Consider the following 65376-nt stretch of genomic DNA (forward strand, 5'->3'; position numbering starts at 1 on the left):
TTGGAAAAGATTGGGAATATGTATTTGTTTAAAATTTCACATAATTTACTATAGAAATGTATATTTTTTATTACATATTATTATTATTATTATTATTATTATTATTATTATATTAACCCTTAAACGCCGAGCCTCTATTTACAAAAACGTCTCCCGTATGCCAGCGGCATTCGGGAGTTAGCGCCGAAGCAGAAAAAAAGTTTTTTTTTTTTAAATCACAGCACGCTTAGTTTTTAAGATTAAGAGTTCATTTTTTGCTCCTTTTTTTGTCATTGCCTGAAGTTTAGTATGCAACCATCAGAAATGAAAAAAATATCATTATCATATATAAATATTGAAATATATGACAGCGCAAAAAAATTTTTCATATATAATTTTATACAAATCGCGCTGTGAGCAAAATGGTTAAAGCTAACGGGTTACTTTGTTTTTCTTTGTATTGTACACTAAATTGCGATGATTTTGGTATATAACAAATTGTAAAACGATCAAAGCAACACAGAGAAAATATTATCACAAAATGATGCATGAATTCGTAACGCGTGGACGTAAAAAAAATTTTTTTTAAAAAATTCACCATAAATCGAAATATTGTGCTAGAGACTTCCCGTTTGTTGAAAAATGAAGCTAATTGATTGAATATTAGTAGACTGTAAGTGTTTTAGCTTACAATTGCAGTTTTTGACCATTTTGGTCGAGTTAAATTTGACCGAAAGTCAAATTTTTTCTATTTATCGTGATTTATATGAAAATATTTCAAAACAGATAAAAGTTACAACCATGAGTTATTTTCTGTTGTATTGTACATGAAATTTCGCACATTTTCATATATAAAACTTTATGTAACGACTAATATAAAACGGTGCAAATATTATGACAACGTGACGAAAGAATTTCTGAGATGTTCGGCCGAGTTACCGCGTGGACGTAAGGAAAATGTTTTTTTTTTTAAATTCACCATAAATCGAAATATTGTGCTAGAGACTTCCAATTTATTGCAAAATGAAGGTAAATGATTGAATATTACTAGAATGTAAGAGTTTTAGCTTACAATTGCGTTTTTGACCATTTCGGTTAGAGTTAAAGTTGACCGAAGGTTGAAATTTTGGCAGTTATCGTGATTTATGTGAAAATATTTCAAAACTGATAAAAGCTACAACCATGAGCTATTTGCTGTTGTATTCTACATGAAATTGCGCACATTTTCATATATAAAAGTTTATGTAACGACTAATGTAAAACGCTGCAAACATTACGACAACGTGTGAAAGAATTTCTGAGATGTTGGCCGAGTTACAGCGCGCGAGAGGCGCACGGAAGTTTTTTTTTTTTTTTCAGAAATTCACCATAAATGGAAATATTGTGCTAGAGACTTCCAATTTGTTGCAAAATGAAGGTAAATGATTGAATATTACTAGAATGTAAGAGTTTTAGCTTAAAATTGTGTTTTTTGACCATTTCGGTCGAGTCAAAGTTGACCGAAGGTTGGAATTTTGGCAGTTATCGTGGTTTATATGAAAATATTTCCAAACTGTTAAAAGCTACAACCATGGGTTGTATTTTGCTGTATTTTACATGAAATTGCGCACATTTTCATATAAAACTTTATGTAACGGCTAATATAAAACAGTGCAAAAATTACGACAAAACGACGAAAGAATTTCTGAAATTTTCGGCCGAGTTACTGCGCGGGCGTAAGGAAAAAGTTTTTTTCAAAAATTCACCATAAATGGAAATATTGTGCTAGAGACTTCCAATTTGTTGCAAAATGAAGGTACATGATTGAATATTACTAGAATGTAAGAGTTTTAGCTTACAATTGCGTTTTTCAACCATTTCGGTCGAGTCATAGTTGACCGAAGGTTGAAATTTTTTGTAGTCGACGTACGGTACATCCACTTGGCACCCAACAGACAATTTTAGTCGACGTATGATACGTCCAGTAGGCGTTTAAGGGTTAATAGTTAAAAATTATTACTTATTATTAGGTAAATAATTTATTTTTCAAACAAACGTGGTTAGTCCTCACCATCTCCCATAAATTTATTAAAAAATTCTTGTACCACCATTCTCTCTCTGTCAGTATACATAGTGTATATTTTAATTAAAAAATACAGTAATTAGTGAATGCACAGTGTTGCTCTACAGAAAAAAAGCGAATTGGTGATCATTTTAGAGATACGGCCCAAAGAAAAATCTGCAAATTAGTGAAATTTCCCCCGTGGACAAGTGAGTGATGTGTTCCACAAAAATCTGCAACAAAATGAAATGCGGAAATGTGACACGCGTGAAAGCGGGGGGCACTGTACAGTGATTTTTATTTCAAAGTGACTGCATCCAGCCACTAAGCAAGTATGTTATATGCCCGAATGCATATGTATTAAGTACATTATTAATATACATACAGGACTGTTCCTTGCACTAACATATCTGTATACCATACAGTGAATAAGTGACACATGGACAAACTCCTACTGTTACAGGAATCTGTGAACATGTAGCACAGTAAAATTATAGCGTATATAGTAGATTGTATGTTATGGGATCATGGATGTTTGTGAATTGCCTAAGTAGTATATTGATACATATCTGTACTGCTGACTGAAATGTCCCCAAACAAGCACATTACAGTGGAATTGCAAATACTATACTGTAATATTATCCTTATTACTAAATAATACAAAATCACAAAAACACCATAACAGCAATATTCCACCCAAAGGGGAATAATTTACATGTAACCCACAAGTCAAGTTACCCAATGGTTGGTTAAATAAAACAGAGTCAAGCTTATTTGCTTAATATTTAGTGTAGTAAACATGCTGTCAATCTTATTCACCCTGTCATTCTTATTAAAGTATTTTCTTCCTTAGGTACATAACCAGTAATTCTAGTAAACAAGAATTTAATGTAGTTGTGTAATTTCATGCACCATGAAAACGCTGGATTCAAAATTTGTTGGGAAGTTGTAATTTCCTTATTGAGCACATTGCATAACCCAAGACTTTAATAATTTTTTTTCAGTGCATAATGTATTACTTAATTTTAAGATTTCCATAAATGGGTATCATATGATTTCTCTGAATTACCTAATTTATAGGTTTCTACAAATTGGTATCAGCTGATTTCTAGACAATTTAACCTGTTGTTTAATTCCATATCTCTGATCATTTCAGTTGTGATCGCAGGTAAAGTTTTGTTGGAATAGTCAGCTAATTTTTACCTCATAATTTTTTGCTGTGTTGGTGTTGCTAGATTTGTGTAAAGATTGTACAGTATGTTAAGACATGGACACAGTTGTAAAATGCACAGGAATGCAACTAAAGTGATGTAGCATTACATCATTTGTATCACTTACGTTTTTGTCCTCAAATACCACGTCTTGTCTTTTTAAAAAACTCTTAACCTTAGGTCCAAAGCTTTCTTGTTTTTGGATAATACATTTACTTGATATGCAAATGCAAACCTTTGTATCTTCATCAAGAGCTATAAAAAATCTTGATTTTGAGTCATCTTCATCGCTACCAGTGCCATACAAGGCAGATGTTCTCTGTGAAAGTCTGACACTTGTGCCTTTTATATGCTTTTACTTCTATTTACCTCCTGCTTTCCAACTCTTGGTTCTCGTTGAATTAGGATCTTGTTTTCCACCTCCTCTGGTGTCTTCAGGAGTTCTGTTGTGTGCTGAGGACATATCAAGGCCATCAACTCTTTAATATTCTCCTGAAGGCTTTATGTTCAAATAAACAAAACTTGAAATATAGTTTTATATAAGTAACTTACCCAGTAATTACTTAGCTAAGAGTTTGTACTTGAATGGCATCTCAAATTTTGAAATTCGCGGCAGTGATTCTTTTGTTTTTTTTAGGTGACAAGACCCTGCCCACTGTCAGGGTAAGAGAGAGGAACAACTAAGCCAATAGATCAGTTTGTTTCTGCCGCTGGTATCATCCACACGTGTTGACTAAGCAGCTTGGTTTTGACAATTGTTTTTTCTTCCCATCCAGTGAAGTATTCTTTGTATAGTAGCCTTTCGTCATTGTTTTTTCTTGATTAGATTTTTGTTACTGATTATGACTTTTTAGATAATTAGTATGTCAGACACTAGCTCTTCCAGTTTCCGGTATTGCTGCCTTTGCTGCAATACCCTTTTCATGGAAATTACCTATGACTCTCAGACCCTGTGCACAAATTGCAAAGGGCAAGTTTGTACTATTGATTTGACATACAACGAATGCAGGGATTGGGACGAACGTAAATGGAAGACTTTGACTTCTCATTTGAATAAATTAGAGAGAGATTGCAAGAGGAAGGCAGTCACTAAAGCTGGTGAGAAATTAGCTAGTGAGACGACTCCTAAATCTAACGATATAGTTAATCTTGCTGTATCTCCTCCTATCGTTCCTGTTTCCCTTGTGTTAGTAAATACTCTTAGACCACCTGCTCTTGCTTCTGATTTTCACACTTCCGAGTCTGATCACTTCGCCAGCATGGAAAATAAATTTGAACAGAGAATTAATATGGTGGTAGGTATAGTGGCCCAGTTAGGGGCATCAATGCATGTCCTTATGGATAAGTTTGATGAGAAAAGTGAAAGTGAAGTGTTAGTGGAGGAGGTGGCTGTTCGTCCCGCTGATTCTCCTAGGCATCGGTCACTGCCATACTCCCCTGAACCAGGGAGGAGGCCCAAGGGAGGTCAGTGGGGTCTGCCCACAGGCAGTCACCCCCCTCAGGCTAGCCTGCTGCATCCCAGGTTGCCTCAAGAGACAGCCACTTGAAAGGCAGACGTGCATCAGCTCTCATCTAGTTCGGGAGATTCTTCTCCATACCGTAGGCGCCAATGGTGCTTTCCCGACGAGTCATGTCCCTTGAAGAGACATTCTTCTTCCAAGGATCTAGTGCCTTGACTTCCAGCAAAAAGTTGTGGGAGCCTCCTCTTAACCCTCAACCCACTTGCAGTAAGTGGTACACCCCTGAACGTTTCTCCTCTCCTGTATGCCAGGAACGAGCTTATAGTCACTCTTCTTCGTCTAAGAAGCGTCTTCTTTCTGATTCCAAGCACCCCGCTTCTAGCCTATAACAAAGTTCTTTGTCTAAGCTCCTGGATTCGAACGAGCACCCAGTAGTGGCCAAGAACCGGATATTACCTGAACGCCTGCCTTCAATTAATCTCCCTGAATCAGCTAAGCTCCCTGTAGCGCTCAAGCTTCCTGAAGCACCCGAGCGCCCTGTAGCACCCGATATCCCTGACACTTCCACTCGCTTTAGAGCTCCGACTCTTAGTGCATCGTCTCCTCTGCCTGCCGCCAGTGCCTCGGGGGAACCAACCAGTGTTTTGACGCCAGCTTCATCCAGTTCGGCGACTAATTGTCAGTCTGCTTCAAATTTGGATCCAGCTTTAGCTCCACTTCTGCGCAAGTTGGATAACATTCTGCACCTTCTTCACGGACCATCCACTGCTAAGGCACCTCCATCGGATGCTCCCTTGTCTCCGGTTTCATCTGAAGAGGATTTCGATCAAGATTCTCCAGCGACTCCATACGCGTCACTTCTGAAGTTTTTACTCGAGAATTTCTCAGGATTCTTCTCACCTGCAACTCCTTCACCCCCGGCTTCGTCTTTGATGATGAGTAGTCAGCCTTCGGACACTGCTGGACTACCCAAGTTGGTTCTCTCGTCCCCATCCAAGAAGGGCCTTAATGAAGTGGAGAATGGCTTTCCGAGAAGAGGGAACAGGGGAAGGCTTACTTTAGTGTACCCCCTCCTCATCTTTCTAGGTCTTGCTACTTGTCTTATGCTACTGGGGAAGCTCCTTCCCTGGTAGTGGCAGCCTTCTCCCAGGGGGACTTCTCTGGTCTCATTGACGCATACCGTAGATCCGCACTACAACAATCAGCAAAGGTCTTCTTTTCAGCACAAGAGATGAACCATTTCCAGAAAAGTCTTTTTAAGACTTGAAGTTTTAAGTTTCATGGACTGGTGTTTAGGCGCTCTCGCCAAGAAAGTTCGAGAGCCATTGCTTCCACATGATTACTCCTCAGAACTTCTGGGTTTTCTCTCCTGCGCTGACAAAGCAGTCAGGGACAGTTCACAGGAGATTGCTTTGCTATACACAATGGGTGTGCTCAAGAAGAGGGAACTTTGCGTTTCCCCTACGTCTAAAGGTGTTACAGTGAACCTCCCGTATTCGCGTTGTCAACGTTCGCGGACTCACGCATTCGCGGGTTTCTCTGTGGAACACATCTAGCCATTACTCGCGGAAAATTCGCCGATTCGCGGTATTTTTCACTGAGAAATATTCACCAATTACTGTATTTTCATATAATTTTCATGAATAAATGCACTTTTTGTGATAAAACTATTAAAATATTCAGGTATAAGCATTTTTACAGGGTTTTTCTGTGTTTAAGCTATCAAAATGGGCAGTTCTAAGTGTTTTTAGAGGGGTTTTAAGCATTCGCGGGTTTGACCCATTCGCGGGGGGCTGTGGGACGCATCCCCCACGAATACGGGGTGTTCACTGTACTTCGTCCCAGAAGTCAGCTCTTTTATTTTCCCTGCTGGACAAACATCATCTTTTCCCACAGACAACCGTTAGTGAGATTGTTTCTAGCCTTCATAAGAAGCCTACCCAGGATCTTCTAACACAGTTGATGAAGCGAGAGAGAGATTGGTCCGCAGTACCCACCATGACTTCCTCTCCTCTGTTGTCTAGGCCTATCGGGGGTCAGACAGAGATCTCAATCTAGGCCCAGAGGATCAGTTAGGTTCACACCCTGAGCCATCAAGAAGTCATCAACTAAACCTTCAACCCTCAAGTGAGACTCCAGTGGGTGTGAGGCTCTTTCTCTTCTGGGAGAGATGGAGTTCGAGAGGGGCGGACCAGTGGGTAGTCAAAGTACTCAAGGAGGGTTATTCTATCCCCTTCAGGGAGAGGCCTCCCGTGACCAACACTCCCGTCGCTTTGATGGCTTACTCAGAAGGATCAGAGAGGTATTCAGCCATCTCAGAGGAGGTTTCCTCTCATCAGCAAGAAGGCCATAGAATTAGTCAAGAACTCCAAGTTGATGGGATTTTACAATCAACTCATCGTAGTGCCCAAGTCTTCAGGGGGATGGAGACCAGTGCTAGATGTGAGTACTTTGAATGCCTTCATAGAGAAGGCAAAATTCAAAATGGCAACAACACAATCAGTTCTTGCTTCCATCTGTCAGGGGAACTGGATGATCTCCCTAGACATGCAAGACCCATATTTTCATATCCCTATTCACGAGGATTCAAGGAAATACCTCAGGTTTGTCTTCAGGACCCAAGTTTATCAATTCAGAGCCCTTTGTTTCGGACTCTTGACTGCCCTACAAAGTTTTACGAGAGTACTCGCTCCCCTAGCAGGTTGGCTACGTCTAGCAGGGGTAAAGATCGCACTTTATTTAGACGACTGGCTACTTCACTCTCCCACAAAGGATCAATGCATGGAGGACTTACAGAAGACGATTTGCATGACTCAAGATTTAGGACTTTTATTGAATCTCTAGAAATCTCAACTAATCCTCACTCAGAGAATTCTCTATTTGGGGATTCTGATAAACTTTCGGAGTTTTCAGGCTTCGCCGTCCCCCAAGAGGGTGGAGGACTGTTCAAGGAAGGTGGACTTGTTTCTCGCCCTTCATTCGTGCGCAGCAACTCAGTGGATGAGTCTTTTAAGTGCACTAGCCTCATTGGAGCAGTTTGTAAGACTGGGGAGACTGCACATGAGGCCACTACAGCTTTACCCGAGAGCCTGTTGGGATCGGAAGGTACTTCAAGATCTTCACTCCTTTCCTATCACGGCAGAAATAAAGGAGGACTTGTGTTGGTGGAAGTCAGAAGAAAGATTGACGAAAGTTCTTAAGAAGTTCCACTCTCACAGCAATGTAAGGATGACTCCGGTGGCCCCCTTTTGGCAACAGAAGGAATGGTTCCCAGACCTTCTGGATCATCTTATAGACTTTCCAAGGCTCCTCCCTGCTATTCCAAGTCTTCTCAGAAAACCACACTGCAGGATTTTCCATCAAGGCCTGTCCACTCTGACCCTGACAGGCTTTCGACTGTCAGTAGACTTGTCTGAGCGAAAGGTTTTTTGCTATCGGCAGCGGAGGCCATTGTCAAATGTAGATGTGCCTCTTCCAACAAGCTCTACCAGGTAAAGTGGAAGTATTTTAGGACCTGGTGCAGAAAGACAGAGTTTCATCCTATCAGACATCTATCCCTCAAATAGCGGATTTCCTTCTTTTCTTGAGGACTTCTTTAGGAAGGTCTTCTTCCACCATAAAAGGCTACAGAGCAATGCTCAGCTCTGTTTTCCGTCACAGAGGCCTCAGCATTTCTGCTGTTCAGGATATTTCAGACCTAATTAAGTCATTCAACACCACCAGATCTAGAAAGGAGGAGAATTTTACTTGGAATCTAGATGTGGTGTTTAAGTGGTTATCAAGTGAGCGCTTTGAACCCATGCACTCTTCCTCTTTGGGGGATTTAACTGAGAAGGCTATTTTTCTCGTAGGGCTGGCCACTGCAAAGAGAGTAAGTGAAATTGAAGTGATTGGCAGAAGGATTGGCTTTTCAAACAGAGACGCAGTCTGTTCCTATCAAGTTTTTTGGCAAAGAACGAGAACCCTTCACACCCTTGGCCTCGCTCCTTCACCATGAAGAGCCTCTCTGAAATTTTAGGCAAGGAAGAGGAAGAAAGAGTGCTTTGCCCAGTGAGAGTCCTCAGGTACTACCTGCACTGAACTGAGAAAATTAGAGGGCAGTTTTCTAATTTGTGGTGCTCAGTCAAAAATCCCTCTAGACCCTTATCTAAGAATGCCGTTTCCTTCTTTTTGAGGAATCATATTGTCAAATTCACTCCCAAGTGGAGGAAAATGACTTGCAAGTCATGAAAGTTAAAGCTCATGAGGTTAGGGCAGTTGCTACATCAGTAGCTTTCAAGCACAATCTTTCCTTATCCTCCACTCTTCAAGCAACGTATTGGAGAAGCAAGTAGGTGCTTGCAATGCACTATCTGTGGGATGTGAAACTATTTATGAAAACTGCAGTACCCTAGGAATGATGTCTGTGGCTGGCGTAGTGATGGGTGAGGAAGTGTAAGAAGTAACCTTTCATATGTGTTTAGCTCTTCTCCTTGTTCATAGTGTCGAGTTCTGGGGAAGCCTAGAGGGTACAACAGTGGAGTGCCCACCAATGTTTTAGTGTTGGGTAGTGGTCATGTCAATTTTTATGGTGTATTTTTTGGTGTAGGTGATTCTATTACCAGTTTTTTGTTGTTTTTTGGTACTGTGCCTGGGCAGGGGCAATGATATGAACTTTGTTGATTTTCGGTATTCTCCTTCATCACAAAGTTCCTGCTGTATGTTCTGTCGGCCTTCAGAGCACTCCTTCGCTGCAGAATGTCCCATTTCCATAGAGACAACTCTGACTATACCATCACATCTCTACAGGTCGAGATAAGAGGCAGTAATTATCTGCGCAGCTCTCTCACCAGGTAAGGAAACAACAGACGTTGTCTCAATGTTAGCCTTGTTTAAGTCATTAACTTTTCATATGTAATTTGTTATTTTACTGTCCACGATTCCCCACCTCCTTTCAATGTGGAATTAGCTAAGTAATTACTGGGTAAGTTACTTTCTATACAATGGTATTTTTATGGTAAAATAAAGTTTTATATATATATTTACCCAGTAATTATTGATGGAGCCCACCCTTCTCCCCGGGCATGGACTTTTTTGCATAAACAAATTGATCTATATCTTACCCCGAAAGTGGGCGGGGTCTTGTCACCTACACAAAACAAAAGAATCGCTACCATGAATTTCGAAATTTGAGCTGCCGTTCGAGTAGAAACTCTTAGTTACAGTAAGTAATTACTGGGTAAGTATACTGTATATAAAACTTTATTTTATCATAAAAATATCATGTTGCCAGAAAATGTAGTAACCATCATTGTCATTGATGTATTGGAGGACTAGGCCCAGAGTTGCAAAAATCTCCCCAACTTTTCTATGAAAGTTTGAAGTTATTAATCCATTTTCAGTGATAAGCAGACAAGGACTTGCTAGCTTCTTATAAGTGTTCTGCCAGGTTTTCTGCACTTTTTATCGAAATTTGGCCATCTCTGATTTGTGTGTGTTTGATTTAATATTTCTGTTTATATCTTCTGTGATTTTTAATTAAATTGACTTATCTGTGCATTTTTGTGTTTTGTTGTTTGTTGAGATGCCTCATGTTTGATGTGTGTGGATTACTGGTACTTTTTTTTTTGTTTTCTTAAATTTGGATATTTTGTATTAATTGTTGTTTTACAGTCACATCATGATCTGATGCCCATAATTGGTGTTTGTAGTATTTTGCTTTTCAGTAGTATAAGTGCATTTTCTGTAACTCTGCTTATCAGATTTTTTAAGGTTTTCCTGGTGGGGCCTAGTGTTTCTTCAGTGCTTTGCTGAAAATGGACCCTTGCTTGCTGTATTACACTTGTGTGGAGGCCAACGCTGCTTTCCTGGTCTTATATGTGAGACTTTCTGTGACTGGACTGCTGACCAACAGGCTCACTACAAGAACATTAAGATATATACTGTCATCGAAGCTTTTGTTTTGTCTGCTTCAGACTTTTCGGTTCCATAGTCAGCCTTTGGATCTTCTACTTTCATGATTGAGGCTGATGTGCACCAGTCTACGAGCATTGTGCTACTTCCCAGGACTCAGCCTATCTACTCACATGGCCACTTGTTCCATACCTGGTTTTCCTGGTGGGGCCTAGTGTTTCTTCACTGTTTTGTTGAAAATGGAACCTTGCTTGCTGTATTACACTTATGTGGAGTCCAACGCTGCTTCCCTCGTCTTATATGTGACACTTATTGTGACTGGACTGCTGACCAGCAGGCTCACTACAAGAACATTAAGATATATACTGTCATTGAAGCTTTTGTTTTGTCTGCTTCAGACTTTTCGGTTCCATAGTCAGCCTCTGGGTCTTCTGTTTTCATGATTGAGATTGATGTGCACCAGTCTACAAGCAATGTGCTGTTTCCCAGGACTCAGCCTATCTACTCACATGTCCACTTGTTCCATACCTGGTCTTCATGCGCTGCTCAGTGGCTGGACCACTTGGTACTGTGTTCTGTCAACCAGGTTTCTGATTCTTTGATGCTTAGGTGGCAGTGATGGATTATGCCCATGCTCAACTGTAGGAGGACATATGGTAGTCGTTTTGATGTCTGGTTATCTTTGCCAAGTTATTGCTTCATCATTGTGTACACTGCAACCTGCTGGTTTTCCTGCTACTGCTTTATCTTTGATGTTTGTTCCTGGTGTGTTTACTACACCAGTTGTGGTTCAAGCTGTTACTGTTGTTTCAATTTGGCCTCCTGCTTTTGTTATGCCAACCGTTTCATCCATATTAGCTTCTCCTGTGTCACTGGATGTTCCCTCTGGGATTTCAACACCCCGTGGCTAGTTGTGTCAATTATACTTGCAGCAACACCCCTGCTATGTCTGTGGTGCTTTCATGCTGTCTGCTCCTGCTTTTCCTATTCTGATATGCATCACCTGCTTACTGCTGCTATTCCTGCTATGCTGCACATGTCTGCATCTGCTGCACCAGTCATGCCTACATCTCACCTTTGTGCAGTACCACTGCATCAAGTGTACCTGTTTTACCTACCTCTCCTCCTCTGATTGATGTCATCGTTCTTGCTACAGTTCCACATTCTGCTGTTGACCTATCTTGCTTCTTCCTACAGATCATTTTAAGGGGGTATGCCAGGAAGACAAAACAACCTCGAGAGCCTCAGCATTTGAAAGCAGGTTTTGCCTTCAGAGTGGTTTCCTGGATCTGGGAGTTTGTAAGTCTCTTGTTGGCTGGCTGTGGACCATGTTGCAGTGAGCTTTAACCATAAGCTTTGTAGGTATTCTTCAATAAGGTTGTACAACCTCAATGCTTATGCTTTCCTTCATTCAGTCTGACCAGGAAAGTGCTAACCACACCAAGGTGAAAAGATAGCTCCAGTGTGACACAAGATTAGTATCTGGACCTACTTCAGTTGTTAGTGTACTGTTTGAGGATCCTGCCAACTTCGAAGAGACTCATGAAGCAACTGTACTTCCTCAGGATCCCTGAAAACCCAGGGTTATTGCACCTTCATTCTATAGACATTGCATGGTCTTGCTGACCCTTGACCATGAAACTTTTCTTTGCAAATTGGGGAAATTTATGCATCCCTAAAAGAAGCTGTTGCTCTCTGTTGTCACAGGCTACAGAACAGTCTTTTCAGAAGTGCTGGAGCTTTTGGGCATTAAGCAACTGCATCTGATGACCCCAGAAGACTTTCCACCACTTCACTACGTCAAGAAAGGCGGGACTTCTAGTACTCGGAAGCCTCACCAGGGCTTTGTAAAAGTTGATATGAGATTCATCCTTACACAGTCTAACTATGAAAACCATCTTGCTGCTAGCCTTTGTATGCTTTAAATCATGTAGGCAAACTGCATACTCAGTCCGGCAGATTCTTGCCTTTATTTCATAATATCGATGATCCTTTGAATCAGATCTTCCCAGTCTAAGTCATCCACCATGTAGTTCTAGATATGCCATTAATTCTAGTACATAGTCTTGCTTTTTATTCTGTAAGTTTCAGTACTGCACTGATTTTAAGTTGTATTCCTGCTGTAACCAAGTTTTGGAACAATCTCTGTAATCCTGTAGTTGAATTGTTAGATCTCCAGAATTTCAAACTTGGTGCAAGTATTTGTTGTTTAACTGGCTGCGATGAGTCTCACTTCATGTTTGTTATTTTTTCCACTTCTTTACTTTATTATTTACCTAATTTGTTTTCTTTGTTTTTTCTTTTTCATAGTTTATTTCTTTCAATTTATTTTTCTGTACTGTGCTGCTTTCTTTGTTGAGTCATGTGGCCTTAAAGCATTTTGATTTTCTAGTTACAGTTGTAGCTTCGCACGTAATAATAATATCAGAAGACAGTCATTGGTTTGTTTGTCTTTGCTTTTGATTTCTTTGCCAAGAGTCAGACTGCTGCTATTCCAGCCTTGGTGTTCTTTCCCCAGTGCGAGCCATCTATTACTTCCTCAGGAGGACTATACATTTGAAAGGCGATGACCCTAGACTTTTCTGACCCACACATCAGCTGAGACAACATGCCTCCAAGAATGCCTTGTCCTGCTGGCAGAGGCAGGTCGTCCATCAAGTGTATGGGGAGGTTTTGGAAGACAAGACTAGCCAAGCAGATGTACACTGAGATTGCAGTTGTCATAAATACAGAGATGTCATTCATCCTCTGCCAGTTTTTTCCCTAATGATCTTAGACACATGGGGATGAGGTTGTACTCCGAGATTGTTGTTATCAGCAGTGGAAGATGTACTGCATTATTTTCCTTTAGGAGGTCAGGGATTCTATACCTGCCTACCAAGAACACTGGAAGAACATTTCATTTACAGTAATGTGTATGGGTCTCCCTCACCTAAACAGTATGTTGCTCTTTGCAGTTTTTTGGGGTATATATCACTTGTACCAACTTCTCTTACTCTAAATGTGCTCAGCTGATTATACAGTATCCCATAAGGCCACCTTGGAGACTTGTTTCCTTATGTGCTCTGTCCCCAAGTACTTCACTGATTTCATCAAACTTTAACAAAGAATAGGAGTCTTGGTTGCAGGACTTCCCACTTCACTTGTAATTCAGGCTCTGTATGGTTGAAGGGTATTTGATGAAACAGATGGTTTCTATAACACATTTTTCCTTACAAACCCACCAATCATATAAAAAGTGCCACCTCTCATCCCTTGTTTTCACTGTATCACATCCTTTTTACCTTAGATGGTGAGAAGGATAGTTACAACTTACTGAAGGATCATAGGCACACATGTGAACTATTGCTTTTTTTTTTTTTACCACATACTCTGCTTCTTCTGTCCTAAGACAAGAGTAAATGTGCCTTAAGAAAATTTGTATTATATAATAAATTGGTTTGTATGAAAACATTTTTTATGTTATACAATTTTTATTCTGCTGTATATATTGGTTCCAGTTGTCCCAATTTTAAACTTAAAAGAATTTCATTTCTGTCCAGGTATCAGGATGTCTTCTATCAGTGAAACATCAGTATGGCTCAAGTTCTTCACTGAGGCTGGGATACCTCCAAGTGATGCCACCACGTATGCCATCACATTTACTGACAATCGAATCAAGCAAGAAATGATACTTGATCTAAATAAAGAGTATTTGCGGGATATGGGAATTACAGTCATGGGAGATGTCATTGCAATACTGAAGCATGCAAAAGTTTACTGTGCACAAAAGTCAAGACAAAAAGTTATGCAGTCCTCTACTCCTTCATCTGAAACTGATACATCAAATTCTACTGGGAGCAAGAAAAACACACCTGCTTCAAGGATGTTAGAACACTATGTACGCAAAGAGACCGTCCCACCCAGATCAAATACTCCTCCTTCACGAAAGCGGCCATTGGATGAAGAAGAGGCTATCTCTAACAAGCGAAACTCAGTTTTTAATAGATTAGGTGACAACAGTGTGTCAAGCACAACTTCTGATAATCCAAAGATAACTGTGACTATGCATGGGAGAGATCTGTTTCGTTCACCAGCAAGTGACAGTAGTAGGAAGTCTCCAGTTTTTCAGAGGCTGTGTAAGGACGATCTTGTAAATGGAGGCTCAGAAGATTCAGAATTTAGCTTTGGAAAGACAAAACCTTTGGAATATCAAGGAATACTGAAGTATTCTACAAAAGAGGCTTTTGAGAGATCCATATCTGCTAAGAAGAACATAGCTACAATGAAGGCTGATACAACCACTGGAATCAAGAGCAGATTAGGAGTGAAGAGTGTGTCTGCCAGCGACTCTACAACAAGTGCTGGGATTTTTGCCAAAGAAGTGGACTCGTTCCTCAAAGTAAAAACTCCAAGTAAAGCTTCTGCTAGGCCTGCAACCTCATCTACTGTCAAGTCAGGCACTTTGTCCAAAATGAAGTCAGGGACCACCCCCTTGAAGATTACAACTTCTACTACTAGAAACACAGGATCTCCAGAGCGTACAGTGCGAGTAGTTGCTGCAACTTCCTCCTCTTCATCTGCTGCTAGAGATGAAAGGATTATTAAATCAGCAAAGAGCAGAGCACTTGAAGTCCTGGGTGAGGGGAGGTCCTCTCTTAAAAATGAAGTGAGATCTACTACTAAAACTGGTGTTTTCAGTAGACTAGGCCTTGGTAAGTGATTTTTTAGTTTTATCTTATGGAGCTTTCCTTTCATTATATTGAAATTAGTAGAACAAACGAGCAACATTATTTGTAAATGTTGCTATTTCATCACTGCCTATCTTATTACATTTATGCTGTAAGGCATGAGTGTTGCATTTGGCTCTATATGTAATGTATATTAGCCTGAACTGAAAGATTTTAAAAAGGGTGAAGATAAATTTGTTTTGTATTGTTAGAAGAATTGTGACTACTCTGTGTCTATATTTAAATATTTATACAAAAATACTTTTATTTGTGTACTATATGATAAAAACATATTGAAAGTTAAAAGTTTATTTTATTGTAGTAAGTCACTATTATTACACATTGAATAACTAATTACATGTGTTAACTGGACACATTATGTAAATAGAATACCCAGTATCTTCTAAACTAAGACTTATTAATCCCCTTATGGCACCCCAGTTAAGGATATCTTTTTCCTCAGTCATTTCTCTAGCTTTTTTTTTTTTTAAATCGGGTAGCTGTTGCATTCGTATAGTTTAAGTTTTTAGTCTCGATAGATAAACCTTTCCCAGATATCAATATGCATATTTATTATTTATGGTCTTGTGTGTGTTTCTGTCTGTGTACGTTAGAGTATATAGACTATTTTATGATAATTAGCATATCTTCATAAAAGTTTGGTGTTGGAATTCACTGAGTTATGTATTGACCCAATGATTTTAAGCTCATAGTGGTTGGTTATCAATAACTTGTCCCTTTCTAGTGTTTGTTTAAGTTTCAAGCATTTGGCTCTAACTTATGGCCTAGATGATTATAGTGGGTAGTTGTGAAACGCATTTGGTAATTCTTCAATAAAAACATTTTACCTTTGATTTCTTTAGGTCTTTCTTGACTTTGTTTTGGATCAATAGGACCAGAAGTCTTCGGTATGAACTGAGTTACTAAATATGAAAATTTTCCATAGTGCTTTCCTGTGATAAGAGTAAAGTTCATGGGGTGGTTTTGATGGACTTTGTGCTGCAAATACTAATGAATTTAGCCTTATGTTATGTCTCTGTTAGTTTTAATGATATCATAAAGATCACTACATGTCAGAAAAGAGCTGATAAGGTATGCTTCCCTATTGTATGGCTATGATACGTTGTTTTAGGTAAGTTAATGTACACGATAGATAAACTCGTAATAGGAAAAGGTAGTTTTTATTAGGACTAACTCTAATTACTGTTCCAACATTTGATCTTGTGGAACAGTTTTAGTGCAATACTTGGATTGTTTTTGGTTAACAAAAACCTTATATTGTGTTGAATTTGACTTACAGTTAGGATAATCAGTAAATGCTGCATGATTCACATAGTTCTTTGCAGCTTGCTAGATAGTTCCCATATGAATGGCAGAATCTTAGGTGCCTCTGGCTTGTGCATAAATTTTCTGAAATTTGTTTAACACAGTATATTGTAGGAGAATACTTTAGGATGTATTTTTCCTCAATCAGTCATTTTGTTGGCCCTTTGCAGATTGTTGTTTTCCTTTGTGTGTTACAAAAACATTTGTATATTTTTTATTTGGTGGAAGAGGAACATCCTGGGGATTAAGATTTAAACCTTTTACCTTAAACTAGGTTGTACTTTGACTGAGAATGCTGAGGACAGGAAAGCTGATTTACATTATACTTTATATTGTAGTTTGATTTATCTTACATGTTTGTATCATGTAAAAGAAAACTGATAAAAGTTGACATTGCCAGTGTAAACATGTTTAAAGTTTTTTATATAACTAACCTCAAGTTTAAAGAAATGAAGACAAAAATTTTCATTTCACTGAACATTTATCACAAGTACTGTATTATCATTGTTTAACTGTATTTTTATAACATTTAAAGTGCTGTATTGCCTTTTACAAATGACTAAACAAGCCATCTTTGGTATGTTATATTACTAGATGTAATGTAAATTATGAACCCCCAATTTTCACAATACTCATTAAACTTAGGGTACTATGACTCCAAATTTTTTGGTGAACAAACCACCCTGTGTACAAAACATTATTTATTGAGGCGAGCACAACAATATCTCTGCGTCCTATACTTTTTCATTTACTTATGTGACTCAGTACTCAGATTTTTTTTTTATTAAACTTATCCATTCTGTCTACTGCCTGTCTTGGGAATGATCTCCCTGATTCCTTTAATCTTCAGTCTTTTAAGAAATGAGTCCTTCCCTGTTTCTTTTGGCTTCCACTATACCTTGGCTAGAGAAAGGTTTAGGGTTTCCCATCCAGTCAGCCTTTTGCCTAAAAGATCTTGTGTGCTAATGAAGAGTCCATTTTTTTTTTTTTTTTTGCCAAATTCTTTTAAAGCTAAGTTTGCTGTTGCCATGGTCTGTCCCATGAAATATATAAATTTATAGTATGGTTGTTTGAATTTGTGTTAATTTCCAATTTAAGAAAAGGGATATCTACATAACATTAATAGATAAAGCTACAAATTTCCAATTTAAGAAAAGGGATATCTACATAACATTAATAGATAAATTTACAGAATTTTATTTTCATCCAACATCACTGTTAACACCACAGTTGTATATGCTCTCTACTTCATGACAAGTTCCAACAAGAGGGACAGAAATGAAAAGATCAATTTACCACTTTCAGTATTAATTTAAGGTAGTTTAACCAGACCACTGAGTTTACATTTCTAGTTAGTCACATGGCTGGACTGAAGGCTCTGCTGATGATTCGAAGTGAAAGCTGAATCAGAAGCAAGTTAAAGAATACTAAAAAATAGTGGCAGCTGTTTGATCAGTACATGACGCTTCAGGTGGCATATGCATTGTGCTGAAACTGATCTTCTGTCTGTTGGATAAAAGAATGTAGTGTCCAGGAACATTTGAAGACACTAATGTTGGCATATATGTTTGATGGGTTTAGGAATGTTTAAATTGTATTTTAAAAAAAAATTGTCAAGTTTGTCTTTTAAGTTCTTTTCTCTGTAGGTAGCTAAGAATTGATACATCTCTTTTGACATATCAAATTTTATCTACGAAAGTGGCATTTATTGTGATATGTCATTTAATATTTCTGGATTGCTTAGTTTTATGTAATTCTTAAAATATTTGTGTTTTGCAGATACAGCTTACAGTTTAGATTTACAATGGATTATCATTTGTAAATAGAGAAAATAAAAGATTTAAATTTTGTTATTTTTAATTGTGAGGGCTTACATTTTATTTTCTCGAATGAATCAAGAATGGTGCTCTTAGTAAATAAGCATACATAAGGTATAGATGAGCAGAGAAAGTTTACTGGACCTAAAATTTTGGGGGAGGAATATATTTGTAACAAAGCATACAAACCTTTATCTTTATACAGTATAGGAGTATTTCTGGATAAAAGTTGGTAAGGTAATTAACAAGGTAGTAAAGATGTGCATGGTGAGTGAAAGGGGGTCCCAGTCACTCATCTGGCTTAACTCACTTTTTCTTTTGAGAAATGTCAAGGGATGACATTGTTTCTCCACAATAGTGGAACTTGACTTGGTTGTTGGAAGCTTTCACCTTCAGTGCTATAACACTTAACAGTGACACTGGAAGTAAAGGGCAGAATTGGTAGCTCAATAAATGTGAGTGTATGAATCATTACAGATTATTTCATGTATATAAGTGACTTCACATTTGCCAAGGAAAGTACCAAAATTCATACTTATATCTTATAAACAGTTTAATGGCCATGTCTGTCTCAGACCTGGTGGAAGCCAGTAAATGAAGGAAAAAAAGAAATAAGTAATAAGCATGTTTTTTGAAGTTTGGAAGATTGTTGATTTCAGAGAAAATGGAATAAGGAAAGAAAGAATAACTTTGGTGAAGGTTTCCGATTTGCACTGAACAAATGTGGGAAGTACTACTAACTAGTGTTATGAGCTTTAAACACTATATTACAGTATATAAGATAAACAACAAGGCCCCCCTACCAGCTTGGAGAAAAAACAATCTAGAGAAGAGGCAAGGATGAGGTCACTAATTAGACAAATAGCTGGCAATTCAGTTTTATCATCAGGGAAAACAAAAGATGTGCTATCCAATATGTGAAAGTAATTTTGCGTACAGTAAAAGATGGGACCACCGTGAGGCATTAATAACAAGAATGAAGAAAACAAATTATTGCATCTAAACAAAGCACCTATGGTTCCAACTGAACTATTTGAGCTGTCAGCAATAAGATTGAACAAATCTGAGAACACCAAATGTTAATAGAAGAGAAAATAAATAAAAATGCCAGTGCAGAACAAAATCAAGTTGCAGGATCTCCATTCAGAAACACCCCCAAGATCAGGTTTGATAGATAATGAAAGACATTCTGAGATTTAGTATTGTTGACAGAAAAGGATTGACAGTATAGGAGAAATAAACATGGGTGGTTGAATTATTTGTTAATGTATGCATGGAAGAGTCATATAGAAAAAGGTCATTTGTGATATTAAATAAAAAAAAGTTTAAGTAAGAACATGACTGAAAAGATTAATGCAACAGATATTGCATTGTCAGGAAAAGAAGAAAAATGAGTAGCTTCTCAACTTAAGGATTTCTTTTGTTACTCTATTATAATTGTTTTTACTCTATTATAATTGTTTTTGCTGAGCTACCTTTATAAAGATAATGAGTTGAATTCAGAATAAAAATCTCAAAAACTGAATTGGCTTTTTATCGTATATCAGATTTTGCCACTTATCTTAAGGCCAGACCCATGTAGCTTCTGTTAAGTTGAGAGGACACTAGCTAAAGTTAGTTCACAGAACGAAGCAAAACTATAAGCAGGAAATGTAGCTAATTGAGAAAAATGACTAAAACTTTTCGGAAGTTCTACAAAGTAAGTATAGCTTAGTTTTACCAGACCACTGAGCAAATGTGATGCCATAGTAGTAGCAAAGTAAGGAAGGAGGTCTGTTGTGATCTTACCTAATGGAAGAGAGTTGATTCAAGGATTTTCAGAAAGTGAGAGTGGAGTCGAGTACAAATGCTTCCAGTGTCTGTAGAAGGTGAAACACTAGGTCAGTAGTTTGACTGTTGTAATTTGATATACTGTATAACTTTTCTTTGGGATGTAATGAATTGGTGCATGTTTCCAAGAGTAAAGGTTAATTTAGGAATTGAGTATAGGAAAGAGAGATGGTAAAGTTCATAAGGCACTTTTTCCACAAAATTCTGAAGGAACTATGCAGGTATATGATCTTGAAGAGATTATTTGTTGGGTGCTTTATTCCATACTTTTAATAAAGCTCTTGCATTTGTAGGACCAGTATGGTTTATCACAACAGAAGCATCTGGATGTGGTTTACCAGGGTTTCCTGTGTGGTACTTTCATATCTTAGCCCCATCTGACTTTGCTAAATGCTAGTGCACACTGATTACTGGTCCCAGAAAGCTGTGACATTACCCTGGGAATGGGCCTGTGTCATTTCTGAAGAAAATTTATAGATTTTTAGGGCTAAAGTTGAGGCGAATGTGTTACAGTGTTTTAGTGTGATGAAAGTGTTATATCTATATAGTATATATTTTGGCAATTATCTAATTGTGGTTTGAAAATATAACAAGAATGACTTTGCAGTTTCCTTCTGAAAAGTTTTGTAATATATCTTTTACATTGCAGGTTAGGAAGAATTAATTTTGCCAAGAAGTTTTTTTTTTGAGGAAAACTATTTTAGAATGGAAGGCTAAATTTGTGGTCATAAGTACTGTCTAGAATATTTGGATTTGATGTTCTTACAGAGTCTAAGCAGGTGAGCATGTTCATTCCCCTGGTAATATTTCTTGGTTTGTACAATACAGTACAGTATGCTGTATCAGCTTTCTTTCTGTTAGTTACTTTGAAGTTCTCTCTTTGTGGAGTATTTATTTTTTTGTGTCCAGTAACAATAATTTACTCTATTAAAGTATCTGATCTTTTCATTTTATTTTAATTTCATTTTATTTCATTATTAAAGTATCTGATCTTTTCATTTTATTTTATTTTCATTTTATTTTACTCTAAGTACAGTATCTGATCTTTTCATTTGATTTCATTAGTCATCTGCTGACTGTTTTTCACGTCTTATTTCAAGAGATTGTACCTTGAAGTTCTCTCAGAAAGATGACCTGAGTGATTTTTCTTAAAATATCTGTAGTGTTTTTGGAATGGAAAAAATGTCGAGTATTTTTTTACCATATCTGTAGTGTATCTGGTTGTGAAAATTAGCACAATTAGAGCTGTATGTTCTCAGATTTGTAGCAGCTTCCTAGCGTCTTTGTTCCAGGGAGTATGTCTGTATAGTTTTGATTTCTTGAAGCTGCAGTATTTCCTGTACTGTACCTCTTCATTCTTTGTGTTTTCCTTGCTGTTTGTCCAGGTATATTTTGAATCTCTTTTATTCAGATATCTCTTACCTCATCTCAGTAAGTAGTCTTGTTGGTAATTTTTCTCATCTGGCATTAGACTGACTTGCGTATCTTTTACATGGTGGTTTTGTGGCCTTACGGATGGGATTTATGTTGTAGGTTGTTATACAGTAGCACTTCAGCTTATCGAATCCATGCCTATTGGAATTCATTATTGATAATTTCTGAATGGACAAATGTCCAGAAAATATGAAGGGATTTCATAAACAGAAAAATCATCTGTGTCTGCAAGGCATGTCAAAAGCTGAACCATGTCTGCTCAAGTATCTACAGCATTATACTGTACACACACACACACACACTATCTCTCTCTCTCTCTCTCTCTCTCTCTCTCTCTCTCTCTCTCTCAAATATTTTTTTTTAACATCTTTTATGTTTTGATTTTAATTTCCTCTCTTAATTGAGTAGATTTGCACATGCAGTATTTTTTAGACTTCTTTAGGTTTGAGACTGAATTTTTTAAAATCCTATATTGTTAACTAATGCATTATCTTTACTTTTAGTGTGAATTTAGATGAATTACATTTCATCTAGTAATTTTGGGGAGAATGGTGGGCTTCCTGTTCTGAATCATTTTTCATTAATATTTGTACTTTCTTGCCCTGTGAAAGGAATAGTGAATTGTATGCTGTACTGTTACTACTGTATTATAAGTGCTGTACTGTACAGGCTTAATTGGAAAGTATTGTGGTCTGTGTATTATATTGTATAAGATATTATTAATAGTATGCTGTACCAGTGGACTTTACCTAAGTTTTTTTAATTTATTATAATTGTATATCTATCATTTGGTCAGTATATGTCTATTATTTGGATAGTACTGTATATTTATTAAACCATTAAAGACAACTTGTACCATGGACTCCACCTACTACACTCATACAGTGGTAATATGACTCAGAAGCAACAGGAAGGGGTACCACTATACGTATTACAACAAAGTTTGGAAATAAAAAAGGGAAGCTCACTTAACTTTTTTTTCAGTTTGAATGCTATATGTACATTTCTGAGTCCAGTCCCGTGTCAGCCGGTGAAATTCCATTACAGCACGAATTTCTAGGTATAACCTTGCTAGATATACCAGAGAAAAAGAGCTTTCAGGAAAGCTGGGGTTACTACCCCCAGTCGAGCGTCTTCTTGGAAGGCGTCGGTATAAGAAGGGGTGAGTGAATTACCACTACCACGGAAACCTACTCGAAAGATCGCTCCTTATCAAAATCCCCGGAACAGAGCGGTGAGCCGTTACAGCCCCCACACCAAACACCCGCCAGGACGGCGACACCAGCGCCACCTACCTCAGTGACAAACCTGCTGTTAAAAGCGAAGTTAAAAGACATAAACAGAGTGTGGCGGAGTCGAGCCAATGTCAAGCTCAGAGACAAGGTCTCCTCTATCCCTCAAATCTTAAAGACAAGATTGCGGCCGTGGGCCTCGGTCAAAGGCTTGTCCAATACAGTTCGCTTCAATTTCCCCTCCGGCACTAGTAGTTCACACAGACGCTTCCTTAAGCGGCTGGGGGATATTCTCCAAAACAAAAGTACAAGGAACGTGGTCCACAATGTTTCAGCAGTTCCATATAAACACCCTGGAAGCTATGGCGGTATTTCTAACTCTGAAGAAAATCCGCCCCCAACCGATTCATATCAGGTTGGTATTGGACAGCGCAGTGGTAGTTCATTGCATCAACAGGGGCGGCTCCAAATCAGGCCGAGTAAACCAAGTAATGGTTGCTATCTTCTCCCCTAGCGAACAAGCACGGCTGGCACCTGTCAGCCACCCACCTAGCGGGTGCGGGCGTGGTGGCGGATTCCCTGTCCAGGAATGCTCCGTTGGAGACGGGTGGTCTCTGGACATGGAATCTTTCAAGTGGATTTGCCGCCGGGTTCCGGGCCTCCAAGTGGATCTGTTCGCAACGGAGAGCAACTTCAAGCTCCCCTGTTATGTGGCCCCCAACCTGGACCCTCAGGCGTTCGCCATAGACGCAATGACAGTAGATTGGAACAGTTGGGAGAAGATTTATCTTTTCCCCCCAATAAACTTACTGCTGAAAGTTTTACACAAACTCAGGACATTCAAAGGTCAATTAGCCCTAGTAGCTCCCTATTGGCCGAAGAGCAATTGGTTCCCTCTTCTTCAGGAACTGGGACTACGGAGTCTTCGGATCCCCAAGCCCATTCTGACTCAGACAGTACAAACCAAGACTGTGTCAGCTTCCTCAAGAATTCAGAATGCCCTAGTTTTATGGACTTTGTAAAGTTCGCAGCACAAAAAGGAGCGAACATTGACCCCGTCAACACTCTGTTTTTAGAATCAGATAAAAGAGATTCTACTATTAGACAGTATGACTCAGCAGTCAAAAAATTAGCCTCCTTTCTAAAAGCATCTGAAGCCAAAATCATGACAGCTAATTTAGGAGTTTCCTTCTTTAGATCATTGTTTCAGAAAGGCCTAGCTCCGGCCACTATTACCACAATCAAGTCAGCATTAAAGAAAGTATTTCTTTACGGCTTTAAAATCGACCTTACAGATTCCTACTTTTCATCTATCCCCAGAGCATGCGCTCGTCTGAGACCAGTATCACGCCCACAGTCGGTTACGTGGTTTCTCAATGACGTCCTTAAGTTAGCATCAGAGCTGGATAACTTTCATTGCTCTTATCAGGATCTGTTAAGGAAGACCTTATTTTTGATTAGCTTGGCTTCAGGTGCTAGAATCTCAGAGCTGTCGGCTCTCACTAGAGGTGATAATTATGTGAACTTCCTCCCGTCTGGAGAGGTCCTCCTTTCCCTGATCCGAGATTTTTAGCTAAGAACGAAGACCCACAGGACAGGTGGTCCCCTTGGAAGGTGGTGCCCCTTCCTCAAGACCAGTCTTTATGTCCAGTTTATACACTTAAATCTTACCTTTCAAGAACTCCACAGAGTAAGTCGGGTCCTCTTTTTATCAGGGAGAAAGGTGGTACTCTTTCACTAAATGCTATAAGACAACAAATTTTATATTTTATTAAACAGGCCAACCCAGATTCAGTCCCTAAGGTTCATGATATTCGAGCAGTTGCTACTTCCATTAATTACTTTCATAATATGGACTTTTCGGAGTTATCTAAATTTACGGGTTGGAAATCACCTCTAGTGTTTAAACGCCACTATTTAAAAACGCTCGAAGCCCTGAAATTTTCTACAATAGCTGTGGGAAGTGTCATCTCCCCACCTTAATTAATCATATCCTTGTCCTTTCCTTTCCCCCGCCCGCCTGCCTCATTTACTTTTCTGCTTATTCTCCTGGTTGATTATACCTCACTGCCTGGCTCCTCATATAGTTGTTTCTTGTACCTGTTAATGGAAAAAGCGTAATCTGATATGCCATTATTGCTCCTTTGTGGGGTACTGGACAGTTTTATTTGGCTCCATGTACCCCAGATGGATGTATATATTAATGTTAATTGATTTTGTCTCTTACGTGTTTAGCCTAAGTTTACGTGTATAGTATTAAGGTTATATTTAGAGTTATTTTGTACACATTTCATGTTTCACCTTGCTTTAAGTAATTTTAAGGTTTTTTGGGGCTTTTTTCTCCGTCGTGCCGGGAATCGGCCCTTGTTTCATAGTATTAAGTTTTTCAATGTGCCTTAGATTTAATATAACTTAGTTTTAGAGTTCTTGCTACACGAAAGAGATTGCTTAATTAAAATTATTTTGGTAAAACTTTTGCCTTTTCTTCAGATTACCCTTTATTTCTTTTTCCTGGTTGTTGCAGCCTTGGCATGATTCTCTATCACGATTTCACCGGCTGACACGGGACTGGACTCAGAAAAGGGATTTTGACAGAGGAAAAATCTATTTCTGAGGAAGGTCCCGTGTCACCCGGTGACCCTCCCTGTATCACCTAGTACTCTCCCCCTCCCTCTTGCACATGCCAAGTCTGGGGTTAGTGCTAGCATGGAATGAGGTAGGTGGCGCTGGTGTCGCCGTCCTGGCGGGTGTTTGGTGTGGGGGCTGTAACGGCTCACCGCTCTGTTCCGGGGATTTTGATAAGGAGCGATCTTTCGAGTAGGTTTCCGTGGTAGTGGTAATTCACTCACCCCTTCTTATACCGACGCCTTCCAAGAAGGCGGCTCGACTGGGGGTAGTAACCCCAGCTTTCCTGAAAGCTCTTTTTCTCTGGTATATCTAGCAAGGTTATACCTAGAAATTCGTGCTGTAATGGAATTTCACCGGGTGACACGGGACCTTCCTCAGAAATAGATTTTTCCTCTGTCAAAATCCCTTTTTTGTTTGCTTTTATAGGCTATTGTGTCATGAGATGGTAACATCTTTTACTACTCTAACAGCCAGAATGCTTGCTTTAGGGCTTGGAAACACTTTCGTAAGTTTTTTCTTGGAAACATAAAACAGTTTATACTATACTCACAGTTACCTTTTTGAACATTTACATTCTTGTCCCTGTATGAAAGCAGCTGCATTCCCATTAACCATCCAGGAAAATCTTAGGTTTAACATTTGATACACAGTTTAACTTGAAAGCACACATGTACTGTGTTGAACCTGAGGAAACCTATTTCATGTACTGTACTTGGGACCTGGCAGATTAGCTGTGATGTTATTGTATAAAGAAAATATAATATCTATTTTAGATTATATGAGGCAAACACTACATACAGCTCATTGTCAAAAACAGCATTAAAAAGCTCTGAGCCATTTCATATTGAAAGGCTCAGAACCTTTGATCAAGGAGATATCTGTAAACAATCATCTTATCTTGACTGCCTGTGAGGTATGGTCACTTGCCAAGTCAGTCTGTTTTCATTGCAACCTAAGCATTGTTCAAATAATATATGTTAGTTGTTGGTAATATCAGCTAATTATTATTATTTTTTTAGTAATAGTTGTAACAATTGTGTAACAAGACCATAGAGTTTAATTTCTTGACTTATACAACTAACACAAAAGATTTTTTCATAAATGGTAAAAATTGGAGCAGTGCCAAGTTGAAGAAGTTTGCAAATAATGGAGGAGTTGAAAATGAATTAATGAACAGTAAAAGGTAGAAAGAGGTGTAGTTGGGGGTACAAGGAACACTGCCTTGACTGGGAAAGTCTTTCCAATTGTTGGTCTTCCACTGAGATCTCATTTGCTCTTAAATATATTGCAAAAGCTGGTCTTTTGGAACAATTAAAGTTTATAATGTACTACCATTTTATCACCCTATATTTGGTTATGATGCAGAGGCAGACGCACTGTATATGTACATAAGTATGTAGCTTTTTAATGATAGAGTTAATATTTCCATGACCTTAGTAGTAAATAAGAACTGTCTTGACATATTAAAAAATGTTTTTCATACAAACCAGTTTGTAATCATAAATAACATTACTTACACATAAATGGCTTTCAAGTCACAAAAACCTGTTAGATCTTGAAAGACACAGATCCAATTTCTCTTGCCCAGACCATGGTCCAGCTTCCTGCTAGGATCATTCTTTGGTGCCATCCTCTTGAATGAATGAATAAATGCAAGATCAATTATAAGTTGTCTGGCATGCCACAGAATGAATAATTGATCTGTGTGAGTTGCAATTTAGGAGGGAGGTTATTATTAAGTAATTTAGCCAGACTGCTGAACCAATTTATTTATCTGTCACGGGTTAGCATGAAGGGTTTGTCTTTTTTATTAAGAAAGATTAGATTTTATATATTTAATTACATCTTTTTAAAAATTTTTGTAATTGGTTGAATTAAAAATGATGGAGATTTTGACAAAATTTCTTGAATTGATTTTGAGGATAAGAGATAAGGGGGCAAAGCGAAAAGAAGACTGCAGGATTGAAAGTTTAGTTCCTCTCCAGACGGTCTGATTGGTGCTAAGATGTTGAGTACAAATTTTATCTTCTATGACAGATTGGGGTTCTCTGTAAAGCAGTTGTCTGGACCTCCAGAAATGTATCACTCACAAATCGTATGAGGGGTAAAGATAGTTACCCCTGAAATATATCTCAAATTTTTTCTAGAAGCATAAAGGAAGAGAATAATGGGAGATGTGGATGAAATATCTACATCACTTCCAACAGATAAAACACATCCTTCCACAGTGATCAGTCCCAAGTATGCATCAGAAGACTTATGCATCACAACATGCAGATAAGTTCTTAAAAGATGTTGTATTCTGACATCACCAAGTACCTGTTCATAGAATGGCAGAGCATTCCCAGTTTGAACTAAAGGTCAACAGTGAGGAAAAAGAACAGTACTGTTGAGCTTTTATCCTGAACTAGGTGAGGTCCTCCTGTGAAATGTTCAAGTATGGGAGAACACATGATGGAGCCAGTGTAAAATTGTATACTTGAGTGCATAAGATGCCTGCCAGAGTGTAGAAATATGTGAGAAGGAGATGGACAGAAGCCTTATGTCTGCTGAAGATAGGTCTTGATGGACCTTACCAAACAAAGCAAAATGGCCTCATCAGAAGAAAGTAAAGCAGGAATAGCAAAAGGATACACAGCTGAGTCACTCTTCCCTCAAGACTTAAGACTTGGCTACAAAATCTGGAGGAAATGAGATCTCAACGGAAGACCAACAAATGGAAAACTTTCATAGTCAAGACATGACACTCACTAACATATTTAACAGAGAAAAGCTAATAAAATCACTGTCTGGAGTGTCAGAACACATAAGGGAGCATCATACTGGTTGTCAGTGAGGTTTGGTGAAGGTTTGCAAAACCAAAGCCGAGTCATAGACATAGGAATCAGTGGGCAAAGTGAAAAAACAGTTCCATGTCATCTGAAGGGAAAGCTTAGAGATAATAGCTTCGTAACCTTTTACAAGTAAGAGAGAGAGCTTCTTGACATTCTTCAAAAAAAAAAATCCAAATGAATTGGAATAGAGAGGACGATTACCCCATTTATTACACCAGATAATAAACCTTACCCACTTTCCCTGTAAGGGGTGACAATAGCTGATGCAGTAACCTCTGAAAAACCTCTCTCTAGGAGACTGCATTCATTAGCCTTCACACATGAAGATGAAGTGAAAGTGGGGTTGCTTCCCAAAGCTGCTCAAAGTGGCGAGAACTTTGAAATGTCTACTACAAGGTTTAGGAGGTCTAGAAATCACACCTCTTGTGGCCAAAAGGCAGCAGTGAGTGTTATCCAGAAGTGCGATGAAGCCTGAAACTTCACTAATACCCGATGCAGTAGGCCAAATGAGGGAAAGGGATAAACATTTAGGCTGTTCCTAGCTTACTGCATTGCATCCATGACTCAAGCCTCTGGATCCACTTGCAGAGAACAGAGTAATGATAGTCTGGATCCAACAATGGGGTAAATAGATCCAGCTAGAGGATTTCCCTCATCTGCGAGAGGATCCGGCAGCAGATTTCTAAGGAAAGAGACCAATTTGAGGGAAGGTCCTGTGGGTCAAATTGTAGTGTGATAGTGTTGTTGCGTTCGTCGGCCTAAGCACATCTTCATTATCAGTAGACAGAGACTAAGCTTGTCCATTCTTGATTTTGTAGATAACCAGTGACAGTAATGAGGAACTGTAAGCACTGCATATCCTTCTAGTAATTGTATTCCATCTCTAGCCCTGGTTTTAATTTTTGTAATCTAATATTTTCTTGATGTACAAACTGACAAAATACAGTGAATATACTGTATGTGGAAGGGAAGGTTGAGCACTTGCAAAATTTAAATTCTAACCCACTGCCTAGTGTGAAGCCCAAGTCATCATGTATTTATGATTTACTTGTCTACTTTTATTTTCTTATATTTGAGAAAAGGTTGCAGATTGTTTAAAAAGAATATTTCTTATTTCTTGTTTCTTCTCTTTTTGCATTAGCCACATTAGTTTACACTAGATTTTTATGTTTGATGTGAAAAACAACATTGTGTCTAGGGTACAGTATTATAGTCTATTTTTTTGCTTTATTGTAGTCTCTTCACTTTTGTCTACTTGATGTCCCAGTTCACAGTGGCTAGTACTGAATAATATTGCTGTGTTTATTTTTTTGTACCAGAAAATAGTATGAAATAGAGTTATTCAAGTAAATTTCATATCACACTGGAGTTGCAGTGGTTCAGAAAAGGCATAGGAAAAAAAACTTAACAATTATATAATTTGTAAGGTTGACTTGTGATGGAATATGTATGTGAATGAAAAACATTGGATGATCTGAGTTGAATCTTTTCAACAAATTTCTTTAGTATATTTAAAGCTTATTTTGCAAGTAGTACGGTACTTAAATTCATATTCAAAGGGTTATTCATGCTTTGCGTGGGTATGAATTTGCTGTGTTGGTAAGGAACCCTCTGCTGAAGTTGAAGATCTGCATTTGAGTATTGTTGGTATTTTTTAACCTATTAATGAGGTAACAAAAAACATTGTAATTTTAATTTTTTTAATTAAAAGAAGTAAATTATTTTGAGTTCAGGATTTTCTTCATCATTTGAGACATCACAGTAACTGACTTCTGTAATTCATTAAGTTGTTCCTGCATGTTTTCTAAAGTTGTACTTTGTATTTCATTTGCTGTGTCTGTGTCTTCGGCTTCGTCCTCCCCATCATCTGTTACTAGATCTGCTTCACTTTCCCTATTGTGGAGACCATTTTCAATTAACAGCCTTGTGTTTCTTATAATCCAGTCAGGTAATGTGTAGCTTGTTGGAATAAGCTTGGTAACATTGCTGAAATAAACCTTGCCAGGTTTCGTTGGATCATAGGGACGGATGAAAATGTTGTAGTGCTCCATTGGGCCTCGTTGTTGTGACCCTGTTGAGTAAATGCGATAATTGTACAGTGATTAATTGTAATTTTTAAAGAAGATATAGTGCAATACATTTTCTTATCACAAGGCAGTATTTGGTCATGAGTAAAAAACAATTAATTGGTCTCTGAAATAATTTCATGACTGTTGCTCATAAGTAGGTTATTGGATTCATTTGGCGTATACTGTTTAACAAATATAAGTTAAGAATAAATGAGAAAATTCAGGTTGCAGTTCAACTTATTTAAAATTAACTTTATGGTAAAGCCAGGAAACCATTGTTGCTCAGTGACATTTTATGATATGCTCAAAAGTGAATCCCAGCTGATCAGGAAAATCAAAGGAGGTCAGTAACACATACATATTTGATACATCTTTGTTTCCATAATAATGAGATTTCCTTCAGACTTACTAGTTCCTTGTCTGATCCACCAGTCTACGGAAGCATCAGAATCTGATATTTGGTTGCAAGCATTTGGGACATGGAGACTCCTTTGAGGTAAATGATGTAATAATGAGCACTTGTTTCTCAACCATGTATGCAGTTGATATGGCATAATCCAGCTGACAAGCCGAGATGATAGCATTATGTCCACAGATGTTTCCTGTTCAACAGTGAGTGCAAGACGGCTTACACCAGCTTCTTTTTGAAGCATCTGGATATCCTGTAAGTGAAGTGATTGAATTTGAAGGAATGTTTAAGACAGTTCTAAAAATGAAGTAAGGCATTTTATAATAAACACTGCATTTGCTTATTGTTATGTTTGTTGCGTTACAAAGTTATCGATGCTGATTTTTCAAGAAGCGACCAAGGGAAAGATGTTCTTAATCATTTGTACATTACTTTCCTTCTCACAAATTCTGTAGTGATGAATGCTTAATAGGAAAAAAACTTGTATAATTTAAAACCAAGGAAAAATTATTTGACTTTAACATATAACAGTATTTTTAATGTTCACTAGAATTCTGTTTTATCCTTGGATTTTATCTTGTAGATGTATAACAAAAGCACAGACTTACTTGTACAGCAAGACCTACGAGTAGGTTAGTGATTACTATTGTCATCAGTAACACAAAGAGGACAAATATAACATGTGCAGTTCCTGAAAGAAAAAAAATATATTGTGGATTATACCTTTATTTTTGAAACTGGATAATTTTCGTGAATGAAAAATGTGTTAAATGTAGCTGAAGTAGAATAGATATATTATTATTGATGAAAAGCATTGATAGTTGAGTAACTTCCATTTACTGATTTTGCATTTATTAGTATTAGAAATAAGGAAAGACATGCTGTCCAGAGGCCAGAAAATAGACTTAAGAGTTCAAAGACTAAAATTGTTTGGGCATGTGATAAGGAGAGATGAGAAGCAATTAGCCATAAAAGTAGTAGACTCGGAAGTAGCAGATGACCAGTAGGAAGGCCCAGAAGGTTCTAGAGAAATGGCAGAAATGAAGACATGGATCAGCTGGGAATTCAGACAGAAGAGATTGGAAAGAACTCATTTCAAGTTTAACCCTGTAAGGAAAATATTAGAATTTATTATATAGTAGGGGAGAGTTACGTTTTACTATTTCCTGAGTGTCATGTCATTTTGAGGAAAACTGTATTAACTCACCTGGAAGAGTTTGCTCTGTATCTTTCCCTAGAATGCTTGCAACTTCCAGCTCTCCCACCATCATGGCCAGTGTTTTGAGAACTGACATCCAAATAGTGCTGAAAACTTCTCCCTCAAAAACGAGGTAGAAGCTCACAGAAAACCCGATGAAGAGTGATGAATAAACACAGGCAAAAGTAAGCATCCTTACTGATACCTGAAAATATATAGTACAGTGTATAAGTTTTTTTTAGCTCTCTCTCTCTCTCTCTCTCTCTCTCTCTCTCTCTCTCTCTCTCTCTCTCTCTCTCTCTCTCTCTCTCTCTCTCTCTCTCTCTCTCTCTCTCATTGTCATAATATTTTGCTTAAATGTTGTCAGTTTGAATATTTTATATTGAGGCCTGTAGACCAGCCTCTACAAAGGTAACTACTAAAGATTTTGTGAATAATTAAGAAGTTCTTTCAAATTTGTAAGTACATAATGTTTATCTAAAAATATTTTTCCATTTTACAGAATGTTTCAGCTGTTTAAGTGATTAGAGTAAATTGTTAACCAGCTAGGTTAGTGTTTTCAGGATTCTAAAAAAAATATCTTTGTGACTCCTGAAACGTGACTTGCTAGTCAAGATACCTGCCAACAGAAATTCCAGGTCTACACTTCTTGCACCACAGATCATCTTTTAGTTTATAAAATCTAACAAAATATTGGAAGCAACATTGTTCTGTGTGAGATTCTGAGGTTAAAGAAATAGGTAATTCATCATCATTTAGGTTCTGTGTTGCCAATAGTGTTCCAGTGGATGTATATGAATTGTTATTTCTTATGGCAAGTTTTAACAAGCCAACACTCAACCAGTTCCTGTTACATCATCAACTGTGCAAAAGTCTTGTACAGTATTTTCAAAGATTTGTGAATTGAATTACTATAACAATGTTTTTTCATTCTCTTGTTTCTTATTGAGGTTTGTTCCTTATTTTCAGTGACAAGTAGTGCTTAAGAACCACTGCTAAATTATTATGAAAAGGTCTTCAGTCAACAGATTAAGTTTTCATTTTATTCTTAATTTTGGATCATGCAGATCAGTAATCAGTGACTTGCAAGAATGGTTTTTAGGATTTATAAAACATAATTATAATTCTGCCTAACCACAGAAAACATAATACTGTACAGAACTGTGCATTTGCATTTTCATTTGTGAGACAAACTACTGTCCAGTTTTCAGAAAGCCTCATTCCATCCCTACCAGATTGTTGATGGAACTTCCCAGGCCAATTGTTTTAATCAGAAGAACAAAGCAGTTTCAAGTTAGGGGTTCCTGATATTTTCAGTAAGTACATATGACAATAATTCTTTGTGCAGCAGTTGACGCATTTTTTTATTGTTTCTTAGATAGATTTTGGCCATCTCTCACATATAAGTGTTTGGGCTAGTTTCTTGTCAAGTTTTGAGATTGGCTGTGAGGTTCAGCTACAAAAAGATATGAGAATTGTACTAATTTCAAGAATTATTTGTCTCATCACAACCCCATCAATTTAACTTATGCCTAATACAGTGCATATTCATATTCTGAATGTTCCCAGGCACAATCTTTTGTCTCTCATACATAGGCACTTTTCTTCACATGCACCACCTGAAGACAGTCATTGAACTTGATAACAACTAGTGGTTATGGGGGAATAACCTTCACTCACCTGAGTCACTAAGCACCATTTCTTGAGCTGTCACCTGGTGTAGTGGTATTGCTTTGTTCTATAGCAATACCACTACACCAGTGGTATTACTTTTCAGGGTTGTTGAACTTGAGTATTCTGTTTTCGTGTATAATTGCTGGTTTAGTTTCTCTAATGGAGAAAAAACAAGTACAAAGACATTGCGAGAGGTGTGAGCATCTGTGAGAGCGCTTCATGTCCCCTTTTGAAACTTATCCCTATAGATATTGTGTTACCTGTAGGGGCAAGGCATGTTCTTTCCCTGTATGGAGTGCATTGGTTGGTCTCCCAGTCAGTTGAAGAGGTTTACTAGGAGGAAGAATAAGGATAGAAAGCATTCACCGGCCTTCTCAGGAAGGAATACTCCTCGGAACTGTTCAAACACTTTTCTTCCCATCCCTGCAGTTCCTCTTCACCTGCCACCTGTATGCATCGCTCTCCCTCAGTTTGGGGCAGCCCGTTTATGGAAGGAAGGAAGGCTGCCGACCATACTCTTGTCAGTTCTGTCTATGTCTACTGATTAATTTGAGGTTCCAGGTATGCAATTGTCTTTGGCTGAGTACTTGATGAAGATGTGGCCTTCTTTGGTCATCCTGGCAAGTCCATCTGTTGCTGTGTCCCACTTAGCCTTAGCTAAGAAGAGGCTTCTGCCGTTGCTGTTACTTCTGTAACTGTCACTGCTAAGGAGGTTGACCCTCCAGTAGTGGTCATACTTCCAGTCCGGTATGCTCCTTCTTCAGCTGTAGGCTTGAAGATGTTTCCTCCCTCAACCTGTTACCAGCATTCTAGGAGAGCAAGACCTGAGCTAGAAAGAAGAAGCGCAAGCACTGTTCTTCTCCTCCTCCTCTTCCATGTCATTGAGCTCCTCCTCCTCTTCCCACAGGAAGGAGAAGGGGAAGTCTAAGAAGGAAGTCCAAAAAGCCCTCTTTTGAGAGGTTTCATGAGACTTTGAGTACCCTTCTCATCTTTAGGGGGCTATGGTTTTCAGATACCTGGAGGTGACTTAGTAATGACTGGCTAGGCTGGCAGGGATCTTAATGTGCATGTTCAGTATCCCATCTTGGACTGCTCCATCTTGAACACATGGACTACTCCTAGCTCTTCCAACTGTGTTTCATCAGCAACACACCTGATCAAGCCATCACCTCCAGCCTGTTTGAGCCCCAATCCACAGACCAGGACCACTCACCCAGCAAGTTCACTTGCAACAGGTCTTCTTTTGGTATGAGCCAGTGCTTGGTCAACCCACTGTCTTGTGATCACGCTGCTCCATGCTTGGCCCCACGGTTGCATGTGCTCACTTACCTGTACCCTTTTCTAGACCAATTACTGCCAATTGTAGGGAGCTGTTGTGCTGAAATTGTGGCAGAGATACATCTTTTGAAATGCCCTTTGGAGTTTTAAGGAAGAAAAATGATTATGACTGTTTTTGTATGAATAGTGACTATGACAGTCATCAATGATCACATTCTTAAGCTAATGTGGCTATGGTCCAGTATGCCATTCCAAGTACAGGTCTTCTCCATTTCTAGGTGGTTACCCTAATACTCCTAGTACCAGTTGCACACCATGACCTTGGTAGTGGGCACAGGAGCAGATGTGTGTGTCTGCCTCTCAGGAGAAGTAATCAAGCAGTTATACAGTTCATCCTGTGAAGAGGATGGTTTTCCAGTCTAGGCGAGAGCTCATGAAGACCTAAATACATTCAGGAGTTATTCAGTCTCAAAAAATATACAATCCTGTTGGAATATGCCTAAAATATGTTCAAGGAAGTGTTCCTGCAAATTGCATTAGTATTACTTAAACTCGGCTCAGTTACACTTTATTTGAGGACAGCGAATGAGTTGTAATGCCGTTCAGTGACTTCCACTTATGTGTTAAGCTTTTACACTGATCAGTCCAGTCCCTAGTGGGTTAATCCTACCACCAGCTGCTGCCACATAGGTTATTGAAGTCAATTTGGTCTGAGGTTGAGGAGACAGGAAACCAGCATGGAATATGTTACTCATATGACTTATCTTCATTTCTTTTTCTGCCTGTCCAGGTTTTCCAAAAAGGTAAAGTAGGTAAAGAAGCTGATCCCAGCTTTTAATTCCATATTTCTGGTCACCTTCAAAATTTTTGCTACTGTGACCAATACTGTATGGATGGTTTGAAGTGGAAGGTCTTGGTGACAAGCGCCCTCCATGTACTTCAGGGGTTGTAAAATATTGTCCTTCCTGCTCAGGTGTTGTCCATGAGACATCAGGCAGCTGGCTTTAACGATATTCAGGGGTGCAGTTCTGGCTAAGAGCAGTTGATTATTCTCCTTGCATTAGCAGTCTAATACTGATGGGAGAAGCCATGAGCAGAATTTGTCTTCTGGCTAGATATGCGCACACGGAAGAATACTAGGCTCTTCTTGTTGTATTCAGCAGCCATTGGAATGGGAGACTAAGGTGAATTGAGTCACTTGGAGGGTGTTGTGTTATTTCATCCCTGATGTACCCAGATGTGTTCATCAGTGTATCTTTTGTCCTCAACAACTGAAGATTCTCATTCTTTGGCAGTCCCTGAATATGATGATGGGCCTGACAGTTCAGCAGGGATGCACCATTCATCTTAATGATGGTCTAATTTGTGTCCCCCCAACATGGAACAAAGTCTGAAGTAGCAATATATCTTCAGGTTTCACCCCTTACTCAGTTGTGATGATTTTTGTGCTAATGATGGCATCCTCATAATGACTTAATAATTTTCTTATGCTGTATTGTCACTGTCTGCTTAAGTGGTCTTTAGTAGAAAAGTCAGATATACATGACACTGGAGAAAAAATTTAGTACATTACCATGACACCTTTTGACTTAAGGCACCCTACAGACACAGTCTATTAAAAGAAAAAACTAACTTTACTATATGTAATCAGATCTGTAAGTTTCCTATACAGGTTAATTTTAGGTAATGGACATGTTTTCCTCTAATCAAATTTATTAATGTATTTCATGGAAAACCTGAGGGGAAAGGTATTAGAGTGTCATCTCAATTTAACAGACAGCTCGGGGATATGCTCCCTTCCAGTAAGTAATAAAATCCTTAAAGTAACAAAGACTATCATATAATCTGTATGATGGATACCCTGGGGCCAACTTGCATGGCTTATAGTATATTGTAATTTTCATTCAATTTGAAATGCTGATTTGCTTAACATTCAAATGCAGAGATACAGCTGGAGAATTAATTGCTTACAGAAATATACAGTATATATGTACCTGTACCTACTTATGGTTACAAGATATGTAAAACATTGATGCAAAACCCATATAATATAAAAGACATAAACATTGTTTCATTTTAAACATAAGCAACTCCAAATTCTTCATAAAACGAGAGGCACAGCCAGGCTTGAGTACATTCATTCGTTTTTTCACCAACCACCATCAGGTACAAACAAGAAAGCCTCAGTCACGTGCCACACGTGAAACTATGAAAAGCTTATGATGGAATCAATAAAGAGGTAGTGTAGAGGGTTTTCAGGATGTATAGTATGAATGATAAGTTAGTGAAAACAATTAAAATTTTTAACAATGGAATTGAAGTGTGTGTTAGAATATGTAGGTGGAAGAGTGATTGGTTTGATGTATAAGTGGTTCTGAGACATAGCCGCAATTTGTCTCCATGGATGTCCAGTACCTTTATTGTTGGAATAATGTTAGAAGTCAGAGATAGGACAGTAATTGTAGGGGGAAAAGTTGTGAGTTATAAAATATATTGTGAATAGAGTATGGAGTGGTTGATGTTTGCTGATGATGTAGTGCTGATTGAGGACAGTTTAGGAAAACTGCGTAAATTAGCAAAAGAGTTTTGAAGTGTTTTTAGGAGGAAAAAAGTTGAGAGTAAATGTGAGCTAGGTTAAAGTTATGTGGATAGCTTGAAATCAGGAAAGAGGGGCATTGCAGGCGGGTATGGGTGCTGGTAGATAGGAAGCTGTTGATTTATATAAGCAATTTATTTGGGAATAAATTAAGTGGGTGTTGTAGAATAAGAGGAGAGGTGAGTCACATAATAGGTAAAGCAAGAAAGACAGTGGGGTGTATAAAAATGATTGGGAGAGTATATGTAATACCTGTAGAAGCCAAGGTGGGAATGTATGAATGAATTGTTGAGCCAGCTCTACTTTATGGAAGAGAAGTGTGAATGTTGAATGCAAATGAAAAAAGTGTTGAATCTGTTGAGATAAAGTGTTGTGCAATATAGGTAATGTAAGAAGAATTAATAGGATGACAGTTATGGAGAAACATAAAAGGTGTCATGAGAAGGTTAGTGTAAGTGAAATGGTGGATGTGAGTGGATGGATATGAATCCTTAATGTAGTCTGGTCATGTAGAAAGTATGGAAGATGATAGCTGGTAAAAGAACTGTATAATTTAGGTATGGTAAAAGGAAGGTTGAGAAAAAGACCTAGAAATGTTTGATAAAATAGATTGAAAGAGGAAACTCGAAAGGAATCCTTAATTTCCAAGAAGCGTGAGAATGTGTGTGATGAAGCAATGAATGGGAGCAATGTGTAGCAGGGTTCGACGTGCAGTCTGGTGAGCATTCTGTGAAAGTATATAAAGTTACTAATGTTGCAAAAGTAAAGTTTTCTTGCACAGGAGATTCATACACGATACAGCAGTTGATTTATGAAAATTGAAGTACCCTGTGTTGTAAGAATGTCTTAAAGTTAATATATACCATAGTGTCCACATGCATATACTTTTATAGTCCTAAGTACGCCATGCTAAGAGAATTGGTCTGAATCATGATACAGGTGTAACAGTTCCCGGTGATCTTGTCATGACTAGAGGCAATAAACCCGCCCTTACAAAAACTTACCTCCATTTTACATATTGCATAAATCTCTCTCTCTCTCTCTCTCTCTCTCTCTCTCTCTCTCTCTCTCTCTCTCTCTCTCTCCACCTGTATCTTTGTGTTTGTGTATGTATGACACTATACTGTATACATATACCATGTTTTGGTTATGTGCATGGTTTTTATAGTCGTAGTTTGGTACTTCTTGATATATATATATATATATATATATATATATATATATATATATATATATATATATATATATATATATATATATATATATATATATATATATATATATATACAGTATATATATGTATATATGTATGTATATATATATTATGGGCAGATGTGTGCAATGGTAGCATTCCCGCCTACCGAGCAAGCAAAGTCAGAGTCGACCCTTGAGCGAGATCGGATGAATGCCATCATTAAAAACTCACTATGTTCCTGTGTTTACCTAATCACTGCATTATGTACCTAGACGCTTGTGGTACTATTACTACCTCATCCCAAACTACTTCCTGAGAACTGGAAGGTGAAACTTTCTGTTACAATCTCCGGGAAATAGGAAAAGGTGCGAGTACACACACACACACACACACACATATATATATATATATATATATATATATATATATATATATATATATATATATATATATATATATATATATAATGCGCATTTGTCCGTCCCTCAAACAAAAATAATACAATTATTACTTTGCGTGATGTGCAGAATTAAACGAACACCAAGTTTTGAAAATGAAATACCTTTAGATCTTCTTAATGAAAGGCGGTTGATATACGGAGGAGTTTAACACAAGAAAATAACAACATTGCAAGAGTAATTTTCCAAATTCCGGCGCCAGTTGAACTGCACACTGAAATTCATGGACTATGCGTTTGAACAAATGTAATCACCTTCACCTTCCCTCAGTTCCCTGTCAACATGGTACCAACTCATCTGTTTATAGATGTTACGTATGCTCAGCATGTTGCGTACTTTTTGAAATGGGCGTTGGGTGCGTTCTTTACGTGACAGGCATCCTGAGAGCCTCCCGAAGGAATTCATTCTTCAAAGTGGTAATTATAGAAGGGCACGGTCAAGATACACGTCCAACATGCGCCCAGGGGAAGACAAAAAGAAACTAGTCGTACCCCCCTTGAAAGGAGTCGAAGGTACAGACAAACCCGAGGCAAAACATTGCTGTGGTATTTTAGAGGATAATCTTCGAACTTAGGCGGGATGACGACGAAAACATGCTTACTTTCGTCGATGATCTTTTCGTGGTGTTATGTAAACGCTTTTAAAATATGTCCGTGTAGGAGGCACGTTTGCTTGTATCGTCGAGAACTTAATATAGTATTCGTGAAGAAAGCATAACTGGCAAGTTCATCGTACAGCTCATAAATACAGATCTGTGAACGAAACTGTAGTTGATGAGTTATTAGGATCTTGAGAATTTCATAGAGGCAGACTGTTTGAGAGAAAAAAATAGAAGAAACTGACTAAATCCAGTTAGAAGATTATATCTTCTAGAAGGATTTAAAGAAAAACAAAAAAGTGCTACCTGAACAATATGCAGCAAAGCGTTTACAGCAAAATTCAGTTAATTAGGCAAATGGAGTCCGTTGTGAGATCCTCCTTAAATGAGCAACTGGAACAGAAGGGCTAAATTTAAAACGAGACCTGGGAAATAATTTGTTAAAAATCTTTAAAAAACTAAGAAGTTGTTTAGATAAAAACGCATATGACAGTCATATAAGGTGGCTCGAATTAAAACATAGCAAACAAAGCCTAATTAATCCCGTAGGGGGGTAGGGCCGTCAGTGCACTTCGCATGGTGGACTGGAAGTATCACTAAATGTTTACACCTTCCTTTCGGCCCCAAGCTACACCCACCTTTCAGCGGCAGCCGTTTACTTTATCTAATTCCCCTTCTTTTCTTTCCATCTGGCTGCCTTACCACTCCCTCTTTTCGCAACTTGAGCGCATAACGGCTAGAAATGTCCCAGCGCTTGGCCTTGTATCTGAATTTCTACAAATCAGATTTAAATCGACTTTTTTAAAGATGAGAAACTGCTGTGTTCAGTTCCTTAAGTAATTATTGTTTCGATGACGAGCGTTATCATAATTATTTTCAATGAAAGAAAGTGTTGTTGTCACTATTTTTCGTTTTCTTAATTAGACGTTTGTAGTAAGAAAAAGAATTAAATTTACTTAGGCATTTGGATCGTCCTGAATAGGGTACTTATTGGGACAGAATTGGGATTTTACGATATAACTCGGTAGACCGATTCAAGTAAACAAATGCTCATAAAAATTACATGAAAAAGTCATAAACGTTAATTGAATTGTGGTTAAAATTTCAAAATTAGAGCAATTCATTAGCTAAGATATTTGATAATGTAATTTAATCTGAAGTATGCTCAAAACGTTCCCTTTTAGCTCACCGAAACTCGTACGGAGATATTCGTAGCATCAACGTCCGCGAACAGGTTAAGTTTTTCGAGTCGCCATTGATTTGAGAAAACTTTAAGATAGAAAATTTTGAACTTTATATTTAACAAAGAAAACTTTAACTTTTTGACTTACAGTTTTGAACGCATTAACCGAGACTTGTTGTCGTCTTACAACGGTTTTTATCAGCTGGTAACTACTAAGTAGTTATTACTATCCAGGCAGTGGGATGCCATGAACTGTGATTACGGCATAAAACAGACGGGGTGGCAGTGATTTGCCGAGGGCAAAAGAATGAGTTAATGCATAACCCAAGGTCACATAAACAGCTATTAATTTTTTTCATGTGCTCCATATATACACTTTTTATTTTACTTTTTTCTTCTAAAATGCATCTTGATCATCGCGAGTCCTCTTAATATCTTGACAAGTAAATTGATCATGTGTTTTTTGTTGCGTACAACCACATCCAACACACTCCCGGAGGGGGTTAAAATAATAGCTTTCTTTTTCTTTCCTTGGGGTAAATTATTGTCCCATTTCTTTACGCTGAAGGTAATGAAGGGGAGTTGTTTTTGGCTTTATCATTATGTTTAATTCGTCCGTTCTTTTAATTACGCTCATAATTAGTTTCCTGCTGTTATTTAATGATACACTAAGTTCAAGAGCATGAGGGTTTCTTCGCATATTGTGGGATATACATACATGGATTAAAGCATACACAGACAGACATATATATATATATATATATATATATATATATATATATATATACATATAATATATATAGATATATAAATTATATGTTATATATATATATATATATATATATATATATATATATATATATATAGTATGCATGTTTCAACAGCAAGATTTTTCCATTAACAGGGATGGCTTCAGAGAAAAAATGACAGTCACTGCCACATTCATACTTTCACTGCTGAGTCGTGAATGAATCCCTGTTCTGAAAACTCCTGAACGTTATTCCTAAATAGTGGGCTCATTATCAGTCACTCAGAAATTCTGCAATTCACTCTATATATATATATATATATATATATATATATATATATATATATATATATATATATATATATATATATATATATATATATATGTGTGTGTGTGTGTGTGTGTGTGTGTGTGTGTGTGTGGTGTGTGTGCTGATAACCCCAGTTTACTCATATATTTATTAAAAATTAAGAGAGAACCATAAACGAAAGAGAAATCCCCTATATCCATGGCTAACTCACAGCCACCTGCTGGATTAAAAGCTTTTGCACTGTAACCATCTCCTATCAATCCTCTCATTTTCCCTTTCCCGTGTGTCAGTATTAAACACCACAAAGAAGAGCTACCATTGTCTTCCCCTTATGTGTCCCTCGGCAGATCATCTTCAAAAGCGAAGGAAACCAGCACCTGTAGACTCAGTGATGAACCTGCAGATTTAGGAGTGACAGTGTCTTGTGCCCATCGACCACCTACAACCTCACAGTGGACATTCCAAGACCCCCTGCTGACCTCAACTGCTAAAGACGTAAGAGAGGCCCTGTCTGTAGGGTGTTCTAGGGATTGTACTCTTAAGATGAAGGGTCTTGACCAATTAGACACTTGTAACTACCATAGGCCTGCCTTCTTGGATCCGATGGCCTGACTATTGACATACCATCCCTACCTTAGGCCCTCCTTCTGAAATCTTCACATGGGTCTAAGTAAAGGAAATTCGTGGAGGAAAAGTCAGTTGGCGAGAACAAGAGCTGGCCAAAAAAGTACCAAAGACGAATGAGTCACAGCTGCGCCTGTTAGACTGACCGGTAGTGAATTCCGCAACGCAGGGTTAGAAGTCTCAAGAGCACAAATTCCAAGTCCAGAAGAGGCACTTTTAAAACCCCTCTCTTTCTTTCTCTTTCTTCACGAAATGCTGCGTTTACCGAACCATCCTACTCCTTCCTACCGTGAGGCCACTCATCCCAGATGTGGAAGATCTATGCACAAGCCAGAAAAGCTCGGTACAAAATTGGCAATTGTGGCAAGGTGGGAGTGGAAAGGAGCATTTAAGTGATTCGTTGGTTCAGAGTAGGAGAATAAACAAAGATATTATGTCTTCGTAAACGTAAAAAATAGTTAAGAAGGGAAAACGATACTAGAGTTCATAGAAGTGATCATAAGAGTACCAAGTCGTGTTAAAGATAGTTCTATAGCATAAAGCATCCAGAGCAAATGTCTGATTGTCTCAGAACTATTGCATCTGATTTTTGCCTTATGGGATCATGTATCCTTAGTGATTTGTAAATGTTTTGAACCAGTTAGATAATAAGAGTCAAATATCTGGTGGGGATGTAAGTGGTTGTGTTTACATCACATTAATAGTATGGCATCACTTGTCTCTGTTATAGAAATAAAGTAAATAGTGTAAAGTTTCAATAACCAGTAGCAATAGTGAAACTAAACCCCCTATGGTAAGTTGCTGCTCCTTTTGTGTCATATATTCAGACGATTTTGCGCTTATCTGTAGTATGTTATTTATTGATTAGATTAAGGGAGTGCATGGGTGACTGAGTTGTATGCCTAGGTTAACCTTGATATCCGGGGCATTCGTGATTTGCGAGTAAGACATTTTAGTTTGAGAGCGAGTTCATTTTGTTACTACATGAACGAATTGCATTTTCATCTTCTGTTAATGTTCAACGGTTCTTTATACGAAACATTTTCATTTTGTGATAAGGTCTTATCCTGCGGTCATTCTTTTGAAAGTGTAAGTAATCATAATGTAAAGGTATTGCCTTGAATTGCTTTAGTGTGTAATGTGAAAGAATCCCATTTTCGTTTGTTGTTTGTTGTATATTAACATTCATCCCTATAGGAGACACATTTAGGTTCAGTAAATTTTACATGCTAATTGTACCAAAACGTCATACCGAACGATTCGTCATTTCATTTGTTGTTTGTTTGTGAACGAGCCCAGTATGATATTTCGCCTTTTTGGTTATTGTTTCTTTTTTTATGTGATCTTTTTTTCGCATGTTCTATTTATCCGTTGAATAAATTGTAAAGCCGGGACCTTACTTCTGGTAATGAAAAGTCTTTGGTCTTCACCCACTTTGGTCCAACTTACTATTGTGATAAAACATAATCAGGTGTTGATTGAACCAAGTGCATGTGATTATCATCCTTTTTCCAAGTGTGGAATAGTGTGAAGTGTGAGAATCCAAAGGGGTATGAAACAACATATCTAAGGATATCCTTCAGAATTTATCTTCAAGGTAGAGTGAATGTGAATAAAATAAACAAGGTGTATTGGAATCTGGAAGTCATTATGGAACCAGTGTCAGGCAAATAAAATGTTGTATTTCTGAAAGTAAATGACTTACGTTGACAAGAGGGTCAGGAGTAGATGAGGCCTTGCACACTTGTGGTTGAACCCAGGTTTGAATAAGAGACAAACTCTCTCTAGACATTATTCCGCCTTAAGAAGGTGGCCTGTGGCAGCTCTAGCTCCAAACCAGACCAGTACACCGCCACAAATTATTTTATTGCACTCCAAACTGCTCCATTATGTAACAATATATATATATATATGTATATATATGTATGTATATATATAATATATATATATATGTATATATATATGTATGTGTGTATATATATATATTTATATATATATATATATATATATATATATATATATATATATATATATATATATATATATATATATATATATATATATATTATATATATATATATGTTATCAGCTGAAGCCAAAGGAAAGGGTTGTAAAGAAACGACAGAGTGCCAAGCATTTTCGTGTAATTAACACATCTTTGCGCCCGAAGATGTGTTAATTGCACGAAAGAACTTGGCACTCTGTCGTTTCTTTTCAAGCTTTTCCTGTGGCTTCAGCCGATAACAAATCACGTGCATATTTTTGTGATTTTTTAGTATATATACAATATATATATATATATATATTTATATATATATATATATATATATATATATATATATATATATGTAAATATATATATATATTATATATATATATATATATATATATATATATATATATATATATATATATATATATATATATATATATATATATGTATGTATGTGTATATATATATATATATATATATATATATATATATATATATGTATGTATGTATGTATGTATATATGTATATAGTTACAAAATAGTACAGTTTGTGGAGAAGTAGACTGATTTCTGGTGGTGTACTGGTCTGGTTTGGTGTTAGAGCTACTACGGATTGACCTCTGAAGGTGGAATAATGTCTAGAGAGAGTTTATCTCTTATTCAAACCTGGGTTCACCCTCAAGTGTGCAACGCTGCACCTCCCCCTGACTCTCTTGTCAACATAAATCTTTTACTTTCAGAGAGACAAATTTTAGTTTCCTTATACTGGTTCCACAGTGATTTCCAGAATCAACACATCTGCTTAATAATATATTTTCATATATGTTACGTGTCAGTGTCCATTTTTAACTTCCCAACGGTTGCAAAAAGGTTCACATGTGCAACTTTTCACAAGGAATTTAGTGTGGTGAGCCAAATTTTCAATTAAATCTTTTTCTCAATTTTTTTTGTTTGTGAATCCATAATATCTGGAGGACTGCGACTGTAGACTTTGTTACTTTCCGCAAAAATAGCGGCCAAAATAACAGGATGTCGACAAATAAGCAAATACAGCAGGGGCGGGGGGGTGGATGCATAAAACGCAAAGCATGCGAGACCTAAAATGAGAAAAAGGAAAGAGAAAAGGAAGACTTGACTAAAACCAGAGCTAAAGTTACAAACAAGAAAACAAATTATCAGTTAACAGTGACGTATAAATAAGCAGTATGAAAGTGTAAGTGTGAGAACGAAGGAATGAGAAGAGTGAAGAATATGATTAATTAAATGTAAGGCAAAAGGTACAACACGTTGAAACAAGTACTTGACATCTGATCTTCCTGGTAACAAGTCACCGTTTCTTTGCTTTCCATTTATTTGTTTAATTAATTAATTAATTTATTTATTTATTCATTTGTTTATTTTTTCAAAGGTACGACCCTATCTGGTTTGTGCTTAATTTACACATGATTTCAGTAGATTACAAGAATAATTAAAAGATAAAATATTTGATTGTATGAATTAGTCAAACGTCATTTATGCATTTACATTAATAAAGAGCCCGTAGGGGGTCAGTGCACCTTACTCGGTGCACCGTAGGCATTACTTAAAGTTCTCTGCAGCGTCCCTTCGGCCCCTAGCTGCAACTTCTTTCATTCCTTTTAGTGTACCATCATTCATATTCTCTTTCTTCCATCTTGCTATCCACCCTCTCCTAACAATTGTTTCATAGTGTAGCTGCGAGGTTTTCCTCCTGTTACACCTTTCAAACCTTTCTACTCGCAATTTCCCGTTCAGCGCTGAATGACCTCACTGGTCCCAGCGCTAGGCCTTGGCCCTAAATTTTATGTTCCTATTCCATTCCATTATTAAGGCGGCTATTTATACCCAGCACTCTCTTTACCTTAGTGCATTAGACCCGGAACTGATATAAGCTCAGTATAAAGGTGTAACCCTACCGGTTTGTAACAAGTATCTGCTGGGTGAGGTTGCCAGCCCCACGCCCTGCCTTGAGGACGTAGCGTGTTTGATGGTTTCATTATGCGGCGTTTTAGCGAAATTCCCGAATGCAAAATATAAGGTTCATGTATAACTTACGTTTGATTTATGCGTCCAGTAAGACTTGGTGCTTAGCCCACGCGCTCATCAAAAATTAATTCAGAACCTTTCGAGAATAGCAACCCCTCTTGCATCTTAAATGAATTCAAGCTGAAATTTAAGACAAGCATCTGAGTCCAGCTGACTCGAATTTGTACCAGGGTCCCGGGGCTGCCTATATAGCGCTGTGTAGAATGGCATCGTTAAAGTTAACTATGTGTGTACATGAGAGAGAGAGAGAGAGAGAGATCGTCATGTGACAGTTATTATTCAGTGCTGGCAACCTCAGAAGGGTAGCATAATACTCGGTATAAAACAGGGTTTCATATGTTTATGGCAATATTTTTATGGGGCGATTTACCACAATTGTTATCACTGCTCTCTCTCTCTCTCGCGCGCGCGCGCGCTGATTTCATTTATAATGTATGGAACACCAGTAAATATTGGCGTGGTATTGTGATTTTCTTTCTGCATATATATATATATATATATATATATATATATATATATATATATATATATATATATATATATATATGTATATATGTTTATATATATATATATATATATATATATATATATATATATATATATATATATATATATGTGTGTGTGTGTGTGTGTGTGTGTGTGTATTTGTGTGTGAGCCTTTGACAGGGTTAACGCCGGCAGTGCACCATAGACATTACTAAAGGGTATATGCAGTCCCTTCGGCCCATGTCTGTACCCACATTTAAGCCTTTTGCTTGCCCTCCATTCCCACTTCCTTGCCATCGTCTCGCTGTCCAGCCCCTCTAACTATTACGTCTTAGTTCAGCTGTGAGATCCTCCCCAGTTTCATCTTTAGATCCTCTCACTTCATCTCATTTATTTTCTTCATCTTTTTTTATCTTCTCTGTGTTAAACCAGTGCTTAGGTGTATAGTCAAAATTTCATGATTCAGTTATACATATATCTTCATACAGATACATATGCAATATATATATTATATTATATTATATTATATTATATATTATATTATATTATATATTATATATTATATATATATATATATATATATATATATATATATATATATAGATTCATTTTTGCTGTGTAGTATTATTTCGCATCTTGTTTATTAACATCTAGATAGACAGGTCAGTAGATAGACAATTCTAGTAACGTGCTTAAAAATGAACCTACCGAGAGAAACATCTGAACGTACAATCCAACGCTGGGAAGATGACCAATGAGGAAAGTCACCTTGAACCATCCCAGCAGAACCACGATCACTCCTACATGCCGCTGCCATGGTTCTAGGGGCCCGGTCGTTGCTATCACTAGCACGGATAAAATGATGAAAGGCAGTTGTAGCCATTTTTCGCATTTGCTCCAATATTCCCTCGAGATGATGACCTGCATGATCTCTCTACACATGACGATGGCCCACAACACCCCAGAGAGTCCCTGCAAGACGGTGGCCGTGATTAGAATGGCAGTGTGATTTCGTCTCTCCTCGAACGAAGTCTCGTTTTTGGTGGTGAGGTTTGGTTCCCTGGGTAGATACGACCGGAGACAGAGGCTCGATGTTAAAGTCAGGACAAGGCTTATGAATACGGCAAGTTTTAAGTAGAACAGAGGCCAGACTCTCAGCCATTTGAGGTGAAGGAACGTTTCACACAAGGGGTGCTTGAGGAAGTCGTACTGGCCTCTCCTGGACATGATGTTCAGTAAACTCACTTCGTTTCTGCTGCTGTCGCACAAGATATCCAGGTTGAAGAAGACCCGCAAATGGCTGTCGTAAAGATCTCCTCTTACGGCCATTCCAGAGGCAAGGAGCGTGGGAACAACCGCAGGAGACTTTTTAATTGCATGTTCCAACACAGATTCTTCTGCCGTGTTTGCTTCTGTGACGTCGGCGCCTGCATCAAGTAGTGCCTCTGCAACAGCAGGCACTGTCGCCAAATGCAGCGCCGTTTGACCTCGATAGTCAGCGCTCGAATGCAGAGCGCCTGCATTCAACAAAATTCTTACGGCGGGGACATTTCCAACTTCCGCAGCCACGTGGAGAGGCGTGTACCCATGATTGGCAGGTATGTTACAAGGTGAGTTATGCGCCAGCAGGAGTTGCAAGCAAGCGACGGAATCCTCACAACGACTTCGAGCTGCATAGTGCAGTGGAATGAGACCGTTTTTGTCGCACTGGTGGACGTCAGCGCCAGCCCTCAGCAATTCCACCAAGCATTTCTTGTTTCCTTTACCCGCTGCGATGTGGAGGGCCGTCGCACCTATAGCGTTTGGGTAATTGATGGGAACCCCGGCCTTCAGCAGTAGGCAAACAAGCCGTCGGCTGTTGGTGGGGGCATCTACTGCTACATGAAGGAACGGCAGAGAATCCGAGTTGGACACCAGTGATGGGATATCCCTGAGGATCGCGTTTGCCTTCGGTAGGTCCCCATCGTGAAGAGCTCCTATTAAAGATTTTTTGGTGTCCTGAATAAGCTTCACAGTAGCCATACTCTCTCTCTCTCTCTCTCTCTCTCTCTCTCTCTCTCTCTCTCTCTCTCTCTCTCTCTCTCTCTCTCTCTCTCTATGGGCCTTTCAAGGAACCAAACGCTTCGTGAGTCACACTCTTAATAAGTTTTTATGTATCTTGGTCACTGTATTTTTTATTCATTCGTTCTTGTTTGTCGAAGATCAACTTCACTATTTAATGATTTCCATAGTTGAGAACTTAGTCATTAATTCTTTAGGTTGTACTTTGAAATAACTTTGCAGCATTGAGATAATTATAAAAACATTGTTTTGTTGTTCGTGATTTTATTTTCGTCAAGATATCCGCAGCGCTCCGTCGCGTGACTCTTAACGAGAAAAAAGAATTTCTATGACTCTATATCCCAGTCATTTCCTTTGTCTTTGGAGCACTTCATTCAAGTTTAATCAAGCGTGAGTTTCTCTGGTAGGTCTGCGAACACCTCCACGTAGGAAAGTTTCGAAGTCTTTTCACGAAACAAATCAGCCACAGCAAACGGAACCCCGACTTCTATGACGACTTCCAGATGACTGAGAGTTGTAAGTTGTTCGTGGTTTAGCCAACCAGAATCGCACCCACCCTATTCCCCCTAGCATCATCTCTCCCTCTTCAGTAGACGACGCCCCTGGCTCATAATTGCATAGGACAGCGGATGGTGTGAGATCCTCATTCATTCATCTTTATGCAAAGTACCCTTTGACGTCTACGAACGACACTGCCAATTCCAAATTGGGTGAATTTTAGTCATCCATTCCTTTCGGCAACGCAATTCTCATTTGTACTGCGGAATACTTTGTCTTAGTTTTCCACAATTAATACTCATCGTATAGGCATCACAGTTTTACGTAATTGCCGTGTGAAATGTGCATTCCTATCTCATAATCGCACAGGCTTCGTGATTAGGCGTTCCACGCCCCGGGGCCATTTCGGCCTTACGTGTGGAAGCCCACAAGGTCAAGTTGGCGTGCAAGAGGGGCTTGCCAGATGTATGACTTAATAAGTACGTACCATGGTTCGAAGGTACGTCATGTGATACATACACCCTTGAGAACCATATAGTTATTTGATTATTACTGTGATATATTAAGCCCCCTTTTTAAACTCTGTCAAACAAAATACTTTTACTTTTCATTCGTAATGCAGCTCTTAATAATCTACAGGTAAGCTCCTTATAAAGCCAGTGGGTAATTATCAAACCTAGCAAGTTGGTTTTTTGTACCTTATTGACTTAAATTCTCGATATTCTCAGCGCAGATCATTTTATTCTAGGTTGGTTATTGTTCTGTTGTCCTTCTTTTGACTTTAAAGAACACGAAAAAATCGTATATAAAAACAGATTCACTCTAGATACAAACTTTTTATAATCTTATAGGAAACAGGTCCTAAGAGGCGACTGGTTGTCCAGACCTTTAAGTGTACTCACTCCATACATCGTTATCAGCAACCGTCGTATACTTTAACATGCTTTAGATAACTCTCACTAGTAGGAGGTAATGTTCCGTCGAGATAGAGAAGACATTTTTAGATTTACTATCGACGCTGGTCTTCTCCCAAAATATAATATTTCATTCATTTTCTTTTTATCTTTTTATTGCTTTCATAGCAGCTATGTTGTTCATTTAATTGATATCGGCGTCAATGACCCAGTTGTCGCGATGCCAGATATCTCAAAATCATTCAAATTCGAGATAGAGAAGTTATCCGTTAACAAAAAAAAAAAAAAAACTTCATGGGAAGGCCAGTAAGATAACCAACTCCTCATCAAGAGGGGTGATTATGGGAAAACGGGAGCAGCAGTAATATTACAGAGGACACGAAACGTTCGAGTGACTGAGAAGTCGCTGAAGGTAAAATACGGAAATTACGTACATAACTGGTCCAGTCGTTACTCTTGCATAATAAGAATTTGACGAAAATTCGTGGTGAATTGACTTCACGGTGCTTCATCTTATACCGCATCGCATTTCTCTTGTCCAGAAATCCATGGGATTTATCTCATAATAGATATCAGGGAAGGAGGTTGGTTAAGAAATGCTAATCGTAGAGTTTGCTTTGTAGTTTTGCATAAATGTAGAATGTCGAAAATAAAGCTAATTAGCGATGGCAGCAAAGTCCCCTAATGTACTGTATATATATATATATATATATATATATATATATATATATATATATATATATATATATATATATATATATATATATATATATATATGTGTGTGTGTGTGTGTGTGTGTGTGTGTATGTATGTATACTTGACTGAGAAGAAAACTACAGTATCAGTTTCCTTCACTGAAAGGGGAAACATTGCAGCAGATGTGCAAGAAAGTGCATGCTTATACATGGTGAGTTTGCAAGATGCATGTTCGGATTTCATAACCTTTCATTTTAATTCCATTTTCTTTCACGCTTGGTATGGATCTTCGTCATGTTATTGAGTGTAAAAGGTTAAACTATTGTTAATGAAAACCTGATTGGTCTAAATTATTTATGTTGATGTGATTAATCAGGTTGTTATTTACGTAGATCTGTTTATAGGTTATAATATCTATTAAACTGGAGCCTAGATCCGGTTTACATTAATCTACTTGATCTTTGCTTTAATCAGATTAATCTGGATAATAGAGATAATATTCACGTCCGTCTGGTTAATCAGGTTGAAGGGATAGTGTTTTATTATTCTGGTTATTTTAGACGGGTCTTCTCGTGGTTGATCCAAGTACTGTAATGCTTACACTAATAAAGTTGATGTGGTTATACTGAATTCTCCTGAAACGGGTTGTTCCAGCGAATCCTTAAATTATTTTGGATAATCTGGTTCCATCTTTGTATTTGTATGGGTAATCCTTACATCCAGCTTCAATAACAATGAGTTTGTTCCTCAATTGCAGTAGATTTAGAAAAAAAACAGTGACAGTTATTTCGCGAGTTCTTAGTATGTTAACAAAATCCTTGTCAGTCACTGTCAATCCCCTTTCAATTAAAAACAGCTAGTTGGTATTTTAACGTTACAGTCTGCGACTAACGCTATGCATCACTTTCTCCTTAAACGGGATTATTATTTCTCAGGTAGAAAAGGGAAAGAAAAATCGGTTCTTGATTATCCTTTGGATTCTTTTGTCTGAGATTTGAACTCAGCAGTGACAACCATTTGCCCAACCATTCGAATTAATTTTCCACCTGAACTTGAATATTGTGAAGGGGAAAACTCACTTTCTAACCCCTTTGCCGAGGATTAGTCAGTCACCTTTTTTTTTTTTGTATAAGCGTTAACCTAAGGCCTCATCCACTCTGCAGTAAAGTATATCACAAAAGCAAGCCGATAACTTATTGCACACACGACACCAACAGGTTGGGTACAAAATAACGACTTATTGGTTTTCCTAACTATTGCTTCATAAACTATCCAGCATTGGTCAGAGATTCGCTTCCCACTTACGGTCGCTGGCTTGTTTTCAACCTGTTTTTGATATGTATGCGATACGTTGCCGATGTGTGTTTCCGAAATGTTTTAGTGCAGTGTGGATGTACCGTACTCTAAGCCTGAGTATTGCGTAATAAAAACATTAAGTTGAATTTGCAGCGGAGGGCAGTATGGGAAACGGTCCTGAAGAACTGAAAAATACATAAACACACACACACACACACACAAAGATAATGGGAGAGGACGCTTCTCGGAATGCCAGAATATGATGAGAAATTATGGGTTAAACAAATGCCAACCCAGGGAGAATGTATGCTGCAAGATAGGGTGACATTTACTAAGTCTGTGTTTAATGCACTACCTTCGTCATAACACTGTAATGAGAATCATGTTTGCGTGTATGAGAATAAAAAAAAATAATTGCAATACATACATACATATATGCACACACACACACACACATATATATATATATATATATATATATATATATATATATATATATATATATATATATATATATATATATATATATATATATATATATATATATATATATATATATATATATATATATATATATATATATATATATATATATATATATATATATATATATATATATATATGAAATTTTGTTAGTCCGTTTTGTACTTTCGCAATTACTGGTTTCAGTTGTTCATTCTCCTGTTAAGTTGAATTTAGATTTTGAATAAGGCTTCATTGATTTTCAACAGGCCCGATTTAGTAGTTCTCTTTTTAGTGAAACTAATCGTTATAGCTGTTTACCTAAGGTCAAAGATAAAATCGTGGAAATAGAAGAGTACAGAGAGGAAAGTAATAATTGAAAAGTTGTGTATATTTTTTGCTGTTGTTGTAATGTAATTCTTTCAACTGCAAGTTTTCATATTTCGAGAGTGAGCGAATGGTGGTTGCCATCAATTACTGAACCTCAGTGTGTTATTTTCTCTACTTCTCCTTACCCTGAAAAATATTAATTGTGGCAGATTCTAAGTGGTTAATGGTATCTTTTGAGGGGATCCCGCACCAAAGCGTTGTATGGACATTTCACTATATAACATACATCACAATGGAAAGGAGACGGTGGTTGACTAATCATTTGGCCTGTGTCAGTTTTATACTCACTTCATTAATTTAGACACTACCGTTCACTAATGGTTGTTTTTACGTTAATGGAGGGTGTGTAAAAAGTTGGACTTGAAATTTTACCATCTATGTCAGCCCTCTGAGTAAGTGAGGGCATCTTTTGTGCATTCTGTAACAGAGCATTAGACGGATGTTCCAGTGACTAGGTAAAATACAAAACCTACCTGTTTGAACATCTGAATGTAGATGCCAACACTCGGCATGTGGCCAATAAGGGCTACCATGTGACACCATCCACCGAGGAGGATTGGGACCCATGCGTGGAGCTTGCAAGTATCCTGTACCCAATCCAGTTTGAGAAGAATGAGGGTGCTTGTAATGAAAATGACCTCCAGTACCTTCTTCTTTTGACGGAAGAAGTGCCTTTTCAAAATCATCATCTGTACAACATAGAAAACCAAGAGAATCACCAGCTCTATCAGTACAAAAGTGTTCAAGATGTTCAGCGAAATTTGATGTTCAGATGAACAAGAGCTGCTCGCCTGATCACCAGTTTTATATTTGCAGATCTTTCGAATGTATGCACCTGCTGTAAGCATCAGTACTAGACTAGCAAAAATCACAAGCTTTGCATAGAAAAACTTGTTAACAAGGAACCATTTTAGATGGATAAAAGTTTCGCACAGAGGATGCTTGAGGAAATCGTAGTGTCCTTGGTTCACCATGTCTTGCAATAGACCCACTTCAGTTTTGTCCCCTTTTATGACATCCAAGTGAAAGTAAATGCGTAAATTGCAATCATGGGGATCTCCCTTGACTGCAGTACCAAAATCCAGAAACTTCTTAACAACAGCAGGATGTTCTTTGATGGCTGTTTCAACCGCAGTGTGACCATCTTGATCTCTTGCCCTTCCGTGAGCCCCTGCATTGAGCAGAACCTCTGCAACGGCAGGAGTGCACGCTAAGTGAAGGGGAGTTTGGCCTCTGCCATTAGTCAAACCATGACTACCACCTGCTTTCAGCAGCATTTTTACTGCCGTTGCATTGCTAGCTAGGGCTGCAATATGTAGGGGCGTGTAGCCACACTTTTCTGGGGCATCTACGGAGGACCCCGATTTTATGAGATACGGCAGACTTTTTAGACCATCTTCACTTCTATTCCGGGCAGCGTAGTGCAAGGGCAAGTGCCCATCGTCATCCTTCTGGTTCACCTCAGCCCCGGACTCAAGAAGCTCCCTGACGCATTTAAAATGACCCTTATCTGCCGCTAGATGTAATGCCGCTGCTCCAGCTTGATTGGTCGCATTGACGCATACTCCAGCTTTGATTAGCATACGCACCATGAGCCAGCAGTTAGTGTGAGCGTTCACTGCCGCGTGAAGTAGTAAGTTGTTGCCTTTGATTCCCCCGGCGATTTCGTCGTTGCTTAAAACCCTGGATAGTTCTTTTGCATCTCCCTTCTGTATGATACTCTGCACTGTAGATTTCAACGGGTTGTTGCCCTCCATTTTCATGTTTCTGGAGATGATGCTCTTGCAATTGTCCTTGCGGTTAAGTCCTCAAAATAATATAAATCTCTGATAAAATTTCATGTATGATGCTGATCATTTCTTTCAGTAAGCGTTTCATATACTTTCGCAGATTCCGTTTTGCGAATGCGAATTTGTACCCAGCACTGAAATTCACCCAAAATATTTTCATGGAACGAACATTGGCAATAACGCGGTCGTCTTTCTCATTCTCTTGCAGCCTACTGAGGTCCCCCTTGTTTAAGAGCCAGAAAATAAAAGGGTTTGAACGGAAACGGATGGAAGATTAGAAGAATACGGAGCCTTAGGACGTTCGCTCCGAAATTGTCCTTTAAGGTATCCCCATTCTAGGGAATAGATTAATTTTCTTGGAGTAACCTGAGTAGTTCACTGATTACGCTGTTAATTGTTACTACACAGCATTAGCCTACTTTTTCGTTTGTTAAATTTCCTAGCCACTGCTCTACATACGTAAACACAATTTCTCTCTCTCTCTCTCTCACACACACACACACACACACACACACACACACACACACACACACACACACACACACACTCCCGAGAACGTGGATTTCCATTAGCGTGCTGTAACGTTGCACGGCCACGAGACCTCTCGTTCTTTGTCAAAAATGGGAAGGTTTTATGACGGGAAAGGCCGGTATTACATTGTATCCTTCCCAGCACATCCGTTTTGATGTCACTAGATTTCTTTCGCTAATTTCATCATCCAAGAAGACCATTTGATTAATAATTTAGTGCCCTGTATGTCTTTACTTCTGCGTTTTAATACATTTTTATGTATTTATTAATTTATCAATATATTTTTTTTCTTTTTTAATAAGTGACATCTCTTCTTTCTGTATTTCCCTTTACCTCCTTTTACTTCATCTTGAAGAACTCCATTTTCTTTGGAAGCTTGAATTTCATGTCAATGGCCCCTGTCGGCTTGTTCTTTATGAATAGGGTTCATCTCTTCTGAATAATAAATCAAGAAGAAAGTATCACTCATTGATGTCGCAGTACCATGGGACACCAGAGTAGATGAGAATGAAAGAGAAAAAATTGACAAGCATCAAGACCTGAAAATCGAAGTATGAAGGATATGGAATATGCCAGTGGAAATTGTACCCATAATCATAGATAGGAACACCAGGCACGTTCCCAAGATCCCTGAAAAGGAATCTGGAAAAACTAGATGCCGAAGTAGCTCCAGGACTCATGCAGAAGAGTGTGCTACTAGCAGAAGCGCACATAGTGAGAAAAGTGATGTACTCCTAAAAAGGCAGGATGCAACCCGCAACCCTGCACTATGAAAATCACCCAGTCGAATAGGATGACTATGATAGACCAAAAAAAAAAAATTAAATAAATAAAAATAATAATAATAATAATAATACGTCTTGAACAAAATCTGTACAGTCTGTGCGTATACACGCATTAAACATAGCTCTGCTACACGTACACATAACAACAGAACGCTAGTAGACAAAAGAACGGAGAGCTGTGTTCACGCACACACACATGGAACCTGACGGAAAGGCGCTTCGTCATCAAGTTTATAGATAGCGTAATTTTGCCGAGTCACTTGTCGATCAGTAAAGAACTTGACGAGACGCAATAGATTACTCTGTGGACAAGTTCATGTGTGCTTTGGCGGGACCAGAACAGAAACTATCATACAAGAACAGTCGAACTGCAATATTTTCATCAAAGACCAAGACCAGTCCTTATTTGCGCCTGCAGAGTAGATGAAAGTTAGAAGAGGGGGTTTCCAGTGACTCACTTTATGTCAGGAATTCGCGATTTCATTGAAGCCTTCATATTAAAAGCATCTTGTGAGCAAGCTAGAAAAAATAACATGGTTCATTCCTATCTTATCTCAGGATCTTGGACTGCCCACCTGTTATGCTAAAAAGAGTGATAGGTGGCAGGATGACGTTGCTTTCAGATAATTAAGTCATTTCCACACTTAATCATATTTGAAGTTAGCATTTCCTGAAGACAGTCCGAAAATGACTAGGTATGTATAATGCACCGCTCGTATTATAATTACTGCTTAAGCACTTTTATTAATTAGACTTGATTTTATACAAGGGTAAGCATACGTATTTGGTAGGTACTTGATTTTTCGATGGTGATGAGTAATATTCAGAAGATATGTTTGAATATCCATTTTTGTCATATATACACGCGTAACATTTTTGTATTCAAGAATATTACACCATAAATAACGTTTAATATCCAGTTCAGTATACCTTGGGAATAATCGCACCCAAGGGGAATTATAATTGATAAGTGCTTCGTCCCTGGCGGGATTCGAAGCCATCAAGAGAGATATAAGTTGAATCGATTCTGCCAAGTGTTACAAACTTACCAGTCAGTTATCATGGTGGGGATGGGTTGATATCGATTCTAACTAGAGAACCTGATTTCAATAGGAATATGTACAGCAGAGTCGATGTCAACTCAATTGATGGCTAGGTGGTTAGTCACTGTCCATCGTTGTTGCTGAACCGGGCATCTGTTTGAATCCTGTCGAGAACGAACCATTTATCTTTTATAATTCCCCTTATGTGTCAGTTATTCCCAGTGAACTAAATATAAACAATTTTTGTGGTGTAATATTCCACACACACACACACACACACACACACACACACACACACACACACACACATATATATATATATATATATATATATATATATATGTGTGTGTGTGTGTGTGTGTGTGTATGTATTATATATATATATATATATATATATACATATATTATATATATATATATATATATATATACACATATGTATATATATGAACAAAGTTACAGCCACGAAGGAAAATTGAAACACTGGAGATCCTAAGTACTCTCGTCTTATTACCAAGACATGGTCACAGCAACTAAAGATATACAGAAACCAGGGTCTTTAGTCTTTAGTTTACATAGCAACTCCAGTGTTTCAATTTCCCTTCGTGGCTATAACTGTGTTCGTATAGTCATCACGTTTTTAATTTTTCGGTATTTAAAACCAAAAACACACACACACACACACACACACACACACACACACATATATATATATATATATATATATATATATATATATATATATATATATATATATATATATATATATATACTATCGTTTGATTACAAGTCAAGCTGCAACCCTAGATGGAAAAGGAGAATGCTACAATCCCACTATCCAAAACATGGAAGTATAAAAGTGTTAAACATTTCCTCGGCAAAGACAGATCTCCAAAAATCGTGAGACTTTTTCAGTGCGCAGATCTTTTGTGCAATGGAAGAAGAAGAAGGGGAGAGAGAGAGAGAGAGAGAGAGAGAGAGAGCGGATATGTTCCTCGGAAGTGAATTTGTAATCATGAATGACAAAATCCAGCCAGCAACCGGACTTTCAATTATGTTAGGGTTCACGTTCATCCCCCATGATATGCTCATTGCACTAATTTTATGTAAGTCTCGGTTAAGAGTCATCCTACACATACACACACACACACACACACACACACACACACATATATATATATATATATATATATATATATATATATATATATAATATATATATATATATACACACATACATACATACATACACACACGTATATCCTCTTCTTCGTTTAACGTGCTTTTTTCCCATTTATATATTATTTCTTCCTCACCTTCTTGAACATTTCCACGTAGATGCCCACTGAAGGAATGTGACCAATTAACACCGTAATTTCGCCCCATCCTATTATCATGGCGTAAACAGCCACATGCCGTTCCCACGTGTCCAGAGGGCCGTGCATTCGGTTAAGAAAAAGACCGCATATCAGGAAGATCAATTCCAGCAGTTTCTCGCCTCTTCTCCAGTAGGTCAGCTGAAGGGTTACCATTTGAAACAAAACCCACAATGTTAGTAGAATAAGAACAACACCTGAAAAATACTTGAGCGACTCTGTTATTACCAGAATATTGTGGTCTTTGTCCGTAGAATTGTCGTTGTGCGTAGAGTTGCTGCTGTTTACATCTTCATGAGGTATGAGTATTGACCTCAAGCACAGGTCTATTGTAAGCGTCAAAACTAACGTCAGGAAAACCGTAAGTTTGAAATAAAATAAAGGTGCTACTCTGATCCACTTCAGATGAATAAAACTTTCACACAAAGGGTACTTGAGGAACTCGTTATAACCCCGACGAACCATGGATTGAATGAGTTTAGTTTCGCACTGGTTGGACCCGCAAAGAATTTCTAGATTGAAGAAGATACGCAAATCACGATCACCTATATCCCCATGAATGGTGATACCTGAGGCCATCAGGGTTGGCACTAAAGATGGCTTGTGTTTTATTGCTTTCTCTAACACCGTCTCTCCCGATTTTATATCAACCGTAGTCACCTCTGCTCCGGCGTCCAACAATAACCTTGCAACTTCAGGAACCGTTGCTAAGCTCAGAGGTGTACGACCATTGTCGTCAGTGTTGGCTGTAGAAGCACCAGATTTCAGAAGAACCTTTGTGGCTACAACATTGCCGAATTGGGCAGCGAAGTGAAGAGGAGTTCGACTTTTCTTGTCTGAGACATTGCACAGAGAGCCCTCATCCAGTAAAAGTTGAATACACTTTGGGGTGCCACTAGAACGACTGAGGGTGGCATAGTGAAGAGGAACCCGACCTTCGAGGTCTCTTTGATGAACATCTGCTTCTGATTTAACCAAGAGAACCAGACACTTGAAGCAGCTTCTGCGAGCAGCATAATGGAGGGCTGTCGCTCCCAGAGGGTCTGAGGCAGTAATGGGTGTTTGTGCCTTTAACAGCAGTGATACCAATCTAGTGCAGTTGTATGGGGCATTCACAGCTATGCATAGTAAGGGCTGCTCTCCATGCTTAAAAGGAATGTTAGTAAATTCCTCGAGGATGGTAGTTGACTTTGATACATCTCCCTTTCCCAAAGCGTCACACAATTCTTCTCTCTTAGTTTCTTCAGTAGAACACATTTTGATATGCACTAAACAGACATTCCGCAGTGAACTGAAATTAACAAACAACGCTTTGTGGTGAAATGTTTCTTATCGGATTTAATCAGTCTTTTTCCTTTGTCAACGGATTGTATCTAAAGTGATCTCTTAACTGATATAAAGTGTCCTTCTATCGCTTCAAGGTTCCAAAGAAAGAGCTACGTGAAAATCAAATACAATTCAATGGTACTTGCAGGTAGACCTTGACCATGTTATAGAACCTTAATATGTAAAATCCCGTTACTTTACTAAAATCAAAATAAACTGTCAGTTGTTTATCCAGCTAGATATTTTCTTTCTGTAGAGCCTTCAGATTTTTTAGGAGGACGTGAAGTATTTCTTTGAGATGTATCAGATAACCCAAGAGATTATTTTGGCCGTAATAATGAGATATTTTATTACTGTGTGGTGTCTGGCGGTGCAATAAATGTGGTCGAGCATGGCGGGTGATAGCTGAGGTATGGGATGAGGTAGTATGTTGGCGATTGGTGAGCTTTGAAAGTAGTGGAGGATTTTGTTTATATATTTAGGCGCGATCTCTAAATCTGAATATCTAAGTCACATTTTCAATTACTGTATTATGTTCAGCAGTGACCTAGGTTTTGCCAGCTGCAGTTCTCTCCACTTCCTTATTTTAATTATGGGAAGCGGTGCATCTCATAAGTCAGTAATCTAACCTTTTATGTAGTGATGCTTTCGTCCAAGTAAGATCCATGCTCGATAAGGGGTCCTGCTGCGGGTGTGGGGATTGTAAACAGCACTCCTCCTCCTCCTCCTCCTCTCGTTCTTCTTCTTCTTCCTTAGACAGGTGTTTTAGAGGGGCTCGGATTATTTATTTTTATTTTCTTTCATCGCGAGTATACGGTTTTACTTATCTTGATATGACGTTATCGATGTTAATACAGTCACGTGAATACATTGATCTGATTCTATAAAAGATAGTTAATTAAAAAAGGGAGTTTGTATAAGATTCTTATCCTTTTCGTGTGTTTTCCTTTGATGTGTATGTTTTTTCAGGTGTAGCTGTGTCTATGCTTAGTATCATTATTTAGGTGAGAGAACCTCTCTTAGTGCTTGTGTACTGCGGATAATTGCTTTTACAGTTGCATTCAACTTTTGATTTGCCTTTTCCATTTGTCTTTCTATTTTCTTTTCTTCAGTTGGCAGGCCTCTTCGTACTGATGAACTTATATACGACCTAATAAGGAAAACAGAAAAGACAAATCAAAATTTGAAAGCAGCTGAGACATCAGTCATCTTCTTTACATTATTATTATTATTATTATTATTATTATTATTATTATTATAAGGAAGTAGATCCTCTCCTAAACAAGCCCTGTTAAATAGAATGGCTGCCTCATTTGAGTCAATTTTATATTGAGTCTTCTCAGTTTTCATTATAATTCTTTTCTCTTCTGCGTTAACATTTGACAATAATTGGCCAATTGTTGTCCAATATTAACGCATAAGAAAAGAATTATAAGGAAAATAGAGATGACTCAATGTAAAATTAGCTCAAGTGATGCAGCCATCCTATTTAACAGGGCTTATTATTATTACTTTTTTATTTATTTATTTATTTTTTGTCTATCTCAGCCATCCTATTCGACTGGGTGGTATTTATAGTAAAGGGTTCCGGGTTGCATCCTGCCTTCTCAGGAGTCCGTCACTTTTCTCACTATTTGCGCTGTTTCTAATAGCACGCTCTTCTGCATGAGTCCTGGGGCTACTTCGGCATCTAGTTTTTCCAGGTTCCTTTTCAACGATCTTGGGATCGTGCCTAGTGATCCTGTGATTATGGGTACAGTTTCTAATGGCATATCCCAAATCCTTCTTATTTCTATTTTCAGGTCTTAATAATTATAAATTCTTTCTCTTTCTTTCTCATCTACTTTGGTGTCCCATGGTACTGCGACATCAATGAGTGATACTTTCTTCTTGATTTTGTCAATCAGCGTCAAGTCTGGTTTATTGGCACGTATCACCCTATCTGTTCTGATACCATAGTCCCAGAGGATCTTTACCTGATCGCCCTCAGGTTGGTGTTCTTACAGCTTACTACTGCAGCTAGCTGTTGTTTCTTGCACAGGCTCCAGTGGAGGGCTTTTGCTATTGAATCATGCCTCTTTTTGTACTGGTTCTGTGCAAGTGCCGGACATTTGCTTGCTATGTAGTTTATAGTCTCGTCTTTCATATTGCACTTCCTGCATATGGGTGAGATATTCTTTGAACATTATCTGCTTCTTGGGGCCTGATCTTGTGCCGCTGTTAGCATTCCTTCTGTTTCCTTGAGTTCTCTCCTATGTAGTCATTGCCATCCTCTGAGAAAGCAGCCTCTGGGTAGGACTCTTCCCTTCCAGGCTGCCCTCAAGAGACTGGCGGGCCTTGGGGGCTTTTTGGCCTCATCCTTGAAGTTCTTGGGCTCTCTCCAGGCCTGCTTCCTCAGCCTGGTGGGATACCTGCCTTCCTCCGAGGAAGCAGCCTCGGGATCGGACCCTTCCTTTCAAGGCTACCCTCAAGAGACTGGTAAGCCTTGGGAGCTTTTGGGCCTCATCCTTGAAGCTCTTGGGCCCTCTCCAGGCCCGCTTCCCCAGCCTGGCAGGATACCTGCCTTCCTCCAAGGGAGCATCCTCTGGGTCGGACTCTTCTCTTCAAGGCTGCCCTCAAGGGACTGGTGAGCCTTGGGGGCTTTTAGGCCTCATCCTTGAAGTTCTTGGGCCCTCTCCAGGCCTGCTTCCCCAGTCTGACAGGATACCTGCCTTCCTCCAAGGAAGCAGCCTCTAGGTTGGACCCTTCTCTTCAAGGTTTCCCTCAAGGGACTGGTGAGCCTTAGGGGCTTTTGGGCCTCATCCTTGAAGTTCTTGAGCCCCCTTCAGGCCTGCTTCCCCAGTCTGACAGGATACCTGCCTTCCTCCAAGGAAGCAGCCTCTGGGTTGGACCCTTTTCTTCAAGGTTTCCCTCAAGGGACTGGTGAGCCTTAGGGGCTTTTGGGCCTCATCTTTGAAGTTCTTGAGCCCCCTTCAGGCCTGCTTCCCCAGTCTGACAGGATACCTGCCTTCCTCCAAGGAAGCAGCCTCTGGGTTGGACCCTTCTCTTCAAGGTTTCCCTCAAGGGACTAGTGAGCCTTAGGGGCTTTTGGGCCTCATCCTTGAAGTTCTTGGGCCCCCTTCAGGCCTGCTTCCCCAGTCTGACAGGATACCTGCCTTCCTCCAAGGAAGCAGCCTCTGAGTCGGACCCTTCTCTTCAAGGTTTCCCTCAAGGGACTGGTGAGCCTTAGGGGCTTTTGGGCCTCTTCCTTGAAGTTCTTGAGCCCCCTTCAGGCCTGCTTCCCCAGTCTGACAGGATACCTGCCTTCCTCCAAGGAAGCAGCCTCTGAGTCGGACCCTTCTCTTCAAGGTTTCCCTCAAGGGACTGGTGAGCCTTAGGGGCTTTTGGGCCTCATCCTTGAAGTTCTAGGACCCTCTCCAGGCCCGCTTCCCCAGCACAGCAGGGTACCTGACGTAATTCGAGGAAGCAGCCTCTGGGTCGGACCCTTCCCTTCATTGCTGCCCTCAAGAGACTGGTGAGCGTTGGGGGCTTTTAGGCGTCATCCTTGAAGTTCTTGGACCCTCTCCAGGCCCGGTTCCCCAGCATAGCAGGGTACCTGCCATAATCCGAGGCAGCAGCCTCTGGATCGGACCCTTCCCTTCAACGCTACCCTCAAGGGACTGGTGAGCCTTCGGGGCTTTTGGGCCTCATCCTTGAAGTTCTTGGGCCCCCTTCAGGCCTGCTTCCCCATTTGACAGGATACCTACCTTCCTCCGAGGAAGCATCCTCTGGGTTGGACCATTCCTCTGAGGAAGCACCCTCTGGGTCGGACCATTCCATTTCAGGCTGCCCTCAAGAGATTGGGGAGCCTTGGGGGCTTTTGAGCCTCATCCTTGAAGATCTTGGGCCCTCTCCAGGCCCGCCCCCAGCCTGGCAGGATACCTACCTTCCTCCGAGAAAGCATCCTCTGGGTCAGACCCTTCCATTCAAGGCTACCCTCAAGAGACTGGTGAGCCTTAGGGGCTTTTGAGCCTCATCCTTGAAGTTCTTGGGCCCTCTCCAGGTGTGCCTTCCCTTCCGGACAGGATACCTGCCTTCCTCCAAGGAAGCAGCCTCTGGGTCGAATCCCTCCCTTCAAAGCTGCCGTCAAGAGCGAAGTAGTCCATATTTTCATCAGTAAACAATTGTAGTCTAAAGTTATCTGCCATTCTCCTGATGTACTTTTCCCTTTGGAAAGTCTCTTTTAGTCGATCTGCTTCGTCATCCAGTCCATTTTAACCATACTCTTCGCCTTCTTTGCTCACATGCTGTCTCTGAAGGCCTCTAACGACTTGGAGGATCTCGGAGATGGCCACTGGAGGCCTTTGAGTCAGTGCACCTAGTGAGTTATGGCACTATACGCATGCGCGATTGACATTTATCTCGTCCTTTCAGGAGCTGGAGACGAAATGATTCTAAAACGTCTTCAGGGAAAACACGAAGGTAGTACGGTACCAGGCAACTATGATTCTTTTTCGCGGCAGATGATATGAAATTTTCTTGAAAGTTTTATTGCCACGGAAATATAAATATTTTTAAAAAAGAAAGAAATATAAATTTAGCGAAAAATCATCATCATCTTACATCTTATCCTTGTCTCTCGTCGTCCGGATGTATATATATATATATATATATATATATATATATATATATATATATATATATATATATATATATATATATATATATATATATATATATATATATATATATATATATAAAATGTCATATATCCCGACGACGAGAGAAAAGGATACGATGATGATTTTTCGCTAAATTTATGTTTCTTTCTTTAATATACTGATATTTTGTTGGCAATAAAGCTTTCAAGAAAATTTCACCCCGGGGAGGACAAGATCCACTTGGAAATTATTGTTATATATTTATTAATAATAATAATAATAATAATAATAAT

At 38.5% G+C, this 65376-nt stretch overlaps 2 protein-coding genes across 6 annotated transcripts in view; one reads left to right on the top strand and one right to left on the bottom strand.

Moving 5' to 3' along the window:
* The window catches only part of LOC136838760 (uncharacterized protein C19orf47), a 25827-nt gene extending 3587 nt beyond the window's left edge, over positions 1-22240 (top strand). The window contains exons 3-4 of one of the 3 annotated variants that reach the window (XM_067104242.1): positions 14126-15277; positions 20915-22240. In XM_067104242.1, the coding sequence (XP_066960343.1) occupies positions 14134-15277; positions 20915-20919 (1149 nt within the window). In that variant the 5' untranslated portion in view covers positions 14126-14133 and the 3' untranslated portion in view covers positions 20920-22240. Of the gene's footprint in view, positions 1-9380; positions 9524-14125; positions 18467-20914 lie in introns of those variants that run through there. The other 2 variants (XM_067104241.1, XM_067104240.1) reach the window with 2 other exon arrangements.
* A 7836-nt stretch (positions 22241-30076) lies between these two features.
* On the bottom strand, positions 30077-60420 carry LOC136838758 (transient receptor potential channel pyrexia-like). Of its 3 annotated transcripts, none has more exons than XM_067104234.1 (5): positions 59058-60420; positions 32079-32274; positions 31480-31562; positions 30872-31124; positions 30077-30464 (listed from the first exon to the last, which is right to left on the bottom strand). In XM_067104234.1, the coding sequence occupies exons 1-5, from the start codon at positions 60372-60374 to the stop codon at positions 30112-30114; spliced, it is 2202 nt and encodes a 733-aa protein (XP_066960335.1). In that variant the 5' UTR covers positions 60375-60420; the 3' UTR covers positions 30077-30111. The 3 variants fall into 3 exon arrangements, with proteins under 3 accessions (XP_066960335.1, XP_066960337.1, XP_066960336.1); XM_067104236.1 differs by lacking the exon at positions 59058-60420 and adding an exon at positions 54066-55596; XM_067104235.1 differs by lacking the exon at positions 59058-60420 and adding an exon at positions 47984-49845.
* Positions 60421-65376: the final 4956 nt, after the last annotated feature.

Source organism: Macrobrachium rosenbergii, chromosome 5 (genome assembly GCF_040412425.1).
Source record: "Macrobrachium rosenbergii isolate ZJJX-2024 chromosome 5, ASM4041242v1, whole genome shotgun sequence".
NCBI classification, from domain to species: Eukaryota; Metazoa; Arthropoda; class Malacostraca; order Decapoda; family Palaemonidae; genus Macrobrachium; species Macrobrachium rosenbergii.

Bases quoted from the DNA above. Each gene is read 5' to 3' on its own strand.
- LOC136838758 (XM_067104234.1), bottom strand. From the start codon at position 60,374: ATGTGTTCTACTGAAGAAACTAAGAGAGAAGAATTGTGTGACGCTTTG. The intron at 31,125-31,479 runs GTAAGTCTGTGC...CTTCACTTACAG, and splicing joins TCGTAGGTCTTGCTGTACAA to GATATCCAGATGCTTCAAAA. The intron at 30,465-30,871 runs GTAAGTCTGAAG...TTTACTCAACAG, and splicing joins GTGGATCAGACAAGGAACTA to GGTCACAACAACGAGGCCCA.